Source organism: Peromyscus californicus, unplaced genomic scaffold (assembly GCF_007827085.1).
Source record: "Peromyscus californicus insignis strain IS unplaced genomic scaffold, ASM782708v3 Scaffold_14__1_contigs__length_90479793_seg_2, whole genome shotgun sequence".
Taxonomy (NCBI): Eukaryota; Metazoa; Chordata; class Mammalia; order Rodentia; family Cricetidae; genus Peromyscus; species Peromyscus californicus.
The window spans coordinates 58,980,006-59,052,094 of record NW_026294436.1 but is presented as its reverse complement, the minus strand read 5'-3'; the positions used below and the strand labels follow the sequence as shown (position 1 = coordinate 59,052,094).

At 38.2% G+C, this 72,089-nt stretch overlaps 4 protein-coding genes across 4 annotated transcripts; 1 reads left to right on the top strand and 3 right to left on the bottom strand.

The window, feature by feature from the left end:
* Positions 1 to 6,665: 6,665 nt before the first annotated feature.
* On the bottom strand, positions 6,666 to 7,619 carry LOC128109486 (olfactory receptor 6N2). Its single transcript, XM_052736654.1, has one exon. It carries the CDS (start codon positions 7,617 to 7,619, stop codon positions 6,666 to 6,668), a length of 954 nt encoding a protein of 317 aa, XP_052592614.1.
* A 7,504-nt stretch (positions 7,620 to 15,123) lies between these two features.
* On the bottom strand, positions 15,124 to 16,062 carry LOC128109485 (olfactory receptor 6N1-like). The gene has a single exon (XM_052736653.1). The coding sequence runs from the start codon at positions 16,060 to 16,062 to the stop codon at positions 15,124 to 15,126; it is 939 nt and encodes a 312-aa protein (XP_052592613.1).
* Positions 16,063 to 25,515: 9,453 nt separating this feature from the next.
* On the bottom strand, positions 25,516 to 26,460 carry LOC128109332 (olfactory receptor 6N2-like). The gene has a single exon (XM_052736527.1). The coding sequence runs from the start codon at positions 26,458 to 26,460 to the stop codon at positions 25,516 to 25,518; it is 945 nt and encodes a 314-aa protein (XP_052592487.1).
* A 14,907-nt stretch (positions 26,461 to 41,367) lies between these two features.
* LOC128109331 (interferon-activable protein 204-like) lies at positions 41,368 to 65,415 on the top strand. The gene is made up of 9 exons (XM_052736525.1): positions 41,368 to 41,747; positions 42,817 to 42,929; positions 43,428 to 43,590; positions 46,593 to 47,011; positions 47,930 to 48,128; positions 59,115 to 59,128; positions 62,099 to 62,500; positions 64,220 to 64,408; positions 65,386 to 65,415. Exons 1-9 carry the CDS (start codon positions 41,483 to 41,485, stop codon positions 65,413 to 65,415), a joined length of 1,794 nt encoding a protein of 597 aa, XP_052592485.1. The 5' UTR covers positions 41,368 to 41,482.
* Positions 65,416 to 72,089: the final 6,674 nt, after the last annotated feature.

Genomic DNA, 72,089 nt, shown 5'->3' with positions numbered 1-72,089 from the left:
ACAGATGTGATGGCTGATGAAAAATATGACATCAATCAAGATGATTGTCTGGGTCTTTTGTGAGGCTCGTCTCCTCCTTTGGTGTCAGGGCTAGAGTGAGGGCTGTTAGAAAATCTAGCATATTTACAAATTATCACTTATCTTCTGCCACATCTTACCTCTCATATTTCATGAAGCTTTTAGAATTAGTGACTTGCATTTTATTCTCTACTCCACCCTGGCCTATATCTATTGAGACATAAGTCCAAATAGTTTCAACTTACGAGATCAACCCCTTCAGTTTCTCCATTTTACAAAAGAGGAAATGGGAGTCAAGAAAGGGAAGATGCCTTGGCCAAAATCACATGCTTGTTTAAAAGCATATCCAAATTGCTAATTCTGAGACTAGGCTCTTTACAGTAACACTTACAAAAGAGAAAATATGCCTAGCATGGTGGCTCACACTTATAATCCTGGTACACTCAGGACTATAGTGTGAGAACCTATCTCAAGAAAGGATGTGTGTGTAACAGCATAAATAGCTACTTTTTCAGAAGTACACAATATGAACATCCCATGAACCCTACTTATTCAGGACACTTAGTATTTCTGGATGTTCATGGTCTTTTCCTAATGACCAGCCTAGAAAGAAACATGATTAACATGTCTTCCTGACGTATTCTTACCCACAGTTTGATAGTGAGGCTCCTTTAGGGCTTGGCCCTGGGGCCACTGCTGAGTCTAGAGCTGGAAGAGAACTCCCCAGTCACTTCATATTTCATTTCTTTGCAGAATAATGTGTAGCAGCCACCCGTAGGTGATACATGAGTTGAGCTTTGTCACTTTGAGAAAACCTGTGGAAGTAAATCAAACTATAAAACATTCCCCTTTCATGATCTATATTCTTGATTGGGCAGAGGTCTCTGGGCCTTCAGAGCAGACCTCTTGAGGTTGCTTAGGTGTTCCTTTGGGAAGGGAACTGGCATCCATGAAGTTCGTTACCCAGGAGTCCTTCACCTCCTACCAGCTCATCTTATTGCAACAATTACTATAGTCCAAGTTGCAACAAGCCTCTCTTACTGCAGTGTTTTGCATTAGTGAAAACAATTGCCATCACAAAACTCCAAAACCACCTGGGTCCTTGCACTGTATGACTTGAGAGAAAGAAGTTGCACAATTCCTCATTAAAATAGGACATTCTTAAAATGTTACTGAGTTTCATGGTCCCTGAGATGATGAAGAGAGGCACAGTCTGAGAACACAGAAACTATCAAAGCAGGCCCTAATCCCGAGTATTGGAAAAACTACAGTAGTTTTACACCCTTTCGTCCATGAGTACACTCCATTGTTATCTTGCCCTGAAAATACCTCTACATCAGGATTCTGAATTTAATTCTAGCCATAACTTCAACTATTCATGAGAGACTACTAGCTACTTCATTAATTGTTTAATTTCAAGCTTTCTCAAAGAATAGAGTTTACATATTTATTCCATAAAAATTAAGTATTAAAGGTATTTAGTATCCAATTGCATACACAGGTATCAAAAAAATCACATTTCCCTGTAAATGTATTCAATTGTTGTTTGTCAACTGAATATATCTGTAAAGGAGAGATGTCATTTTCCTCATGCTAAAGTAATATCCAAGTATGATAATGATGAAGTATGAACAATTATAAACTCTGAGCTGTATGGGAAGACTTATATAGGTTTTCCACTTTCCAATCACCATCACATTTTCAAAGTTCTTAATATAAACTTTCTCTTTCTATCTCCTAACATCTTACTTGAAGTCTGCATTCTCATATTCACTTACAAAGGTTTCTTGTGTTTTGCTTGTCCTAGGTAGATGTTAAACTGGTGTTGTGATTTTGTTGGTGTACTTTAATTTATATTTTTGAACTTATATAATTACAACATTTCTCCTCCTTTCCCTTTCTTCCTTTTGAACCCTTCTGTACACCCCTCCCCACTGTCCTTCTAATTCATTGACTCTTCTTTCATTGTTACTATATGTATATGTAGGCATACATATACATATATATTCCTAAATTATAAACTGCTCAGTCCATGTAACTTACTTGTATATATATATATGCTTTCAGGTCTGACTACTTAGCACTGAACAACCAGTTGGTGTGCTTTTTCCTGGGGAAGATCAAGTCTCTCACTTCTACTTTTCTTCAGTTGCCTGTAGTTCTTTGTGTAGGGTTGAAGCCTCATGAGTTTTTCTGTCTGCTTTGGCATGTCCACTGGTGTCATCCTTGTTCAGCTAATGCTTGGGCAATTATGTTGGTCATACTTATGGTTATATCTTCTGACATTTCTAAGAAACACAATCTCACAGCAAAGTACCTGATCTTCTAGCTCTTACACGCCCCCCCCCCCAACTTTTCTGCAACGTTCCTTGTGCCTTAGGTGTATAAGTGTTTTGTAGATGTATCCATTGGGACTGGGCTCCACAACTCTGCATCTTATTGATTGTGGTTTTCTGTAGTGAGAGCCTTCTATTTCTAAGAGGATTTTCCTTAATGAGGAGTGAAGACTACACTTATCCATGGACAGAAAGAAAAAGGTTTATAGATTGTTGTTAGCGATTATGCTGGTTTAGTAAAGTAATGGTTGTAAATTCTTCTCCAGTAACCATGACTTTACTAGTACTGAATAGTTAGATAGATTTCTAGTACCAAACATTGTTCCCCTTTTATAAAATAGGTCTTGAATCCAATTAGAGAGCTGTTGGTTACCACCAAGGTATGTGGGCCATTACTACACCCCCAGGGTTATTGTGCAATGCTGGTCTTTTATGTGGTTCATAGGTACTCTAGCTGGGTAAGACTTTTGGTTGTTTTCTTCCTTTGGAAGGATTGTGCCTTCAGGTACTATGGAAGCTAGTCCTCAGTGATTAGGCATTTAGATCAGCTCTAGCACAGGAACCTCTGTGCCCTGAATTTGGAGTGCATGATGTCTTCAACAATGGAGACTTAACTTACACCTCTAGGAGGCAGCCGAGGACAGTGGAAATATGTTTGAGCCTCTCTTGGACAGCCCTGGTAAGCAACTCAAAAGTGTGCTTCTCATATCTGATATAGGTTTTTTTTCTTTATTTGTTAGGTGGCCTTTGGCTCCTGGGGGTGGGGCGGAGATTTTTAATCAAGGTATTGGTTTATGCTTTAATTATTTTGAATTGATTTTAATTAGTAACTTCACTTACTTAGATTTCCTAATTCTCTGTAAGCCAATTATTAGCTAATTAACCTCTACCATGGCTTAAGATTTACTTTATTTATTTATGGTGTGTATGTGTCAGTGTGTGAACACATCTGTGTTCAGGTGTCCATGCCTGGAGACCGGAAGAGGATATCAGATTCCTTTGGAGCTGGCATTACAGGTATTTGTGGGACCCCTTCCCTAGCTTGTTCTGTGGATGCTCAGATCCTATATGGTAAAGAAATAAACTGGAATTCTACAGAGACAGAAATAACACGAATATTTGGAGACTGAGCAAATAACTTTTGAATGAATAATGGTCCACTGAAGATATCAGTGAGAAAAATATTTTAAGTTTACCTGGAATCAAATAACAATAATAGCACATATTCTAGAACCTCTGGGATATAGCTACAGGAATTTTAAAAGTTAGTTGAATGCTACAAGTTCCTACAATACAAATTTAAGAGATCTCAAATAAATAATCTTATGATATATCTCATGGTTCTACTAAAATATAGGCTAAATATAAATCCAGTATATGGTAAAAATAATAAATATCAGGACAGAAATTGATGAAATGGGGATGTAAAGAACAATACATAAAAAAACAAGAGTGACATTTGACTAGAAAAACTGGCAAAAGGAAGATAAAATACAAATTAACAAAAACAAAGGATATACAATTGTTTCACAGACCAAAGAACGATTAATATATATGTTATATATATTTATATATATTCTAAAGCTGTAAAACTTAGAAGAAGTTCCTACACTGATAAATTCCTACACATATATGGCTCATCAAGACTAAATCAAGACATCATTAACAACCCGTACAGATCTGTATTGAGCAGCATGATTGAAGCAGTAAGAAAAATCCCCTCCATGAAGAAAAGGCCAGGACTGAACACACTGTTGAATTCCACCAAGCTCTTAAGATGTAACACCACTACTTCACAAATGACTCCACACTTGTAAAAGGAAATGGACTGTGCCAAACTCATTCTCTGAAGTCCATATTACTTTAATATCAAAATTAGATCAGGGAAAATAAAATAAAAGAAAAAGATCACCTGGTGCACATAGATGCAAAAATTAAAATAAACTTCTAAGACAAATTCAAGACACATTAAGGAAACCATGCATCACCACCTTGTAGGTTTCATTCCAAAGATGTAAGGTTGGTTCAACCTTTGGAAATCCATGAAAGTAATACACTACAGAAATAGACTTAAGGCCATAAATCTTTGTCTTAGGAAAAAGTGGTTAGCTCTCTAGTTGCATATAAGCAAATACACCTACACATAGAAATAGTTTCACACATTTTGAAGGAAAGGAAAATATAATTTAATGTAGATCAGCCACACGCATGAACTCACAGCAGCTGTAAAAGCATGGACAAAAACCACGTAAGCTCAAATCAGACAAAAATCCCAGCATGGAGAGGGGAGGTGGTCCTTAAGCCCAATAGTAGTAAAGAGCTATTAGCAATTGATACCTACTGGGAGAGGGAGAGTCAGTTTTCTTTAATAGTGTAGCTCCTGGTAAGTCAACCATACTCCAGTGGAAGACTACTCATTCAAGATATGTGGTCAGCAGAAATTGGACTCTCTGAATATTAAATAAATAAATAAATAAATAGGACTCAAAGTTGGGTGGGTAAGGAAGGATGCTGGATCTGACAGGAGTCGAAGGAAGGAGTGCATATTATCAAAATATATTATAAAAAAATTTCAAAGAACTAATAAAAAAGATAAAAGTGAAGAACATGATGAGTGTTCATAAAGGCTCTCCAAGATACTGTCATTTGAAGTGATATGAACGTATTGGTTGATTTTTTATGTGGGTAGGTGTGTATTCACACCATAGAGTACCTGTGGAGGTCAGAGGACAACTTCAGGAAACCAGTGCTCTCCTGTCCCCATGGTTCTATGGCTTGAACTCAGGTCAGTTTGCACCACAAGTGCTTATTCTCACTAAATAATCTCGCTGGCCTTGAAAGTGATATTGAATCAACACGATTGAGAGGAATGGGTTACATGAAGTATTGGGGGAAGTGTGAAGGTTCTGAAAACCAAAAAGATCTTACTATATAAGAAGAAAGTGATAATCTCTAAGGAAATATCCCTGAGTTCACTAAGGGGAAGGTGAAGGATGGGGATACTTAATATTAGAGGAGATGGCAGAGAATAATTCTGTTTAGCTTTAAAAGGCGTGGAAAGGCTTTAGATTTCATCCTATCAGTAACTTATTTTCCTAGGTTTTGGAATGACTTCTCTAGTTTAGATTTAAAATTTCAGATTTTTTAAGTATATATATATTATACCAACAGAGGCTAGAAGAGGGGGTTGGGTCTCCTGAGACTGGAGTTACAAAAGGTTACGAGTCTGGATACTAGGAGTAAAACCCAAAACCTCGGTAAAAATAGCCAATGCTTTTAATTGCTGAGCCATCTCTCAAACCCTTAAAATATTCCCTTTTATATGGAAACATAAAATACAACTCATTTGTGAGAGGTAGTGATTCACACTAAGATAGCAACACTAAAGATAATAAGAAACAGATTTAAAAATGTGTTTTGAGGAAATATTGGCATGAATTAATTATGAACTGAAAATAGGGTGGAGGAAAATGAAGCAAATATAATAATTTAAATTTACAGAGATATAAAGGCATCAAGTTCACAAGGTCAAGACTGCAGACATTTCATTTTTTGAATGTCAAAATGTAAATTCCTACAAGACATCCAAATAGGGTAGGGAGTTGTCTCTTACAGAGTTTAGAACTCAAAAGAGATTCCAGTCTTAGGCACAGAAAATTTATACTATCATAACATTGGCAAGAATCATATTTGAAGCTGTAAGAATAATTAAGAGTCTAGAGACACAGTCCTATAAAATAAAGAATACCAAGGAAGACTTAATGCAGAAATGAGAAATCTAGAATCTATTGATATCATGAAAGTTGAGGCAAACATTTTTAAGGAGTAAAAACTGGTGATGTATGTTAAGATTTAAAGAAGGGAGGATAAGATGGGTCCAATGGATTCAGCTTTATTAATATCTTTGGCAAACTATTGCTTGGAAGATCTGGAACAAAACTACAGGGGAATGGTTTGAAACTGAATGAAAGGGAAGAGGAGATAGGTGTTGGGACATTTAGTTGGAAAAGCGGAGAAGAAAAATTGATCTCTACATGGTCAGAAGTGTGTGGCAAGGGAATGTACATGTTTAAAACTATGAATTGAGATACTGAATGTTCTTATTGCTGAGAACACTGGTCAAGTAAAAATAGAAAGGGTACAGATACAGAAAACAAACAAAAAACAAATAAATAAGCCTTTAAGAAAATGAAAGGAGATGAAATCCAGAGCCTTTGTAACAAGGAAGGAAGGTTGATTAAGACCAGTTCAAGTGTACATAAAACTTTCTAGAGGTGAACATTGGGGTAATGGAAGGACCTTGGTAGAAAGTCAATGATGAGTTGGACTGACTTTCTCCCCCTTCTTGAAGATGGTCCTCTTGATGGCCTGAATTAGTTCCTTGTTTCGAAGACTATAGATAATAGGATTGGCCAAAGGTGTTAACACGGAATAGACTACAGCTAGAGTCCGGTCCAGAGTCAGTGAATAGCTCTTCTTTAGCCGAACATACATAAAGATGATGCTCCCAAAGAATATGAGAACCACAATGAGGTGTGAGGCACATGTGGAGAAGGCCTTCCTTCTTCCTGATGCTGTTTTTATCTTCAGTACAGCACCAATGATTCTCCCATAAGAAGCCATGATAAAAAGGAAAGTGATAAGGATGATGAAGGCATTGACAGCAAAGTCCACTAGAACGTTAGTGGAGGTGTCCTTGCAGGCCAGGCTCAGAAGAGGTGGAAAATCACAAAAGATGTGAGGAATTTCATTGTAGTTACAGAAGGGGAGCTGAGAGACCAGGATGACCTCAGAAATAGGACACAGGAAACCACAAGTCCAGCAGCCAGCTGCCATCTTGGCACAGAGTGCTGTGGTCATAATTGAAGGGTAGTGGAGCGGCCGGCAGATGGCCAGGTATCGGTCATAGGCCATTGCTGTAAGGAGGTAGCATTCAGAGGCCCCTAGGGAGTGGAAGAAATAGGTCTGAAGGAGGCATCCTGCAAAAGAAATGGTCTTCTTATCACTGAGAAGGTTAGCTAGCATCTTGGGGATGGTGGTGGCTGTATACCACAACTCCAAGAAAGAGAGAACACTGACAAAGTGGTACATGGGTTTGTGAAGGGCTGCATCCAGTCGGATGACTAGGAAGATGAGCATATTACCACCAATGGTGAACAAATATGCCAACAGCAGCAAGACAAAAAGCCAGCCCCTGACGTGCCCCACATTGGGGAAGCCAAGGAGCACAAACTCAGACAGGCTTGACAAGTTGTGTTGATCCATGAGAGGCTGAAGTAGGCAAGGAAAGGTTGAAAAGCTGAATTAGAGGGATTGACAATCTATATTGAAGTCTTATTTTTATTTATCTTTCTCCCTCATAAATTGAAAGGCATTATCTAGTGGGTATTTACTCTGCCCATGACCTTGGGCTAGCTGGCCTGATAGAGGCGGTGCTTCTTTCCTGCATACATAAACAATATTTTAATTACTGTAATTAATGATAATGCTGTTGATACTAAGTAAAAATTACAGCTAGCTCTGGTTCTGAATATACTGAGTGAGAAAGGTACCATTATCATATCTATTTTACACAAGGGAAATTAGAGAATGTATAGGTCGTGGCACCTTGCTATTTCATTTGACACTATTTCATAGGAAGAAAATTTTAATTTCCGTACTCTATGTTGCTCGTCTCTAAGCTATGTAGTCATCTGAAAGCATTCTATACCTTCTCCCAGGTCATACATAGACTTCCCCTCAGCCCAGTCTAAAATGATGGGCTAGTATATGATATTGGTATAGCAGGTTTTTTCTTGTCCAACTGAAGTCTATCAATATTCATTGAGCAAGGACGTTTCAAGATTAGAGAAAAACAAAATGCAGCAAAGTACAATCTCTAACAGCAGAACTTACCATGATGTCACTACAGGTAGGGTATGCGCATCAGTCTTCTCAATATAACTTGTGACATAAAACACTATGGAGGAGCAGGAAGAAGGCTCATTTGTCAGACAAGGGTTACTGTAAGGTAATTCTCAGAAAAGGAAGGCATTGAGCCAACTTCTCCATGCAGAGTAAGAATCAATGGCAGAGAGAAAGAAACACTACAGACAAATACTATCTCTTCTGGGCTGCAAGAAACCTGGAAAAGGCACTGTGAAATCTCACCTAGCAACCTAGGACCCTATTTCAAAAGATGCAAGGTGTCACTAAAGAATGATTATAAAGATTGATACAATCAGGTGTAGGCAGACTGCCAACACAGCAAAAATGTAGCTCTTTTAACAAGAACCTCCGAGATGGATGAACAGAGGTATCTCCTGATTAACCCTGTCATGAAAATAAGATGGATGAGCAGGGCATTTAGTGATGGGATGCAGATTTAAAATTAGGAATGATAAGGTAGCAATAAACAAAATCCTTGTGTTTTCAGAAAACTGACTAGAATACACAGGTAAGGGATAGACAGATAACTTGGTGAAATTCCATTTAAAAATACACTGGACATTCTCATTGTACTCAAGCATAATGTGAACAATAGATAAAAAGAAAGGAAAGGAAAAGAGGGCAAAGAAAGGAAGGGAAATAGAAAGGGGGAAGAAAGGAAAGAGGGATAAGAGAGGAACTATCATAATGTTACTTTATTCATATAAAAATGGTAGCCAACAAACAGTCACTGTGCCCCCCATAGATCATAGTAAAAAATTGCAATCTCTTTTTATCTTTTTCAGCTTAACCTTTAGAATAATGGTTGTTACATTAGGGGTATTACATAAAAATTATTTAACCAAGCTAATTAAATAATTAGCACACCAGGCACCTTTGCTTTGATTTATACCACTCACTCTAACCTAAGTGCCCCCCAGCCCAAATGTCCTCTTGTAGAGATAAACTTACAGATTTGCTGTTTTAAAATGTTAAATTCATGCAAAGCAATTTCTGCTTAAGGGATTTTTCTTCATTCTCTCATAAAGAAACCATACATTTGCCTCCCCAATTATGAGAGATGGATGTCAAAATAGTAATTCATGCTTCATGGCATTATGGTTACCTTTGCCCCTCTTGGTCATTGGTTTCTGGTTTAACTCTCATTCTTTTTCCACCTTCTATGACCTACCTCTTGTATCCTTCACAATCAGGTCAAATGTTAGCTCATTAATGAAGACTTTTTTACTTTCCTCGAAAAAGTTATTTATTCCTTCTATACCATCATAACATTTAGAGTGCCTAATTAACATAGAGTTGCTACCTTATAATAAGTCTCTCTTCCCTACAAACTGGGGAGATCTTTGAGATCAAGTACACACTCCACTAATTAGGGCATATCCCCAATGAATGATGGCAATGATAAGTACAGAGTTCAGGTTCCTTGGATGCTATTTCCCCCCTACATCCAATTTAAATTACTTCTTTCCACCTGTACACAAATTCCCTACCCTTTCTTTATCTCAAGATCAATATATTCAAATTAATTTCCCTGATCTGCCAAAAGCCCTGTCTTTTTCAACCTACAACCCAGATAAATAAAAGGAATGTGTCTGATTATCTGTTGTGTTCAAGGAACTATTTGTTAGATAATGTTCCTTCCTTCTATAAACGACCTTGTCTAAAGCTAACTCTAAGTTCATGTCAAAGAAGGTCTGGTAAGCATGAGATGCTTTCAGAATCACTTTTAAGACTTATGGACCCTAAATTATTATACCAAGGATGCTTAATAACTTCACTAAAAATCCTGGGTAAGGCTCTCTTTCGGTACATTCCAAAAACACCTGCCCTTGAGGGATATAAGACTTCTTTAGATATTAGCTGCAGATCCTACAGAAACCTGTACCTCACACCATCTGCACTAACCTGTAGCTTGTCAGCATCATCACCCACTCCACAGAGTAAACAGTAGCAAATCTCTCAATTTAAGTGTGGACTGGTAAGGATGGGCATCAAGCTGACCTTTAATGTGTCTTGTAGATCTGATTCGGTAAGGTTTGCAAAGCTGGATTTTCTAAAACAGTTATATAAGTCATCTCTCCATTGGATCCTACTCTCTGATCTTAAAACAGTATCTGTTTTCAAATCCATTACCCCACCTCTTTGATCCCTGATCCTTACAGGTAGTTAAGCCCCAGTTAACTGACCAACCACTGTACATTGTCTGTTTCAGCCTTGCCTGGCTCCGTATGTGCAGTAGATGAAGGCTGGATTGAGTAACACTTTCTTCTCCTTCATGAGTCTTATCCCCACAGCCACAGTCCCTGGAGGCAAAGTTTTAGGTCACTTGGGGCACAGGAAGCAAGAAACCTCTACTTCCAGAGACAAGTGAGAATAAGGCTCTATTGGACTCCTGGGGGGAACTCATGGAAATAATATTCACTCCTGAGAGGTAGTTTCAGAGAATCCATCTATCTCATTTCCTCCCTTGCTACCCTGTTTCTCGTGACTTCTTAACAAAGAAGAAGTCTAGTATTGCCTAATATTTCTCTTTCTTTGAGAAGCCTCACTGATAACAACTACCATGTTTGAAATAAAGAATGGATATGGATTCTTCATTTTTTTCCAGTAAAACATCTGCTTTCTGAGCTTTTGCTGGTTATCAAATAGTTCTCTAAGCATAGGTAATGTATCAGCTAATACAATCTTCACAATCACTCTGCAATATTGATTGGTGAATATTGCAACCTTTAATTCCTAAGTAAAGTAAAACAGAGCATCTACACTGTCCCTGGCTCACACACATGCCTGCATCAGCATTGTAAACAAAGCACCATAACAAAGGGTCTGCAACAGCCATGTCTGTATTACTGCCTCCCTAAGTGTGGGCAGTGGTCAATAGAATATAACCAAAGTAACAAAATCACAGAATGATAATTGTCTCAAGCCCTGTGTTCTTGACCAGTATCCACTACCTAACTGCCCTTAGGTGGTTATTATTTATTTTAATTCTATATTTTATTTGGTATAAGTATGTGTTGTAAGAATTATATAAGATAAAATATCAAGAGCAACTGTACTTCTCTGAAGATATTAGCCTGCTTTTTTGTTTTGTCTTTTTTTCTCATTTTCTATTAGTTCTTTGAAAAATTTCCATAATGTTTTGATCATATACATACCCTCCACTCCTCCCAGATTCATACCCCCTATCTAAACACCAAACCACCCAACTTTGTGTCCTTTTAAAAAAAATCCAGTGCAGTAAGTACTGCATGTACTCTTGGATTTGTGGGCTTCCACTGGAGTGTGGTCAACCTGCCAAGGGACTGCACACTTTAAGAAATCTGACTATCTCATTTCCAGGAGTTATCAACTGCCTATAGTTCCTGAGCTAGGGTTGAGAATTCATGGTCCCTCCCCACTCTGTGGTAGACTTTTGTCTGGCTTGAGCTTGTGAAGGACTTGTGCATGCTGTCACAGCTGCTCTTGTTTGGAATATACAATTGCCTTGCTGTATCTGTAAAACACTACATATAACCATTGTGTACACATGTGTGTACAGAGGGGTGAGAGGAGCCAAACAGGCCTTTTCTTAATCCTTAGATTCTGAAATATCTAGTGCTTTGTCTGACTGACACAAGGCAGATATTCAACAATCTTTAGTCAAATGTAAATCCAAGTTAGGCCAGATTCTCCAGTAGTAAATTCTAGAGCACTGTGCATTTCTTGATTCTTCCCATCTCTAATAATTCATTTAATAACTACATTTCAAACTTTATTGTGAAGGTGTGTTTGCTGCTCATGTGTCTATTGAATGCTCTAACCACATTGCCTAGTACACTATCTGGCATACAGACACAAAATATATTTAATAAATGTCATACAGGGCCTTTCTGTCCTACACACACTTGTTTGGAAGCTTCATTTACTAGTAGTCTTAGTACGAATGATATTATATTTGATAACAAAACATGAAACTATGTCCTACCTCCACACCTTGTGAGTTTTGATCACTTTTGAAAGGTCTTTAACTTACTTTGAGGTTTATATTCTGTCATCTCCCCTCTTGTGCATTTCACTAATGTTATATTAACTACAAATTTAATAAGTACATTATTTGGCTTTTCACCCATCTTGCTACAAAAACTGTAGATGTGCCTGTTGATTAAGTACTGACCACTGTAACAGAGCCCTAGTTCCTTCTTTCAAGGATTAAACATTCATTATGGAAAAGTATCCATCCTTTACTACACTTTAATTCCATTTATAACTTTCTGGTTTTTTCAAGTGTTTACAGTACATGTCCCTAGGACTGGGATCAAAAGGGCAGGAGAAAATAAAAGGTCAGAAATCCTGGAAATAATGAAGCAGAGCTGGAAAAGGCCTGGTATAAAGTATTGAGGGATTCCATGTCAGGACTCAGAATCACCCGTGGGCAGAAGTCACACTGGATGTCAATGCATCAGTATACAAAAACATAGTGATTTGATCCTAAAATACAATTTGTTCTCAGATTATAACTTAATTCATACAATGTTTCCCAGTATGTGCTTGTACAATAGCACATACTTTTGCTAAGGGACAGGTGATAATTTTTCTTTGAGAGCCATATAGTAAATACTTTTGACTTGTCAGTTCTCCAGGCTCTATAACAAATACTCAACTTTGTCTTTGTAACACAAATGTAGCCATTTATATTATGAAAAGGATGTCTGTGGCTCTCCTCTGGTAGAAACATGTCTGCAGAAACAAACTGCACATCTCATTTGGTCCAAAGACTGTAGGTGAACCAAAAATTTGGCAGTCTATACATGTGTGCAGAATTTATGCTCATGCACATGCACACATGCACCACCACCATCCCACACACATAAGCATATACACAAACACACACTCGCATAGGCATACATACAATTTTACTTTAAGTAACATTTCCCTCATCCTAGTGTTTTGAGAATGTCATCCCTTGGAATTATCCCTGAGAAAACATCTCTGCCTTTCCCAGAAAGCAAACATTCAACCACAGCATCCCATTGTACAGAAATAAAGGTTTAGTCTCACACAACTTTTCTATTATTTGGGCTTTGGAATACTTTGAAAAATAAACATGTTTATTTTTAATTACAAATTTGCCCCATCCTGATACATAAAAGATATACAGAGTATACTTTCTATGAGTGGATTTGGCAGAGATAACTTCATAAGACCTGAACAGAGCAGAAATTAAGGAACAAATGTCATGTAAGCCTCCTTCTGAAGAAGAAATGAAAACATGTCATCTCTTTCAAAGGGAATAAAAACTAACTGAAAAAATGCAAAATGTTTCATTACTTTTCAGAAATGTTTATTCACTTCATTAGCAATAAAAATACAGAAAATAGGATTTTTTTCTGAGATCCTGACACTAGATAGTAGTCAAAATAGACAGCTAGTCAAATTGAAACAAAGCTATTAAATATATTATAAAAGATCAATATTTCCTCTGCTTGTTAGTCTTTGTTAAATATAGCACTCAGGTACCTTTTTTACGTAATGGACAAAAATCAGGACACTGGTAATTTTATTATCCCTATAAAATGTAAAGATTCACACAAGTGTCATGAGTTGTTAATAAGCCAGGCAAGTTGGAAAATCCATGGTAGGCCACATTCACCACTGATTGGAGGGTCACTTTCTGGGACAGACAGGCCCCTAGAAGTCTATGGCTCACAGAAGCCTGCATTTCTTTGTGATTTTCAGGACCACATATGTTCTGTAGAGGAGAAAGGGGAAGGAGGAGGAGGAGGAGGGGGAAGAGGAGGAGGAGGAGGAGGAGGAGGAGGAGGAGGAGGAGGAGGAGGAAGAAGAAGAAGAAAAAGAAAAAGAGGAGGAAGAAGAAGGAGAAGAAGAGAGAACATGAAGTTGAGTCAGTAGGGAGGTGGGGAGGATAGGAAAGGAGTTGAGGAATAGCGGAACAAAATCAACATATACTATATGAAAAGTTCAAATAAAAAGATTTAAAATACATTTAAAACACATAAAGATGGAAAGAAAAAGTGGTGGTGGGAGATGGGGGGTATCGGATAGGTCAGAATGGGGGAGGGTATCTTTAAAACACATTACACCTGTGTATGAAATTATCAAACAATAAAATAAAACAGACCTATAAGCGCCTTGAAAACAGGGAGCTGAAAGTGCTCTTCTCTCTTTATTTACACCTTTGCATGGTTCACTGAGCTAGTTTTTCATGAAGGGGATGCATCCACAATGTTTCCTGGTTGACTGTTTCCAATTCATAGTGGAGACTTGCTTAGACCTCCAATTACCTAGGCACCTTTGTTTGCCACCTCATTCTCTTTCGCATTAGAGGAAGTCTCTACTCCATCTTCCAACATGTTTTATCACAATGTTGCTTAAGAACATTGAGCTCTATATACCTTTGTTTTATGTTTCCATAGCTCACTGGTCTCTATCTCAACATTTGCCCAATGTGTCCTTCCAGTCTTCCTGTAACTAATGTCAATATCATCTAGATTTTTGTCCAAAAACTCAGTCTGAACTACAACCCCATAGCCAGCCTAGGTTCTAGAAATTAACACATTTCAATTTCTTTCTAAGTTCTGTCTGCCTAAAAAAAATTGAGCTTTTTTATTTTGTTGTGTTTTTTTTTCTTCAAGTATGTGTCCTCATCCACTTCCATATTAATAGGTTCAGGGACTATATTTCTCCTCCAACATGTTTTTTTCAATTTGTTCTTATCCAAGACTACTTTGGTTAAATATGCCACATATTATTGAAACGATGAGTTAATGGTTGACATAAGTCAACAGCTAAATCTTGCAATTTTCAAATGTGTGGATTATAAACCTATCGGACTTCAGATTCAATTCAGCAAAGCCTTAACCCTCTGTGAGACCCTCTTCACAGCCTCTTTCACTTCCTTATTGCGAAGGGTATAAATAATGGGGTTGAGGAAAGGGGTGAGAAAAGTGTATACCAAGGCAATAAGCTTGCCTCTGCCCTCAGCTCGAATGTCCGGTGGCCCGACATAGACAATGAAGGCAGAGCCGAAGAACAGTGTCACAACGGTTATGTGGGATGAACAGGTGGAGAAGGCTTTGGCCCGACTAGCAGCTGAAGGCAGTTTCAGCACAGATTTCACAATACCTCCATAGAGGGTCAAGATGAGGACAAGGTTGCACGTATTGATCACACCAATCACAACAATATAAACCTGAGCATGCCAGCTTGTGTCCACACATGCCAACTGCATTAGTGGTGCCAGGTCACAAAAATAATGGGCCACCTCTTCCAAGCAATAGGGTAAAGTGGCAGTGAGACTGGCGGGTACCAGGGCAGCTGAGAAGCCAGCCACCCATGTCACCCCAACTAGCCGTAGCTGTACCTGTCTGCTCATGAGAGCATGGTAGTGGAGTGGGCGACAGATGGCCAGGTAGCGGTCCAGAGCCATGACACCTAACAGGTAGCACTCAGTCATGCCCAAGGAGTGGAAGACATACAGCTGGAAAAAGCATGCAGCTGATGGGATGGGTGAATGTCCATGGAGCAGGGTATGTAGCAAGGTGGGCACTGTGGTGCTGACATACCAGAGTTCCAGGAAGGAGAGGACACTGATAAAGAAGTACATGGGAGTGGACAGTCCTGAATCCGCTTGAACAAGGATAATGATGAACAAGTTCCCTGCAAGTGTGAGGAGATAGATGCACAGAGTCCCAAAGATTGCAAGATGTTGCAAGGTACCAGTGGGAGTGAAACCAGCAAGGATGAAAGTCTGGGTCCAGGTGTAATTAACATGATCCATGATTCCTGGGAATGAGAGATAAAGGCACCAAATGAGCATTTTTAGGCTTTTTCCTCTTGAGATTTTTTCCAGAGCCCAAAGACTAGAACACACAAGCTAAGAAATAACTTATATTCTATCCATTCTGTTTTCTCTAGTCTACAAAAGAGGAATCAAGTACCAGAAGTCAGAAGTGATTTGCTCAATATCTGTTGCTAACAAGGATGACATAGAGTTCTTGTTCCTCAATTCACAGACCAGCATTTGTAGACTATGGCAGCAGAGCCTTGGGCCTGGGATTTTCTCCTTTCTGCTTCAAAAAAATAAAGATAGGAAAAGCTATCTTTCTCATCCTCCTATCATTCCTAGTGAAATGTTCCCTTGATATTTTGAAATAATGGCTCTTATTATATACTGGATCCAACAATCAGGGTGGAGTAGGAAAAGGAGACTTATTTTTTTAAACAGTTAAGTCTCACTGGGGGAGTCTCCTGGAATGTAGGATTCTCATCAAAGGTTGAAAGAGGAAAAGATGGATAAAAAACAAATCTGTCCTCAAAGCATTTCTCAAAGCTCAGAATTTGGGACAAGCTGAATAAGCAATGAGCCTGCAGGATGTTTATTTCTGGAAGGATGCTAATGGGAGACAAACTTCAGGATTCTGCAGGGGATAGGGAGAAGGGAAACAGTATGAAGCCAGGCTCTTTGAAGTGTATAAAGAGTTCCTGAGGTAGTATACATAGCACCTTCTTTCAGGAATTGTATTTCTGAATTTGTTTTACCATCAACTCAAAGCAAATGTTGGTTCAGATCACTGCTTCCTCTTTGTTTGAACTTTTTTAAATGAAGAAGTTTAAGTTAGAGGTTCATGAAGCTCATTGTAAGTTACCACTATGTGATTCTCCGGTCATTAATTGATGTGCGTTGGGTTAGTATGGAAATGGAAAGTCTACATTAATATCCCTAGATTGTCACTCCCATACTCCAAGGGAAGTTCCTTGGATGATCCATGATTCCTGGGAATGAGAGATAAAGGCACCAAATGAGCATTTTTAGGCTTTTTCCTCTTGAGATTTTTTCCAGAGCCCAAAGACTAGAACACACAAGCTAAGAAATAACTTATATTCTATCCATTCTGTTTTCTCTAGTCTACAAAAGAGGAATCAAGTACCAGAAGTCAGAAGTGATTTGCTCAATATCTGTTGCTAACAAGGATGACATAGAGTTCTTGTTCCTCAATTCACAGACCAGCATTTGTAGACTATTTCTCTTCTTCAGCCACTCTTACCTCTTGTGTGCCACCGCCAACCATTACCTCACTGCTTTGGTTACAATAGAACTAGTCTCATCTTTCTTGATATCACTTCTATCCCAAGACACTTCCTTACTTATAGTCCATGCTCCTGGAACTGCAGGTCTCCAACAACCTCCTTAATAAATGTTCCCTGGGGCTACTATGACTACCTCTCAGGATAGATCCCCCTGGGCCAAGAAGTTAGGCTCAGAGCAGTGAATCAGATGAGACATGTTTCTTAAACACCTTAGTCCTGTATCCTTCGCTTTGGAGTTCTGAAGTCTAATCCCAGGGATATTGCCTTCTTGTAATGACCATATAACATGTCAGTAAAGAAACAATCCAACTCCCATATCTTCATTCATGCATGCAGAATAAGAACTTGGGGAACCCAGAAATGGATTGTCTCTTAAAAACCCCATTTGCTAGGAGATTTGTCATTGTTCACCACTATTTGCCTTAACATCTAACAACCTAATCCTCATAGGAATTGGTCCTTTTATGCTGAACATCTCCACCTTCATTCCTCCTACCATCACCTGACACTGCAGTGGCCACAATAAGTTCATTGTTCCAAACACTGCTTACTGACTATTCAAAATAATATTCCAGGTTTTATTTTACTTTTTTTTTTTTTTTTTTTTTGGTTTTTCGAGACAGGGTTTCTCTGTGTAGCTTTGCGCCTTTTCCTGGAACTCACTTGGTAGCCCAGGCTGGCCTCGAACTCACAAAGATCCGCCTGGCTCTGCCTCCCGAGTGCTGGGATTAAAGGCGTGCGCCACCACCGCCCGGCTTATTTTACTTTTAAAATGATTGATTTATGTGTATTGTGAATGTGTGTGCCTATGTCCATGTGCGCAGGCGTGCAGCTGTCTACAAAGGCCAGAGGAGGGCATCAGATCATCTGGAGCTGGAGTTACAGACAGTTGTGAGTTGCAGAGATGGGTGTTGGGGCTTAAACTCAGGTCCTCCGTAAGAGCAGCAAGCATTCTTAATTGCTGAGCAATCTCTCCAGCTCTCCTAAAATACTGTTATAAATGTTGTATTTTAAATCCCCATCAGCAGGATTGCTACCAGTACTCAATCCAGTCCACCATTTTACCCTGGACATCTTAATAAGAAAAAATTAGTTTTTCACAAAATATTTCCACTCTCATTTTTTCCAAAACTCCTTATATCCATATCTGAGCTTTGATCTAGACTGAGTATTATCTCCAAGTGTGTACTTTGATAGATTCAGAGTCCAGATAAATAACAGAATAATTGCATTTATCCACTGAGTGTGAAGCGTTTGACTTATTCGTTGATCTAAAAGTACTTTTAAAAAAATTTCAGAGCAAGAGACTGTTCAGAGTAGTTGTTAAATTAACCTTAAGAGAAAGAAATAATGTATTATATTAAGAAACAGATAGTGCATGAAGGGAGGAGTCCTGTGGAACCATAGTCGCAGGATCTCTATGATTTGGGGCAACAGCAGGATATCCAAGAAGAGTTTTGGTGAGGGTCCACCCCTCCTTGCAAATAAAAAGTCTAGACATGAAGCCATTGAAGAAAACTCTTAAAATTGTGATAGGGATGCTGAAGTTTATCTCTTCACAGTTGATGGCTTCTGGTAGGGGTAAGGATGGGGAAGGACTCACTTTTCTTTAAGGGACTGGCCACTGGGAGCTTGACCACATCCATTGAGTACAGGAGCAACACAAAATAGAGTTGGCATTTCTTTTTCTTTCTTCTTCTTTTTTGCTGGGAGGAGGGCACAAGGGTGGGAGTGTGGACCTGGGAGGACTGTGAAATGACTGTAATTGGGGTGTATTATGTGACTCTCCCAAACAATTAATAAAAATATTACACTGGAAAAAGAAAAAAAAAAAAGAAACAGATCCCATTAAGTGGATAGAAAATACTAAGTCCCTGAGATTGGAAAAGCCTCCTATGGAAAGCATAGCATTGGAGGCCAAAACATAAAACATACATTGTTTCTAAGTGCTAATAGAACTCCATGATGGTCAGATTCTATATCTTACTTCCTTAGTAACACCTGACTATTCACTGGGCTAGATAGTCCTTCAATACAATGCTGTATCTTCTACAGTCTCAAACAAGGGACCACGGTTTACCCAACCCCCTAAATTAATAACAGGGCCATCCTCAGAGAAGCAAGGTTAATACTCCCCGTTTCTCCTTCCCTTCATGTCATATTTGCCTTCCTTCATCCCTCTTCTGTCAGCAAAGCTCTGAGAAGAATTGCCACATAATTTCTACATTTAAAGGGATATCTCCATTTGCACGTCTGAAAGCATGATATTAACTGAGCAGATTGTACACTCCGTACCCTGTGTCTCTCAGGTCATTATTAATGAGATACAAATACCTAGCATAGAAGTGGTAGAACTATCTAGCATCAAGTAGAAGCGTAGTGTATACCATCAAGCTGTAATCTGGAGCAAAGGATGGCTTTTAAAATTATCCATATAATTTTTTTTAAAATGAGACAGGATAGAATATGTATAAAAATTCATCAGATCATTAATACATTTTCAAAAAAAATAGCACATGCCTATGAGAAATTAGAAGTGAATAAATAAATGCTTTATAAGGTTAGGGACATTGAAGAAGAGTGAGAAGAATCATAAGGGCCAAAGGTGGTGGATGAGCACAACAAACTGTTTTCTGGACATAGTAGGGCAGATACACATGAACTCACATCAGTTATGACAACATGCATAAGACTTGTGTAAGAACAAGTCAGACCAAATTGTAGCATGGAGAGGAGAGGTGAGCATGAAGTCTTCCTCTTAGCTGAGGCTATTGGTAACTGATAGCTTTGCGGAGTAGGAGAGTCAGTTTTCTTTAAGAGTATGACACCTCATAAGTCCACCAAGCTGTGACCTCTGACCAGCCAGCAATGTCTTCCAACATCCTCCAAGTTCCTCTTTCTCTCCAGAAGTCCCACCTGTCCTCTCCTGCCTGGCTGTTGGTCAACCAATCAGAAGGTGTCTTAGCAGAGATACATCTTCACAGTATACAAAAAGATTATGCCACAACATCTCAAAGTAGTTTTAAATTGTATTTCCAGGATAGCTAATGATGTTGAACATTTTGAAAATGTTTATTAGATATTTGTATTCATTCTTTTAGGAACTCTCTGTTCAGAAGTGTGCTGAAATTTTTATTGGGATAGCATTGAATCTGAAGATTGCTTTTGATTTCCAATCACATTAAATGGTTGAGTAAATAGGAATGAATCTGAGAATAGATGAAAAAGACATGATTACTGCAAAGTTCACAACACTGCAGAGGCAAAATAATCTTCCTTTTCATCCTATCATTTCTATATCCTATTTCCCTTTTTTCCTGTAGAAAGAGATCTTTGAATTTAACTCTTTTGCTTAGCTTTTTTTTTTTTTTTTTACTATGACCAATAAAAACTTGTAACCAACTCCTTTTAAATGATAACATCCATAATCCATTTTTGGGAATGTGGAAATAGTTCTCTAGACTACTTTCTGTTGTTTGGGGGCACTGGTAATCTTTGGAGGAACCTTGAGAAAATCAGAATAATTGTTAGGCCTTGACTGGAATAGTTTGTGATGCTGGACTATCTCATTCAGCAGCCTTAAAGTGGTTCTGGATGGTGGATCTCCTGGGACATCCGTTTTCATTGGTGTCTGGTTGCCTTGCTCTGAAAATACATAAACTTTTAAAGATAATATACATATCTGCAATAATACAAATATACACTGTATATTGTACACAAGTCAGCCAAAGATGATTTTTTTTGTTATGTGTTTGAGCAGGTGGAATATACATCATGTGTTTTGTAGTTCTTTTAGGTTTATTTCTTTATGTCTGTAGTCAGGATTTCAGGGGTCTTCCTGGATCAAACCTGATTTTCTCTAAGCCAAAATGAATCCACAGCTTCTCATTTCCTGTGGAAATAAAAGCAAAACATCTCCCCCAAAGTAACACACCTTTTGACTTAAATTTTGAAGTCAAGACATTTTTAAAATATATAGGTTGGTTTAATCTATCAGCTTTCATAATTCAGTGTCTTTTAGCAGCCAAAAAATTAAAAACACAACACAATAACATATAGGATCCAGACTCTTTGTGTATTTTTCATCTTTATGTGGCTGATTTCTTTTATATTACTTTAAAGGACTTTATTATTCTATATATATATATATGTATATATATTTATGAGACTGTCTATATGTTCTTTTCTCTCAAACCTATGTGTATTTTTAAACACACTGTAACCCACTTAGACATCTTTTTCCTGTGAATCTCTCTTTATTGCATATCTGTAATCCTTTTCTGACCACATGAGCCTTTAATCTGCTAAGTGGCATGGATAGGACCAAAGCCTCTGCTTTGGAGGCTGGCTTTGCCCCATTGGTTCCCTGAGAGCCTAGCTTCACAGCTTAGGTACTGGAGTGAGAGCCATACTTACTGCCCCAACTCTGGGAGGTTTTTGGGTCCATGATGCCACTAAGTAGTGCACATCTTGCTGCTCATAAACCCCATTAAAAGTCTCTTAAAAGAACCATGCCCATTTTTTGCCATTAGTACTGAGCAAGGAAGCCATCTCTTCAAGGAGCTGTGCAAACAGAGTCTAACAGAGTCTACGGGAAAGGCAGTTACCAAGAAGTCACACTTGACTCTGTTTTCATGTGTTTAGAGTCCTTTCTTAAAGCCTTCTCAGGCTTCATGTGGATGTATGTGGCCCTGAACATTGGGTGCCATTTGTAGGTGGAGTTTTCTTTAGTGACTGCCAGTCCCAAGTAACCACACAGAGGCTTATATTAATTACAAATGCTCAGCCAATAGACCAGGCTTATTACTATCTAGCTCTTACAAATTAAATTAACTAATTTCTATCAATCCATGTACTGGCACGTGGTTGGTGGCTTTACCTGTCTTCTAGCATGTCTTGCTCCCTCTGTGTCTCCTGGCAACTCTTCCAACTCTACCCTCCTCCTTCCCAGCATTAATCCTACCCAATCTCTTCCTGCCCAGCTATAGGCCAGTCAGTTCTTTATTAACCAATGAGAGTAATACATATTCACAGTGTAAAGAAGAATTATTTCACAACATAAAGGTTACAAAAATAGCATTAGGTACAGTTAAAATGTACCTGATAAATAGGAAAATTATATCTTGTGGTCATAGGTCATTCTGCAAAATAACTGAGCAAGTTTGCATTCAGTGTCCAGCTTTCTTACTAATTGCATGTTTCTTCACTACCTACTATACTAGAGTTAGAACAAAGTACAAATATCCTGCATGATGGATTGCTGGGCTTACTGCAGGTGTAGTGCAAGTGAAGTGTTCACTTTTAGTCCCAACCTCTTCATAGTGTCTGTTCTACTCGAGTCATTATCCAGAACTCATCATGGGAGAAGTGGCCAAGAGTAAGCATGGATACTTAGCTCCATAATTCACATTAGGCACTTATAAAATGTAATGCTGTTTGTAGTACAAAATGAAATATACAGCCACTTCCTTCCAGAGACAACCCAAGAGACTCCAATTCCCTGAGGTAGTATCTGGCCATTCATAAGGCCTGCAGAAGGGATGAAGATCCAGTAGCATTATACACAAGTATGTAAATGATGTTTGTATACTTTGAAAAGTACTATGTAAGAATAGCTTCAATTCTATGTTGTAAAGGGAAAGACTCAAGGAGGTTCGGAGATAAAACAGCTGCCTAATGAAAGGCAAAGGTAGTTTGGAGTTCTGAATGGATTTATGAAAGGCATGTTCTCCTGATAGAGTTAAAGGATAGTAATATAATGTCTACCACACTTATTTGATTCTTAAAAGTCTGTTTATTTATTCACTTACTCATTCGTTCTTCAAATATAAATGAATAAAAATCCATGGTGTGATAGTCATTGCTTCCCTCAGTTGTGATAGGACTACTTCTATCTCCACAGTAGATATGTAAGCATCCGTATCCTACCATAGAGCATGAACCCCATAGGAATGGAGGCCAACAAGTTAATAACTAAAGTGATGCAAGCCACTGCCAGGACGAACAACTCCCAGCAGTTCTTTAGTGCTGATAACACAGAAAACAATTCCTTTGAAATCACAATCCTTATGAAGTTAGATGTATAAGGAGAGAAAGGATGGGGGTCTCAAACAATAGCCAGCAGAATGGAGTACTGCAGCCCAGCACTGAAAGAGCATAGGATTAATGATTGTGTAAGAATCCTCCAGTTATATAAGGAGGACTTTGGGCACAGCTCAGAAGGAGATATGTCACTGGAATGCATCAGACATGCTGCAAACACCCCACAGATGTGAGATATGTGCACAGCTAAGCATTATTGAGTAAGTAAATCCTTGTTGCAAAAATGGATGTGGGAAATGTTGGATAATGATCAACATTTACGTAGTTCCTAAGATCCTATTACTGCACTTATTACAGATTAAGAAAATTGAGGCAGAGACATTTTAAGACAAAGAGAAGTCAGTAAGCAGATATTTTTCCCCCCAGTAAATAGGAAAAAAAAAACCGGGGAATTTGACCAATAATTTTCCTTCCTTCAGGATATTCAGAATATGCTCTGCTCGGCCTGGATCAGACAACGTTTTTGAAAGTGTTGCAATCCTAGAATCGAAACTCCCTCAGCTGGAAAGAACATGAGCAGCCGTTCCTTGCTAGCCACTCAGATTTCTTACACAGAGATGAGGGTGAGGTGACCCTGCCAAGGTCAGCTAGACATCTGGACAACATCTGGTTGAATCCGGTTCTTGATGGCAATTCCAGCAATCCTTCTAATTGTGTTGTAACAATAGTGAAACAATAATCCTCAGCCAGTGGGTTGTGATGAAGGTTTTAACGTGTGTTTTAGGCTAGGCATGACTGAACAGCTGTTACTAAGCCCCTAATAGGCTGAAGCACTATATTGTGAGTTTAAGGCCTGTCTAGTGCATGCAGTGAATCTCAAGCCAAGCTGGGATACAGGTTCAACTCAACTCACACATACACAACACAACACAACACACGTGCACATACACACACACACATACACACACACACTCACACACTCACACACACATCTGTGTGTACAGGGAAACAATAATTACTGATCCTGATGTGAGGGGTATTAAAAAAATTCATTGCTTTTATTATTGCAATGGGACATATGTAGGCATGACAAAAATGAGACACATTCACACAGTACCTAGTCTCTGCCAAGGCTTTAGTTCTGTCATTCTGATTACCACACCATCCCTAAGTGGCTAACTGGTGGGTTCAGAATTCACAAATCTCTAAAGTGTAGAGGCTAAAGGGAACAACAGTATTGTCAAATTCCGAGCAGAAGCTGGGGCCGGACACCACAGATTTGTGTACACACCTGTGATCTTCTTTTTCTGTTCTTCCTGTAAAGTATGGCTTCAAATTCATTCTAAGAAAAAAAAAATCCTCGATACTGAAAGAGAGCTCAGACACCACACTCAACTCCACTACCTTGTCCCATAAGTGATGAGATGAGCAATTCTAGTCTCCCACCACCCGCCCTGAAAGTTATGTCATCCTGAGCTGGCTCTGGTACTGTGACTCAAGATTACTGGACTCGACCAGCTGGTAGCTGTCTGCTCCACATGGAACTCCACACATGCTGTCAATGCAGTGTTTCTGTCACTCTGGTTTTCTACCTTTAAACACTGTTGGGATCATGTGTTGAGTACAGAGGCTGCTGCTGGGTTCTGTTGCCCTTATTTCACTGTCCTCACATCTGTTTACTTCATCCACTGTACTTAAGAGATCTGTGACTCCTGAGCCATCAGATACCCACTTGGGGGTGGTCTTTTAATTAGAATGACAGCACGAAAGCCTTGGCAGGGACTATGTACTGGGTGAATGTGTTTCACTTTTCTCATTCTTATATTTGTCCCACTACAAAAATCAAAGTCATAAATTCAATTAAAATATTTTCTCCATGCAAGTTTTTAATCTGTTGTGGCATTTCTTCATCATCAGATTGGGAAGGATTTCCCTCTACCTGCTCCACCTCGGATTGGCCCAAGAGAGTGGGTCTGTGCAGCATAGTGAGTGCTAAACTGAGTGGTAATCTTATTGGCATTTATTTTGATTCTGCAAAACAGTTAAGAAACCAGTTGATTCTTGCGTTTGCCCAGAATGTGGGTAACGCCAAAAGAGATAATCAGGCTTCCCTCAGCGAAGTCCTGATCTTGTCACTGACCCTTTTCACTGCCTCTTTCACTTCTTTGTTGCGAAGGGAATAGATGATGGGGTTGAGGAACGGAGTCAGAAGGGCATACACTAAAGCAATAAGCTTGTCAGTGCCCTCAGGCCTGTTTTGAGGTGAGCCCACATATACAGTAAAAGCAGAAGCATAGAACAGGGCCACGACGGTCATGTGGGAAGAACAAGTGGAGAAGGCTTTGGCACGACTGGCAGCTGAAGGCAGCTTCAGAACCGCTGTCAGAATACCCCCATAGAGTCCCAAGATGAGGACAAAATTGCATCCAGTGGCCACACCAATCACTGCCCCATGAACCTGAGCGTGCCAGCTTGTGTCCACGCATGCCAGCCTCATTAGTGGTGCCAGGTCGCAAAAGTAATGGGCCACCTCTTCCAAGCAATAGGGTAAAGTGGCAGTGAGACTGGCGGGCACCAGGGCAGCTGAGAAGCCAGCCACCCAAGTGGCGCCCGCTAGCCACAGCTGTACCTGCCTGCTCATGAGAGCATGGTAGTGGAGTGGGCGACAGATGGCCAGGTAGCGGTCCAGAGCCATGACACCTAACAGGTAGCACTCAGTCATGCCCAAGGAGTGGAAGACATATAGCTGGACAAAGCATGCAGCTGATGGGATGGGTGAATGTCCATGGAGCAGGGTATGTAGCAAGGTGGGCACTGTGGTGCTGACATACCAGAGTTCCAGGAAGGAGAGGACGCTGATAAAGAAGTACATGGGAGTAGACAGTCCTGAATCCGCTTGAACAAGGACAATGATGAACAAGTTCCCTGCAAGTGTGAGGAGATAGATGCACAGGGTCCCAAGGAAGGCAAGAGGTCTCAGAGTGCCCGTGGGAGTGAAACCAGCAAGGATGAAAGTCTGGGTCCAGGTGTGGTTAACATGATCCATGATTCCCAGGAGGAGGGGGAGTTAAGGTGCAAGATGAACTACTTCGGGGTCCTCCATCTATTCATGAAACAATCCTAGAGCCAAGAATAACAACTGTGAGCCCATGGCTGAGCTTGGACATTATCTAATTAAATCCCTTATGTTTCCATAGCAGAACTGCAGTATCTCCTTTCCCCCACCCAAGGTGAAATGATTGGCTGTACGCCACAACATCAGCTGGGCTGGAACTAGAAATGAAGACTCCTGACCTTGTTTAGTCCTTGTGTATGTTCTAGTACTGGACTCTTGAGAGTCCAGCAACTCAATTCTCCCCTGTCCCACTATCAATAAAAGGAGAGAGAGATCTTTTCTACTGTAACCTCACTTATGACCTCTATCTTTTCTGAGGACTCTGTGCATCGGGTTCACAATACTAAAATAACCAGAAGTACTGTGCTGTTGTAAAGGAAGGATTGCCACATAAAGGTGGTTATTGTGACCTCTCTCAGGAAGTCTTCATCGACTATTCTGGTAGGTAAGGATTAGTTGATCTAGGCAAGATAACAGTGCAGACACTCCAAGAATATCCCCTAAAATATCAGGCCCACGGTATCCAATGATTATTCACTCACCACTCATACTATACCTTCTAAAACTGGGTCATCGTGAGAGATAGATAACAGGAATTATCAAAGAAGAAAAGCATGAGTCAGAATCCCCAGGCAGGAAAGAGACTGCAGCAGCCAGAGACTGGTCTGACTGCATGCCCTTGCTCTGACACACCCCAGTTGTACACTCTGAACTGGGGGATTTTTCACTTAACCAACTTCCTCTTCCCTAAAAGGAAGAATAGAAGGACTTGGTAGTTGGTTCCTAAAACTCTTAGATGTTCTGATCTCCCTTGGTTATTGGGAAATGATTGTGAGTTTTGTGGGCATCAAGTCTAATTTTACTTGAGTTTTCTCCCCACACCCGAGAGGACTCCCTAGGAAAGGTCAAAGCTCTTGCCTAATTCTCTTCTGATAATCTCACATCCTCTTTACCACCTTCACCCATTACCTGGCCCCTTGACGGCGCTAGAACCTGTAGCATCCTCCTCAGAGCAGTTTCTTTCTCTGTCTACTTATATCTAATGCTCCTAGAAATGCCACCTTCCCAGAGGTTTCTTGTTGGGTGCTCCCTGGAGCTGTGAGTGTGATGAGCTCTCAGTAAAAGTCCCTGTGGAGAAAGGAGTTGGGCAGAGAGAAGTAAAACACACCAGTTCTATTCAATTCTATTTCTCAGAGAATTTTTCTTCATTTTGCACCCAGGGGTGATGCCTTCACCAATAAATTCATGCTCCAGTAAGAGACATCAGTACTAATGCTGTAGGAAATGATTTCAAAGGAAGAGATGAATAATTGTGTAAAATAATATTTTAGTGAATTTAATTTTTTAATCTAAATATCATTTTTATCAGCATATTTGTTCATGATATTATTTCCTAAGAAAAAATGTGAACCAAAGTTCAAAATGTTATAATATGCAGCTAAACCATTGTTACAAGAGGTACTCATTCATCAAATGTATATGGACCACTTTCTGTTATCCATACTTTGTACTAGGGTAAAGCTGGTACAGAGAACAGTATTTGTTTCCTCAAGAAGTTTAATTTGTAGTGTAAGACATAAACTTTAAATAGATACTTAAAACAACAAGAACAAAGAATATGTAAATGTGAAAAGATAGCAACCCAACTCAAAATAAGGTATGTTCAATCTAGAGCTATATTGTGATATTTCTCTCATTTTTTTAAAAATTTTACAAAGACCTAGAAGTTTACAAAAATACTTGATTTGGAAGATGGAAATAAAATAGGTATTTTTCATGCATTGTGTATAGGAATATAAAATAACATACTTTGAATGAAACGTTAGCAATACTTATGTAAACTACATACTCATTTTCATTAAACCAGGTTATCCTAGTTCTAGGAACTCATCTTCAATATGTGTGTGAATAGTATACACACATATAAATGTATTTCCTTTTAGTCTTATTTATAATTGGAAAAGACCAGAAGCAATTCAAGAGCTCTACAATATTTACTGGTTAAATAGAACAAATCAGGAGACACTAAGGAGCTTTTTATCAAAATGAGAATGCCCTTCTTGAAATGATATGTACAAATCTTCCAGGATGTATAGAAATACTTACATTAGTTTGCTTTCACTAAAGAAAACATTAGAGAGTTGTAAGAAACACTATTAATTTTTTTCTATGAGTATAGTGTGTGTCAAAGCACAGAGAAGGAGAAACTAGGTTTGAGAGTGAGAAAAACACTCGTTCATATTACCTTCTGGGTATTACTTTGATTACTAAAAATAATATAGGCATATTATCTACTGCTATGATTGTGCTCACTTTAAAAATTCACATTAGTGTGATGACATTGTGTCCTGCTCTAGTAATCAATGATGAGTGTATATTTCCTTGAGTTGCGGGGTGACTGCTGAACACTCCATACTAAGACTGCAAGTTCCTCATGCTCTTCACTAAGCATAGACCCTAGTGATGAATTATTTTGATGTAAGAGATGGTCAGTACCTCTTTTGAGTATCACCAAGGAGTGTGATGCTTGGGTGCTGTTTTGTTTTCTTCACAACTACTTCTCAATAAAAACAAGTTGAGATAACTACAATTAGAAAGAAAAAAAGTAAGGAGAAAAGAAAGTTATGGTCCCTATTTCATAAAGGTAAAAAGAATGACAAGGATGCCCAGGGTTTCACTAAATGTATTGGTCCCAAGGAAATGATCAACTTGAATTATTACTACCTTGATTGCCCTTTACATTATAAATGTGAGATATATGTAAACTAGGTAAGAATCCATTTTATGGAATTTATATGTAAAAAATTTCAAGTAGTGTCTTTCTCATATGGATATATACTTTTCCATGTGCTTTACATGTGCAAAATACTTTAACACAAGAATTCTCTCAACTTACCTATTGTCCACAATTCGCAAGTGAGAAAGACAAGTGAAAAATTCAGGCATTGGGGGGAAAACTATTAAAGATAATGATTGAACCATGGAAAATGATGTTAAAATCCCATCTCTAAACACTAGATGCTCTGCATCTGGAGGAAAGGGGATCTATTACATCTAGAAACCCTCTTAAGTGCTCAGACCATGGTTAGCCACTTTGCATATTTCATTTCTTTTCATCTTAATGGGAGTTTGAGTTCATTATCATGTTTTAAGGGTAAGGAAACATATTACAGAAGAGGTTCATGTTTTTGTCCAGAATTTTGTAACTAAAAGAAGGAAAACCTGGATATGTCTGGACATATTTCCCTCCCTTTGGCATATTCAAAAATTGCCCATTTGGCTAGGTCTACATCTAGTCCTTCCATTTTAAAGGAAAGTTGGGCTGGGAAGAGATTTCAGAGGTAGACTGCTTGCCTAGCACATTTAAGGCCATACATTCAAAACAGTGTTGCAATCACAGAACTAAATATTCTTAAAGTGAAAAGAATCTGAAATGTCATCCACACCCATCATGTATTTTGCAGAGAGAGATAGAAGGAGGCCAAGAATGTTGCAATAGAACAGCAGAGGTTGCCAAATTCATGCAAGGATGAATGTGTGTGCCATTGTGTGAAGTTCAGAACTACTTCTTTATTTACTTTAAATAATTGGCACTGTCTTTTAGAAAGAATGTGTAAAGGAATGTAACACTGGAGAGTGGGCTAAAGAGGTGGGTCAGTGGGTAATAGCATCTGCTGCTGAGCCTGAAAACTTCAATCCCATCTCCAAGACCCACATGGTAGAAGGAGAGAACCAACTCCTGCATGTTGTTCTTTGATTTTCACATGTGCTCAGAAGCACATGCACAAGCAGCATATACTTCCACGTGCACACACACACACACACACACACACACACACACACACACACACGCCACAAATAATTAAGTAAGTAAATGAATAAATAAACTTTAAAAAACGGACATATGCTGGTATAATACAGAAATTAAAACCATTATAGACCAAATATAAAATTAATTTTATAGAGAGTATTCAAGACTCACAGGGTGGTCTGTCTCTGCCAAGTTCTGTCTGTCTAAGGAGCTGTGCATCTTTTAGAAGTTCATATTTCCTCCTTGGTCTTCACTTCTGTCATCAGAAAAGTGAGAGAGCTGAAGCGAGTTATGTCAGAGAAAAAAAAGTGGTGAGGAAACCAGGTGGGCAGAGTTGTTAAGCTCCAGCCTCTACTTCCTATTTCTCTATGTTTTCACCTTGTATTTATAATTCTATATGTGTTCTTTCATATGTGATCTATTCACCTGCCTATTTGAAAACAGAGAAGTTAATGTTTTCTGGGGGTGTTTTATTTCATCTTTATGTAAGACAGATGGGTTCACATCTTGCTAAGGCTGTGCAGCTGTGGGCTGAACCAAGCTCATGGAAAGTGGTACACATGCTTACTTGGGATAGATAATAGGTCTGGATACATTTTAAAAAGAATTCAATCTATTGTTAGTTAGCAAGACTAAGACCTCAGGAATACGGACTCAGGCCTAGACAATGGCGTTGACTGAAACCTCAGATAGTGGTGATGGCCAGAGGATGAAGAAATTGATGGATTCTGACATCTTCCAAATCCAGTATCTTTAAATTACCATGCTTAACCCTCATCTATGCTTTTCACTATGACATATTTCTAATTACTGAGCTCATCTCCTGTGTTCTCTTTATTTTTTTTTTGTCCAGGATATCCTTTTTCCACTCTCAGAACCAGGCCATTAACACAAGAGACATCATTTTTCTCTCTAATAATAATTCTGGGGTCTTCCTAAGGTTCTGTGTCCCTGTGAATACAGCCACTTTAGTGCACACTGTATAGATGATATTGCTCCTATTACTGGAGAGTTGATGGTTATAAATATTCTGGTTAAATTCCTGATGACTGGTCTAAATGGGCTTAAAGAATAGACAGCTATGAATAGCCTTTCATCTAATCCTAGTTGAAAGTCCTTCTAGCATGCTCAGTGTCTAGTATAGGTAAGTAACTGGAGCTCCAGGTGTCTATTTGATAAATGACAAATAAAGCTGTGCATGTATCATGACCGCTCATTCCTCAGTGAACTGTCACTAAAATAAATGTTTGGTAGACAACAAAACACTGCACCAATGTTCAAGGACTATAGAAATTCTAGACATGGAGAGGAGAGACCAGAATGCACCAGCCTCTCTGTTCAAAGCCTCAATAGCAGGTAACGGTCCTGGAAATGTTTAAGCTAAGTGTTTAAAGCAACTGTTCAATATTCCCTCTTTTTCAGCAGATCTCAGGCAGCTGCCTTGACCATCTCTATCTAGAGCCACACCAACCATTTGTTTCCATGTCCTGTTTTCAAGACAAGGAACTTTGACCCCACTGCTGGCAATTGATGTAACACATCCTGTTGGAGCGTATGTCTCACAGGGAAGCAGGAGACGCAGACCTTAAACGGCTTCAGAAATCCTCCCACAAAACTTTTCTACAGAGCAGCTCAAGGGAACAGAATGAAACACTAACAAGTTTCCTAATGAGAAAACAAACGAGTTGCCTAATTGAGCTGGGGAAGGGAGAAGACAGAGCAGGAGAAATGGTTCCCAGGAGGAAGCCTATGTCTAATTAATGACCCAGAGCCTCAACTTCAGTAATTATCAGTTTTTTTTCTCTTCAGAGACCACCAGTGCAGGAGTGTCATAGTAGGAAGCTTTGGGGAGGCCCTTGTTGTCTCCTTTTGATTCCTTCAATTAGTCCTAATTAGGATCATGGGAACACAGGCCAAGATGTCAAAGACACTACTTTAGGTTAAGACTTTGTCAGAGTCCCTTCCGCAGAGACTTTTCCTAAATCCCAATTTGTTTCTTGTATCTATAGTAGGTAATATGTTGGCTTAGATGGACATCCAGGCCTAGGTTTGAATCCAAACTTTACCACTAGCTAACTCCAGTATAAAGTGCCACAGACCTTCCCTCACCTCAGTCTTTCAGTACACGAAAGTGATTTAACTCCATGACTTTTATGGTGTTTTGAACTGTAATTCTAAACAATGATAAATGATATAGAATACAAAGTAAGTATGGATGGTGAAACTAATCTCATCCTAATATCAAGGCACTAGCAACAGAAGAGGCAAAAAGAATCAATAGGTTGACTCTTGATTACACAGAAGGGGGAGGAGGAGGTGTGCCGTGGGAATCAAGCACATTAAACTATTTTTGTGCTCTTTTCGCTCCTTTAGAACATGCTATAAGCTGCCTCTTTTATGAAAACAAAGTTCACTTTTTTTTTTATAACAAAAAAGGTTCCAATCATTGCCTATCTTTACACTCCTACTTATCTTTACACGTACCTGTTTATTATGACTCTCGGGTGCTCCTGAAAAGTAAAATTCACAAGTGAATAATACTATAGAATATTCACTCAAAACCCCTACACTTTAATTCCAATCCCATATTTCATCAATTTAAAAACATTCACACAATTCACTTAATTCCTTATGGCCTCGTTTGCAAGCTGAAAGCAGCAGTCACATGGAAGACCAATGGGAAGTGAACATACAATAAACTGCTGCGGGAATGAAACCTAATTTTGCTGACATCTATTATTTTTAGTAGTGTAAAATAATCTAATTCCAAACACAAGAGACGACTTCTAAATCTTAAAATTATCATGTTAAAGATGAGTTCAGTGAATGACTAAAAGCCTAGAGGTCTTCAGTTCTATATACTCAGAAAAGTCTTTAGAAGTCATTAAACTATGAAAGAGGCAAGATCTCTGACACATCAAAAATACTCATGATTTGTGACATGATCTAGACTCATGTCTATTCAGAGATCCATATCTCTTCAGCTATATGAACTGCAGTTTAGTCACGGCCAACAGACTAAGATGTGCTAATGCCGTGCCCCTCCTGGAAGGAAAACCTTGCTAGAGGCTGTGATGTTTCAGCTAATGCAATCCTGTCTTGATGAGTTGTAAGGAAGGATCATGGCTGGGAAATTACTTCCTAAAGTTTGGGATGGAAAATAAGCTCAATTACTATTTGGGTCCTGTCTTCTTCACTGTGGCATTCCTCACACTACTAAAATACTTAACACATAGGCAATCATACAGGTCTCAGGTCACACAAAAAATAAAGGTCTTTTATATGTTTTACTGCAAAAAATGATTTATCTTTAAATTTGATAATGTTATTTTTTGTTTCTTTATCTTTATTGTTTGTAGGACTTTCAGGTTCATAGAAAATGGTGCCAGGGCTAGACAGATGACTCAGTGAATGAAAACATTTACTTACAGACCTGATTACCTGAGCTAAATATGCTGATTCAATAAAGTAGCAGGAAAGTTGACCTCCACATGAATGCCAGAGCATGCATGTACATGCATACACACACACACACACACACACCACAGGAGAGACAGAGTGAGAGAGAGAGAGACAGAGAGAGGATAGATAGACAGACAGACAGACAGATGATAGAACAATGGGTAGATAGGTAGATGGATAGATAGGTAAGTAGCACACACACAAGAGAGATGATAGATGATAGATTAGATAGATGATAGATAGATAGATAGATAGATAGATAGATAGATAGACAGATAATTTAAAATGAATGAATGGTGTCCAAATTAAACTCCCCATATATCCTTTGCCCCAACACATGTACCATCTCCCTCACTGTCGCCGTTTCCCACCACAGTGAGAAATTTGCTATCCCCAATGAACTTGGGTTTAATGCTGATAAGTCTTTTATCAGCCAAACACATAATTCCCGTTAAAGTTTTCTTTTCATGTTGTACTGTCATTTTGGAGAAATGTGTGATACACATGTCTACCATTACAGTGTCTTATGGAATACTTTTATTGCCCTGAAAACAACCTGTTCTTTATCTGTTCCTCTACTTCTTCCAAGTCCATGTAACCCTTGATGTTTTTGTCCTGCATCTACACATTTATCTTTCTACAATGACAATCGACCTAGTGAGAACATCTCTCCTCATGGCCCAGCAAAAGCCTCAAGTCTACCACCAAACACAACCCTTTATTTGCACGGATAAACAGCTGTGATTGGAGGAAGCACAGTTTCTCATTTGCATTAAAGTACTGTGCCTTGATTGGTACAAAGGCACTCTTTCAGTTGCTTGATGATGTGTCTTGATCGCTGCAAATTATCTTCTGTCTATATAAGCCAGAAATCAGTTCCATTTGGAAGTATGTGGAAAAGCCTCCCTATACCCTGATTAATCCACACTGTTGCAACATTCGGCTCACTCAAAGGCTTCTCTCATATGGCCTTTTCTCGCCTTTTGTTTTTCACTGGTAGAGTGAGCTGAGCTGGCAACACCAAGAAACGTAGGAAGACAGTGATGAAGACAGAGTGGTGGAGGTGACAGTATTAGTGACAGTGGTGGTTGTAATAAAAGAGCAGCTGGAGAAATCCAGAGAGCATCTGGGACTGAAATAAGAAAGTCAGAGATAAAGACGATGAGGGCTGGGAAGAGCTGAAGATGAGACACTGCCTGCTTGGATAACTGGGTGCATTCCAGACAGCGGTCAATCCTTAAGTGCTAAGAATTCCAGCACCCTAACCAAAGAGCTGCGACACTAGCCACTCTCAAGGTCCCAGCATCATAAAGGCACCACGTGCTTGCTGCTGTCTTTCACCTGCTGCTTCCAGAAGCTGTTTACTACAAAAACTTCCAAGTACATGACTGGCATTTGGTGGTTAAAGCCCAGAATGACAAACCTCCAATCTGAAACCTCAGGACCACAAGTCTTTGGCTTCTGAAGGGTTTAGAGTCTGTAAGACCCTGGGTATATTAAACTATGTCCTAGTCCTTGAGTACTCTGCTACAATGAAAGCTCCTTCTCAGCTGTCCATGATTCCTATCCAGGTAGAGCCAAAGAATATTGGTCAGCTAGTTTTAACATCCTGATGTTGGTGCACCACGCATGTGAGTTTTGTGTCTAGTGTCTTAGTGGCTAGTATATATCTGTTTGCTACAAAAGTCATATGGTTAGGACCCTTTTGATCTAGTGAAATTCATAAGAAAAGAATGTGAGCTTAACTAAGCTTTGATTTTTTTTTTTCATAGTAACCGCAGTGTTTAAGGGAAGTAGGGAGGTTTCCCTAGCCAGGGAAATTGAAAGCTATGAACACCACTGGGAGGAGGCCTGGTTTTTTCACCACTCTTCTCCCCAGTGAGACAGCACAATGAGAAACGTCCAGTGTTGCTCAAGATATGAAGCGACACTCACAGTGTCATAGTCCCTGGTATCCTTACTTATATCCTTCTGTTCAGTTTCTGATTTACTCATTTATCTGCCTACGCAAATCAAACAAGCCCACTTCTTGCCTTGTTAGAGATCTCAGGATCTGAACATTTCTGCAGAAATTTCCAGGGAGGTGAGTCCTGTCTCTTTCCTAAATATAGGATCAGATACCTCTGCAAAATATTTAAAAAAAAATAGAAAAAAAATCAGTGTTGGAGGGTGGAGGAACCAGGGCTGGCTGGTGCCAGCTGCACTCACAGTGGTGAACCTGCTAGAGATGGTTTGGGATGCTTCACTCAGGAACATGACAGATGATGGAGTAAAGATGGCATTGTGGTGATATATTACATGCCCTAATAAACTTATCTGGGGACCAGAGGACAGAACCAGCCTCTAGATTAGACATAGAGGTCAGACAGTGCTGTCACACACCCTTAAGCTTATCACCCAGGAGGCAGAGATCCTTCTGGATCTCTATGAGTTCAAGACCACACTGGAAACAGAGCCAGGCAGTGGTTGCACACACCTTTAGTTCCAGCACTTGAGATCTCATGCCTTTGCTTGGGAAGCACACACGCCTTTAATCCCAGGAAGTGACATCGCTGGGTGGAGAATGGTATATAAGTTGTGAGGAGACAGGAACTAAGCAGCAGTTCAACTGAGACCCTCAGGGGTGAGGACTCAGAGGCTTTCAGTCTGAGGATTCGTGGACACAGTATTGGCTGAGGAGTCGGCGAGGTGAGGTTGGCTGTCGCTTTTTCTATTTCTCTGATCTTTCAGCTTTCACCCCATTATCTGGCTCCTTTTTTTTCATTAATGAGGTCTTTTTAAAATTCGTGTTACATGGCATCTTTATTCCTCCACCACAGCGAAATGAGCTTAAACAAAAACATTTTGACTATTGAAGGTGAAATAAATTTCTAAATATGACTTTTGGTGAGTTACTTAAAATTGGACTCTGTTGTCATCACTGGAGAAGGCATGAGAACATGGTGACTGTGGGGAATGACTGGGTAAAAGACATAGCAACATGAAAAAAAGATAAGTGGAGTAATATTAAAAGAAAGCAACAATTCAACATAAAATTGTACTATATAGTATCCACTTTTTACAAAATTTGAGAACTCTAACTAGCCTCTAGGACAAAATGTCCCCGTTTTGTGAATACAGTTAGTCAAATATAGAGTATTTTAGCATTTTTATATGTTTAAATCTCCTTTTAGCTCTCTTCTATATCAGACATTAGAGACAATATTTGTCATATTCCCTCGTCTTCATTCCATGTTGGAGGGGAACTGTAATGGGACAAAGTCTTAGGAAAGAGATGTTAAAATGAGTCACATCTGTATTTACCATTTGGGATGCATTAGCTCATTACAGAATCTGTACAGAAATATTTCTTCTGTTGAGGGGAATGTGGAGATTTTAATGTCGGCTTGAAAATTTCTTAAATGTTACTTGAAAATTTTTATGTGAACTTGTTCATTGACACTCTTTTTTTTTTCCTAAAGTTTTTTTAATGGTGTTTTTACTTTTTATACTCTTTTTACTTACTTTTCAGTAATTGACACACACAGAAATTTCAAACTATAGTCATCATTAGTCAATTTCATAGTTGTTTAAATTTATAATATTATTTGTTATTATTTTTGTTGTTTGAAAAAATAATATTACTATCCAAGCCAGGTTTGCCTGAAACATGGCACATAGCTGAGGCCCACCTCAAATGTATAGTCCTTCCCCAGTGCTCTGGAGGGCTTGAATCTTAGGCCTTCACCACAATGCCCCACTTACATGTCTATGATTACCTTTGTACTTTACTACATATTACTATTTAATGTCATGGGAACAATGTAGTTATAAAATGAATTTTTTGCTTGGTAATTATATAATTAAAATGGTTTCATTTTTGTTGAGTTGAAGTCTTACTTTGTTAAGTAGTAAGCCTTCAGTTTTATGATAACTTCTTGGCAGGTCTATCACCTTATTAACAGAGATTTTTGATTTCTTTGAATTACTCTTTCAGCATCAAATTTTTCCAATAGTTTTCAAACCATAAAATGGTGTTTTATCAGCAATACAAAGGTATTGATTTTTCTAAGCTACATTAAAAAAATTTTATGTTTTTGTTTTGTTTTGTTTAGGTTTTAGACAAGGTTTCACTATGTGGCATTGGTTGGCCTAGATCTCACTATGTAAACCAAGTTGACTTCAAACTCAGAGAATTCTACCTGTTCTTGCCTCTTAACACTTTTGTTTTAAAATGATTTGTCAATTTTTCTAACTTATGCAACTTTATATGGCCCATTATAAAATCAATGAACATATATAACGTGTAGTAGTGTAGTGTGGGAAACAAGTATTTCCATGCCTTCAACAATCAATTATTGTATGTATTGGGAATTTCATATTTTATTTTCTAATTGTGTTGAACTGTGTCATACATTATTCTGTCCAATAGTTGCCCTATTGTGCTAAATAAGAAAGAGGGGTAAGGCTTGTACTCTTTGTTTTGATGTCCCTTAATGAATTTCTTTCTGTTTCTCCTACCCCTGCTCTTCCCACCTCTAATGACCATTATTCCTCTTCATTCTTCTATAAAGTTTATTTCTGTGAATAAATGAAACATGTGATATTTGTCCTTCTGTATCTGACATGTTTCACTTAACAAGTTCAATCTCCTGTTCTATTCGTGTTGCCTTAAATGACAGAAGTTCATTGGTTTTAATGGCTAATGAAGACTTGGTATGTATGTGGGGGGGGCATGTATGCAAGTGTAGGTATATACATATCACAGCACACATGTGGAGATCACAAGACAACCTCGGGGAGTTGCTTCTTGCCTTCTCCCTTGCTTTGAGGTAGTCTTTCTTATTGATCTGTTGCTATGCTTTGTTTTCCAGAATAGCTGGCCTACAAGTTTCCAGGCAATTCTTCTACTTCCATCTTCTCTCTCACCATATGGGGGCTGTGATTACAGATGTACACTGCTGCATTTGGCTTTCTACAGGTTCCAGGAATTGAAACTCAGGCCACAAGGCTTGCACAGTAGGAACTTTTACCAGCTAAGCCATATGCCCGGCCCATTAATGTATATTTACCATGTGTTCTTGTGTTTGTTTTTGTTTTCATTTTTGAGACAGTCTCATATTTGAATATAGCCTTGAAGTTCTGATCCTGTCTCTACCTCTCCAGTACTGGGGTTATACATATATATATATATCATGGTGCCCAGCTATTCATTTTCTTAATTCACTCATCCACCAAAAAGCATTTATTTTTATTCTGTAGTTCAGCTGTTGTAAATATTAATGCTATAAATATAAAAGTGCAATTATCTTTTGTGTATAATAATTTCATCTCCTTTGGTTATATATCCAGTTACTGGAAGAATGGAATACAGTGGTTGGGCTTTTTGTGTTTAAGGGATTTCTATATTATTTTGTGTAATGGTTACACTAAATTATGTCTCTTTAAACAAAGTATTGCAGTTCCTGTTTCTCTGAATCCTAACCAGGACTTATTTCTTATCTGTGTAATGATAAACATTGTAACTGGGGTGAAACTATATGTCACTATAGCTTTTATTTAACTTGCTCCAATGATTAGAAAAATTGAACTTTTTTTCTTTTGAGGGGTGTGTTTTTAGTTACTTTTTAACTTTTTTATTATTAAGCATTTCAATGAAATAGCATCAAAACCACTTCCTGACTCACTACAACTCTCCTATATCTTCCCCTAACACATCCCCCCTCCCAACTTCATTTCTTCTTTTGTCTGTCTTTGTGTGTGTACAATAATCCACTAAGTTCAATTCAATTACTGCTGCCCGTGTGTGAATGGGCATGGGGCCATCCACAGGAGCTTGGAATTCTAACCTGTGGACACAACTTTAAGAAATAATGACTTTCCTTCCCTCAGCAATTACCATCTGTTAATAGCTCCACAGTAAGGGGTAGGGCCAGAAGATCTCTACCTCCGTCTGTGCTGGAATTATGAAAGACTTGACTTTGTCATGGAAAGGTACATGCAGAGCTATGTGGAAATATACTGTTTCACAATCCAACTAAGAAAAGAATTAGAGAGATGATAGGAATATAAGTGAAGTGAAGGAGGGCTTAAATAAGGATGGGACAGAGGAGAGAAGTGGGTAATGGATAGGCTAACCGAAACTAAGGATATATGAGAAAGAGTATGGAAATCCACTATTTAGTAAGATATTTTCAAAATACAATATAAAAATAGTTTGAAAAGAATTGCTCTGTGTGGGTAGGAAATGGCACTCCCGGAAGTCATGAATTATTAAATGAACACCAAGATATAAGGTGTGGATTACCTCCCCACAAGATATTGGCCAAGGAAGCCCCAGAAGTTTCTAAAATAGTGCAGGCTATTGTCATTGCCCTTGCCCTCAGTTACCCGCCATAACTGCACACTAAGACCTTGTTGCTAAAGATACCTCCCTTTTGATTGTTTAGTTCTTTAGTCCATTTTTGAATTGCATTATTTGTAGGGTTTTGAGTAGTCACCTTTGTCTTTTTAGTTTTTCTTTTGAGTTTTGTGTATTTACAATATCAATTCATTGTTAAATGTATCCTTTACAAATATTTTCTTCCATACTGTAAAGATGCCCCTGCTTCTGGGGCTTATTATGTATCTTAGACTGGCCATGAATCCATGGCTCTATAAACTTACTAGTTTAAAGATGTGGAGTGCTGAAGGAAGAAGATGGAATAATTGTTGAAAAGCTCCCAGTCAATAAACATTTTGATTCTTCAGGAGAGAGGTGGGAGAAGTTCTATAAAGGGATAGTAATATGGGCACTGAGAACTAGAAAATTTGTGACCTACACCAGGGAAAGTATCATATTACTTATAGGTATTATGGAAGAGTACCCAACACAGAGCTGTAATTTTGTAGCCAAAGTTACTCATGTATAGTGTGAGAGACTGCAGTACATTCCACTCACTTGTCACATTAGTCATTATTATGGTTTGAATGTGAGATACTCTTCATGGCACATGTACTTCCACTCTTGGGCACCATCTGCCTGTACTATTTTGGAAGGCTGTGCAGCCTTTAGGGCATAAAGCCTAGCGGGAAAATGTAGGAACATAGGCCCAGGGCTAGAAGGTTATAGACACATGGATTCTAGCTTAAAGACTTTTAGTCAACCTGATTTGTAGAAATTTAACAGGCTGTATGGTTGCAGACTGGGTCCCAGGCACCAAGATTTCCTCACTGTGAGACCGTAAAGCAAAATAAACACTCTTCCCATGTGTTGTTTCTGTTGGGTATTCTTGTCACAGTTACTAGAAAAGTAACCAATATAGTCATAGTATGTCTGAGGAGTCAGGATCTGACAGCAGACAACAAGGGAAAGGTTCAGGTACCTAAAGGGAAGAGAACAGAAGCCATAAGCCAATACTCCTAAGTTTTGCCACAGAGGCATATCTCCAGACATCTTTTCATCATAACTACCCTTGACCCAACTAAACTATAATCAATAGGGAAGATTGGTTTGAAGTTTTTCCTAATACAGCAATTCTTACCCAATATTCCATGTGACATAATGGCTGTTGTGCTGCTCTTTGTTGTGAACACACCTGTATGTAGTATTTCCACGTAGTGCATTCATTCTCATAGGCATGTCTTTCTTAGGAATTTTCTGAACACATGTACAGCAGTGTATGCCAATTTTCTCTTACAGGCTCACTAACAACTTGAAAGATGGCACATGAATACAAGCGAATTGTTTTGCTGAAAGGATTAGAGCACATCAGTGATCATTATTTTGACTTATTTAAGTCAGTAATGGCCAGTGATTTAAGACTGGAGAAAAATATTAGAGGGAAATATAACAGGATTAAGATTGCTGACATGATGGAATATGAATTCCCAACTGATGCTGGATTGGGCAAACTGATTGAGTTTTGTGAAGAGGTACACACTCTTAAAAGACTTGCTGAAACCCTTAAAGAAGAGAAATCAAAAGGTAACGTGGAACAAAGAACCCCTGTCCCTGACAGAGATATTACTGTCTCTGCTCCCTTCATAAACCTGAAGTCCCCACATATTTTTCATATGCCCAATTTATACCTCAGTGGCCATAGCCATATTGGTGTTTTGGGTTCACTACTAAAGATGTTCCCTTTCCAGTGGAGGATGCTTGTAACTGAAGGAGTCTATTTGGTGTGTAGACTACAGTGAAAATAAAAGTTAGCCGAAGATTGAAGTTTCAGGTACAACATAGACGTTAGAATTATAAAAAATTATGGTTCAAATTTTAAGTAAATCCATTAGCCATTGCCTTACCTATTCCATTAAAAGTAGTAACATAATTATCTCCTCTATTGACAAAGATAAGGCAGTAGTGTAATTAAGTATGCCATTAAGAAGGCACAAATCAGCCGGGCGGTGGTGGCGCACGCCTTTAATCCCAGCACTCGGGAGGCAGAGCCAGGCGGATCTCTGTGAGTTCGAGGCCAGCCTGGTCTCCAAAGCGAGTTCCAGGAAAGGCGCAAAGCTACACAGAGAAACCCTGTCTCGAAAAACCAAAAAAAAAAAAAAAAAGAAGGCACAAATCATTCCTGCCTTTCATAAAATTATTCAGTTAAGTAAAAAGATTTCAGAAAATTAAAATCCAAAAATTCCCTATCTTTTTCCACAAGTTTGTATCAGATTTCCTTTCAATGATTTCTATGATTTGAGTATATTATTGACAAAACACAACCAATCAGTAAGTATAATGAAAATTTTTATTTTTAAGAGAATGATAGGAAAATGGGAATAAGAAAAGCTTGGCTGATGTACATGGGTTCAGGGACAGGAAGGATTTTCTCATTTTAGAGGGGACAAGTAAGGAAAACATCAAGTAGTGGAGACTGTGTCTCTAAGGCTGTGCCTTTAGTGGTGTGCCCCCACAGTAAACTAATAGAATAAACAAGATATGAATGCAATGGAGAGAAAATGGCAGGAAAACTAGATGGTTCCAAGTCCTCTGTTTTGGTTTATTGGGCTCTTTCTTCATGCATTTGTTGTGATAAAAATTATACCCATTCTAGTAAAAGGAAAATCCCCACTGAGAAAAAGAAAGCAAGAAGCAGGCTCTGATACACCCACATCGACTACCAGCAACACCGTAGCATCTGATGGAGGGGAGACTTCCACAGCTCAGGTGAGCTTGAAGGAACAGCAGCCGGCTGGCAGTCCACAGAGGGGTCAGCCGTGGCTCTTCCCTACTCTGTCCATCAAGGACTCATTGCTTTATTAGTTTGTCTTCAAGTTTTATTGAAACTCATGATAAGTGATCATGCAGTATTAATAAGTGTACATTCCTACTTGAGAGTTGTGTCCTTGAAAATCAGGTAGAACAATGGAGTCCATGTTTACACACCAAGTTTGAAAATTCAAATTCAATTATGTCCTACCATAGAGGTAGTATTAGAAAAACTGTGTATATAGCTCTTTCCTACTTCTTTGTTTAATGAAACAACTTATGCACACACAGTTTATGACTATTTATGATCATTTTTTGGACCTGAGCCGAAGGTGAGTGTTATTTCCTTAAGTTCCCAACATATTCAGGCATAATAAATCTGCTACCTAATAATGAAGACGCATTCTGTTCGCTTGATACTGAGACTCATTAACAGGCCAATGGATATACTTTCAGAAAAGAAAAAGTATTAATAGAGAAAAAACTGGCGTGAAAAAGACCAAGCAGTCTGAGGGGCCAGATCAACCTTCCTGTTCTGAGGAAGCCACAGCCAGATGCCAGTCCCCAGAGCTGCAGACCTCATCTTTGGCTCCATCCAACACTTCTTTGGCTAAGGTACAGATTTTCTGTCTCGCTTTCATTTCTTCAATTCAAAACATCAGAATCAGATCTTGACGTTCTGACCATGTCACACACTTGCCACTGAGATTTAATTAATTAGACAAACACAGAGGCTGGATATGTTAGAAGTAGATCACAAATAGAGGCAGAAACAATAAAGATAGGTGATACAAATATAGAATTTGCTGCACCATAACCTTTCGTTGCTATGAAGACACTTAATGAACTTGGCATTTCCTTTGACAATGAGGAGTTTACTGGCTTATATTGATCCCAGGCAGGAAGGGAGAGGTGATGAGTCCAGAATATACAAGTGTTATCAGCAACGAGTGCTGTATCCATAAGTTGGAATCCATATCAGTCACTGCTAAAGCAGCTAAGAGCCTGAGACTAGGGAGGTCATGGGCCTGGGAGAAACCTACTACTATTATTCTGCTAAAGGAACATAGCAATAACATATAACATACTGTTATATCTATAGAGCAGTGCCTCATTCACCTCTCATCACAGAAGCTTCTTCTTGTTATAGTTGGGAATTAACACAGAGACCCAAAACTGGCCGACATGCAGACAGTGAGAGACTTACAGTATCCATTCCTTAATGAGTTTTCTTCATCAACTCCCTCTTCTCACGGCTCAGGGATTTATGTGGAAGGAGAGGATGAAAGATTGTAAGAGCCCGAGATGGTACATGACTCTAAGGAAACAGTGTCTTTCAAACAGGACGGATGCACATTTGAACACAGAGACTGGCAGCACACATTTAAAAAGCACAGGTTCACCACCTGGGGTCCCAAAACTGAGAGGAGGAAGTGGACATAAAGTCCTACCCCTAACCAAGAAGCTATTTTCAGTTGATGCTAACAAAGGGCTTCTCCAATGTGGAGACTATCAACCACATTCTAGAGCAGGCCCTATGGCTAGGAGTAGTCGGCCAATATAAAAAGAGCTCCATGAGATTTTTTGTGGGGGAGGTATTTTGTTTTACTTGGGAACTTTTTTTTTCTGATTTTACTTTTTATGTTTTTATTTTATTTTTTGAGAGTGAGAGGAAGAACATGAAGGTAAATGGGAGAGGAGAAGGACTGGGAGAGTTGGGGGAGAAGAATCATAATCAATACATATTGTATAAAAAATTAAATAAAAATGATAGAAAAATACCAATTCTTGGAGAGAAGAAAAATGTAATGAAGGAAATTAAAGAATTTTTGGAAATATAGAAAAATATGACATTCACCAGAAACTGGGAGTGAAAAGAAGTGAGCTACAATCCATTATGCCATGTTTAAGTTTTTCAGGTTAGGATTACTTTCATTTGGTCTTGTCAAATATTCCTTCAGTATCAAGTATCAATATTAATGTAATAACACATGAAAAATAGGATGATTGATGCCTCTTAGTTTTTCTGAGTTCTCATTGAAGGAAACAAATGATTTGTCACAGAGGGAAGACTACAACATTATCAGCATCCATTCTCTGGACTCTCCCTTTCCTCTCTCTATCCCTCCTTCTTTACCTCTCCCCCTTTCTTTTTCTCACTTGAAGAAATATAATCAGACAGCTAAGTAATAAGAGAAGAAATTTTATTCACCTCAAATCTTACCATTCAGATAATTTAAAGGGTTTTCTTTGTACTTCTCAGATACTTTTGTAATTATGTGGAAAATTTTTCTAGTGTAACATCTCAAAATAGTTATTTTTTATTTATTTATTTATTTATTTATTTATTATTTATTGCTTCTCAAATTTAAAATATCAGGGCTATCTTTCCAAGTCTCTAAGTTAAAATTCATATAATATTCAATGGTTACATCAGTGTTTCTGTTCCTTTTTTAAATAATTCACTTTAGATTGCTTATCTACTACTACAAGCTCAGTATCACTTTCAGTGATTATCCTTGAAATTTGTGCATTAAGAATCATTTGGTGGCCTTCTAAATCCCACTAATTTATTTTATTCACATCCTATAATTTTATTGATAATTTAAATCTAGTCATTGCTACTTGTTTACTTATATACCCATCACTACCACTAATTATATTCCTTTTTCATTTTCATGTTATGAATGAAAATTGGTTACACTGGTGAAAAAAACCAGATCCAAGTGAAATCTAATCAGTCATAGGTAATGATTGTTCATGACATGATAGCTTGGATTATTTTCATTCCCTTGGGCTTGTGAAGCAATAACACTATCTCCTATTTTTCTGTGAAGTTCATAGATTTTCATTGTTTTGCATACTCTGTTTTATAGTAAGGCAATTTTTTCTTCAGTGAAATACTCTGTTAAAACCCACTGAACTCAGAACACTATGCAGTAAACAGATTAGATGCCTGATAATATTTCTCTGGATTTACAAATCCTTGCTCTTGAGGAAAACTATCCATGTTTAAGGACATAGGTCCAACCAAAGTACCACTACGTTAGCCTATTAAAAAGAGGTGGCTGTGGGCCAGCTCATGTTGGTTTTGATCATTTAATTATAGAAGACTGGTTTCTCCTTAGGAGATATACTGCAATGTGTACTTTCAGAATAACCCCAGATAGTTCTGTGGTAACTAAAGTCCTATGTCATCTTTATGATTTATATTTACCATTCTGTATTTTCAACAATATTTAACTTTCCCATTTTATAATCTTCAGCCATAAGACTAAAGGATATATTAGAATTAATTATAATTTCACTTAAGTACTTCATAAAATTGCTCTCAAATCTTGTACTGTGTTCATGCTGAACATCTTGCTTCATGTTAGAAATATTCCTCTGAATTTCAGTGAGTGTTCAGATTTCTGTGGCTGAAGCCCATTGCTTTCATTAATTAGCCTTTTGGCCAATGAAAGAATTATTCTTTTGTTTATCCACACTTCTACAAATACATAAAAACTGTATGGAGAGACTAAATGGAGAGATTGTGATTTATCTTATGCAAAGTTTAATTTGTATTTAATGATAAACTTATATATTTATATATTTATATCCTTGTGCTTGTTCAACCAAAAAAAACACAGACCCAAACTCAGAGCATTACCAGAGGTGCTGTTCTCCAAAAGGATGCCATGACAGTGATGGTGCTCAATGCAATAGACCCATTTGAATATGAGTCATCAGAACACGAAGTAAAAAAAATGTTTCATGCCACAGTGGCCACTGTGAATGAGTATTTCCATGTGAAAGTTTTCAACATCAACCTGAAAGAGAAGTTCAAAAAGGAGAATGTCATAATAATCTCCAATTACCTCAAGTTCAAAGGAATCCTAGAGATAAATGAGGCTTCCTCTGTGTTTGAAGCTGGTCCTGACCAGAAGATTGAAGTCTCCAACAGTCTTATCAGAGAAGCAAATAAACCTCCCAAGTTTTCTGATTTTCACAAGTATGGCCCTGGAGCCGTGGTTTATGGGTTGTTTACATTACAGAAGGTAATGCCTGAAAATTTGTTTTTGTCTTTTTCTCCACCAACACCTGAACTCAAATACGATAACTTTTCAGTCACTATAATAACAATATTGTAACAGATGTCTTTACCATGGCTGGGGATAACAGATGAAATCACTCCATATACTAAGGAATAAGAGTGGGTGACCTATTAACAACCTACTTCCTAAGATATCTCTTAAAGAGTTCCCTGAAAATGAATTACCAAGGGTCTTTATTTTACTAGTTACAAAATACCTACCCTCAGCCACAGTGAGCAGGAATGGTGAAGGACATAGTTCATTGCCATGCCAACAGTCTCAGTTATTTTAAGCTCCACTTCAACTATACAATATTCATTCTTTTCTTTCTATACACTTTTGTTTTAACAGATTGACTGAATCAGGGTGATTATTGATTGTGACAGGTAGTGGAGTCATACATGATTGGCTGGCATCCTTCTATTAAATAAAATGAATCTTCTATCTTTATAGATAGTAGATTTAATCATTCAATGTTGACTCTTGTATCTTAATTAACTATTTCTGAAGACCATAGCAATTGAGAACTATTGTATCAAGTGATATTTGGGAGGCAAGTGAACTTAGTTTTCTCATTTACAGAAGAAAATATACACAGACATCTCATTTATGCATCAATGGCCCAAATCAGAGTATTGGGATTCAGTACTTTAAACAGACAACCTTGGGAAACTCAACAAATGTTTTACAAACTTGTCAACTTTAAGTGTGTTTAGTCCATCCTCTTCTAAAAAGACCCTTTAGTTTAAACCCATACTTTATAGTACACTCCTTAGAGACTATGCTTATGAACACAACTGAAAAGTTAAAGAGCAATAGCTTGAGAGAAACTCAATACAGTATGAATTGAAATGAAAATGAATGTTAATTTTACTTTTGCAGAAAAAAGTGAACCCAAAGACCACAATCTATGAAATACAGGATGATTATGCAAATAGCATAGAAGTTGTAGGGCATGGAAAATGGTACAACATCATCTGTAAGGAAGGAGATAAATTTCGACTCTTCTGCTTCCAACTGAAAACAATTGACAAGCAACTGAAGTTGGTGTGTGGTGATCACAGTTTCATTAAGGTAGGAAGTAGACTGGGAATGGAGTTGTCAAAGTGGAAATTGATGCTTTCTTTAGGATTCTGAACTTGAACTTTTCAGTGTATTGCAGAGATAATTCTATCTCTGGAGGAGAGAATGGAGATGATGCCCTTAGACTCATTACTATAGGGAAGATTTTTAAAGATGGATATTGAAGGCCGGGCAGTGGTGGCACACGCCTTTAATCCCAGCACTCGGGAAGCAGAGGCAGGCAGATCTTTGTGAGTTCGAGGCCAGTCTGGTCTACAGAGCAAGATCCAGGAAAGGCGCAAAGCTACACAGAGAAACCCTGTCTCGAAAAAAAACAAAAAAAAAATAAAAATAATCAAAATAAAAAAATAAATAAAAACAAAGATGGATATTGAAGAAATAATCCAAAGAATATTGTATATATGCTAAATAGCAAGATGGATGAAGAAGTTAGAATGACATGGATATACATTTAATATTTATCAAGAGCAAGGGTTGTTAATAAGTCAGATATGATTTGAATGCCAGCCTCAACCATTAAGAGTTGGCTAATTCTGGAGAAAGTTGAACTCTTAATCTGGATTTTAAGGAAGAAATGCCTATATATTTATGAGTTATCACAGTGTTTAGCACATCATAAGAAATGAATTGGTACTATTTTCTTACCTGGGTGAAGACGAGAGAGAGAGAGAGAGAGAGAGAGAGAGAGAGAGAGAGAGAGAGAGAGAGATCTAAGAAATAGAAATGACATAAAAACACACCGCACCAAAGTGGGGATCAACAGTATTAATTCTACTACATATGCAAGATGAGACAACTCTGAGAACAGGAGACCAAATGGCTGTTTAAATGGTCAGATAAATGTAGCATTGTCAGAAATAAGGACCATTCATGGTAGATAAGGTAAATACGGAAAGGTTTATGAGGATGAATGCTTGATCACTTTGACACAGTAGTAAAAAGTATTTTGTCTTGAAAATTTGTGTTGCACAGAAACTTGACTTGGAGGCAGAAATATTAGTTAGACACAACTATGTGCTATTATACACTTTCATATTAAGTATTTGCATTAAATATTGAGGAGCTTTGTAAGTTGCTTATGAAATCTTTGGCAGTTTGAATATCACCATAGACTTGTGCCACTAAAACATGCAAAGGCTATGGAGCATGATTTTAAAAACTAGGCAGCTGTTTTATCAAGACAAAACAGAAGCTATTTCATAATAGTACTAAGCAGGGAAAAAGATAAATGGGGCTTTGAGTAGTGGAGATGAGTAATGTTTAAGAAGAAAGACCTTCAGTGTTTTACAGTCAGCTTGGTAATGGTGGTAAGAGAGAAAATGGGTTCAAAGCACTTCCAAATGTGATTCAGTGATTATCGTTAAGAAACAAGATAAATGGTGCTGCTACTAACACTGAGAACAAAGAACACCACCTAAGGGGTGGACGGATGTTCAGATTGATGTTGATGTTGAACCCCCTTTAGTAAATTCACATTTATACTAATAGAGAACACCTGCCAAATACTTACTATGAGCTGGGACTTTAAACAGCAAAAGAGAGATAATAATAATTTCCATTTTGTAGATGATCAGAAATAGTCACTGACAAAGATAGTAAGTGGTGGAACTGAATTCTACCTATGCTACCTGGCACTGAATGCAGATTCTTAGACAAGATGAGTATGCAGATCAGTGATGGCAGTTATGGATCACAGGACAGTGAATGGACAGCCAGTGGTAAAAAGTACTAAAAAATTAAGACAAACAAATGGAGAAGTCAAGATAAAATGAAAGATAGATGACACACAGATATAGAAAATTTAAAGAGGAAAGGATCATGGGACTCTCTTGTAATAACCCTATTAAAACCTTAGAGATGGTTTAAACAGAAGGTATGCTCCAGATACAACAGTCAAAATGTAATTGCTGCTACATTTTCAAACAGGGATATACGCATTAGTTGTTCCATTTAAAGAATCCATGAGTTTCAACTATATCTGATAACCCAGAGCAGTAGTACTGAGGAAAATCAGAATTTCATGTAATTTTGTAGTTTTTACTTTTTCTTTTTTGCTATAATTCTCTGCCCCAAAATAAATTCATGTTGAGTGTGAAAAGCCATTTCTTCACAGAACACATAGTTAGAAAGGGGTAGCTCAAAATAAGGCAATACAATGAAGAAGATGAAGCAGAGAAGATCAACAGTCTTTGAGAGGGCAGAAGGTCATATAAGGCCCTTGAGGGCAATAGGCAAAGGTGGGTGACTGGAGAAATATAAACAGTGTTTTCACTCAATTGCTAGAGTCTTTTTTTTCTTTTTTTTTCCCCAGCAGTTTGGATTTCTTTTTTTTATTTTATAATTTAATTTAATTTTACATATCAGCCACGGATTCCCCTGCCCCCCTTCCCTCCTACCCACCCCCCTTTAACATCTGCTCCAGGGCAAAGACTCCCCTGGGGATTCAGCTCAACCTGGTAGATTCAGTCCAGGAAGGTCCAGTCCTCTCCTCCCAGGCTGAGCAAAGTATCCCTGCATAAGTCCCAGGTTCCAAACAGCCAGCTCATGCACTGAGGACAGGTCCTGGTCCCACTGCCTGGAAGGCTCCCAAACAGTTCAAGCTAATCAACTGTCTCACTTATCCAGAGGGCCTGATCCAGTTGGGGGCTCCTCAGCTATTGGTTCTTAGTTCATGTGTTTCTACTAGTTTGGCTATTTGTCCCTGTGCTTTTTCCAATCTTGGTCTCAACAATTCTCCCTCACATAATCCCTCCTCTTTCTTGCCCATTGGACTCCTGGAGCTCCACCTGGGGCCTGGCCGTGGATTTCTGCACCTGCTTCCTTCAGTCATTGGATGAAATTTCTAATTGCTAGAGTCTTATAGTACTTCTCACTGTCTCTTTCAAGGTCACCAGAGTTGGGAAAAAAAAGAACACCCATTGTGCATTCAAGGCCAAAAGATGAAGAAAAAGATGGCGACCCACAAGGTCAATTCACTACTTTTAACAGTGGAGCTTTTAAAGTAGAGACACCAAGCATTTGGGAATAAACAACGGCTTTAGTAGTACATCCAAGCATTAAAAGTTTTATTTTCTGATTTGTGATTATGCATTTTCATTTTCAAAATTTCTTATTGTTCTCTTTTTCTATGAAAATAACATGAATTTAATTTCTCTAGTGTAAAAGTAATAAAAATTTCTTTTTAAAAGAACATCATTATAAAATGCTGTATTTAATTTATTTAACTCATGGGTGAACTGTTTGACAATGGTATATTTGTGCTCTGTGGAACACATAGGATGGAGTACACAGAATCTCATCATTGTTGAGTTCCTGAGTTTAGGACCTATCAAGATTCTCTCCCACTCTGTGGGCTGTGCCTTCTCTCTACTGATTTTTCTTTTTTGTACACAAACTTGAAGCTTTATGAGGTCCCATTAGTCAATTGTTGATCTTAATTCCTAAATGTATAAAGTCCAAGTAAGAAAGTCCTTCTGAATAGAACAGTGTTAGTACAGGCCCTAAGATCAACAATTAATAAATGGGACCTTATGAAACTGGAAAGCTTCTACATGGCAAAGGATTCCATCCTTGAGACAAGAAGTAGTGTACAGAATGGGAAAAGATTTTTACCAGTTGCACATATGATAGAAGCATAATATCCAAAATATTAAGGTACTCAAAAAACTAGATAATCAATAAAACAAACAACTCAAATAAAAATGAGGTACAAACTGGCATGTTGGGATGGGCCTTTAATCCTAGCACTCAAGAGCCAAAGCCAGGAAGATCTCTGTGGGTTCGAGGCCATCCTGGTCTACAAAGAGATATCTAAACAGATAATTCTCAAAAGAGAAAAATCAAAAGGCTGAGAAACACTTAAAGAAGTGTTCAACATCGTTAGCTATCAGGGAATTGCAAATCAAATCTATTTTGAAATTTCATCTTAAACCCCTCTGTGGTGATATTTTATTTGTGTTCTAACAAATAAAGCTTGCCTGGGGATCAAAGGAAAAAGCCAGCCATTGTATTAAACTTAGAGGTCAGGCAGTGGTATAGCACAGGCCTTTAATCCTAGCATTCGGGAGGCAGAGTTTCATCTGAATCTCTGTGAGTTCAAGGCCACACTGGGAACAGAGCCAGATGTGGTGGCACACAATTTTAATCCCAGCACTAGTTAACCATAGAGGTCTGGAGGTCTGTTCATCCAGACAGGAAGTAATCGAGTTAGGTGGAAAGAGGAAAGTGATGTAGCTGGGTGGAATGAGGAAGAAAGATGGCAGGGCACACAAATGTATACAGGCATGAGTATACAGGAAGTAGCTCTCTCTTGAGCTGAGGATTTCCTAGCAGTATGAACTTGTGGCTGTGGCTTATTCTAATCCTCTGATCTTCCAGTTTTCACCCCAATATCTGATTTCGAATTTTTTGATTAATAAGACCATTTAGCAATTCCTGCTACACCCCTCTGAATGGCAAGATCACTAGAACAAGTGACAGCCCATGCTGGTAAGGATGTGGAGTAAGGGGAATAGTCATCCATTGCTGGTGGAATGCAAACTTGTACAGCTTTTTCCAGTCTCCTTTGAAGACTTTCAATGTAATTCACATTTTTTTTTTCTGAGAAGATTTTTCAAGCTCAAAACCATAAGATTATATCCTTTGCTCTCTCTAGAAAGTTTGTAGTTTAGTGTTTTTCCTTTAGTCTATTATCTGTTTTTTCTTATTTTTAGATATGAAATGGGATTTACTTTAATATGAATATGGAATTTGTCCCATTAAAACAATTTTTCTTGATAAACATGCTAGAATTGAATAAACTCTCCTTTCTCCACTTATTTGCTGTTGTCCAAAAGCAGTTTTCTGGATTCTTTACTGTATTTCATCAGCAGGTCATCTGCATTTTAAATGCAAAATTAAACAAAAAATTATTTGTCTTTACAAAGAACCCAAAATAATAGACAAAATAGTATAATTTTCAACATTTCAAGATATAGAAATAAACATATGAAAAACTGACACTCCCTTACCTTTCAAACATGCAGTTTTCAAAAATTATTTTCCAACATTATCAGGTACAATGAATTACCACATATCTAGCAATAGAGTTTTAAATTTTCATCAATTTTACATCTTCCTACTTCCTGAGTTCCTCTGAGATCCATACCTATCCCATACCCAGCCTACTTTAAGGAGTAATTTCTGTCTAATTAGTGTGTCTATATACTCTTGGTTATTGTCATACTCTGGAGCATATTCAATGTACCAGTAGTCACACCCTAATCAAAATAACTCTCTCTCAGCAAGGGGTAATATTTTGTGTCAATCTCTTTTCTTCATACTGAGCTTTTCTCTGAATTATGTTACACAGGTCTGGTGAATGCTCTCACAACCACTGAATGTTCATTTGTGCAACTTCCCTGTTATATCTGTAAAACTCTCTTTCGTATACTCATCTATCCACTTTCACTCATACACTCTTTGAGCCTGTAGGAAGCATGGAAGTACTTGTGCTCACAGACAAGCACTAGGGAAATCAGGGATGTTAAAGACACGTTATTGTCTCTGTCAAGGAAGAGATGTATAAACTGTTTTCTGCCCAGAAGGCTAGGAATAGATGTGGTTACTAGCCCGGTGACCTCTGCACTGTCTATATGGTCAGATGACATAGGCTCATCCAGACTCCAACAATTATCTCAGTCAATCTATAGCACAACCTTCCCTGAAACCCTTATGATGAGCATTGTTTATCTTGAGCCTGCTTCCTTAGTTAATCTACAGTATTTATAGTTAAGGAATATGTCACTTGTACTTTACCAGAGGTTCAATATAATCATGTCTGAAGCTTTGTTGTACATATGGCATTAAATTAATTATCACGAGAAAAAATTTTTTTTCCAAATTGTGGTGTGCTTAAAATGCCTGAAATAAACTACTTGATATCAGACTAAGTTGAAACAACACAGGCCACTGAGTTTTGTTGAACCAAATCTGCTTCTTGCCTCTCTTGGTCAACACTCAGCTGGCCATGGTGTTTGCAGAGATCGCCCACACCAGCCTACTCTTCTGCAATGATCTCTGACACCTGGGAAGAGGGTTTCCTCTATCAATGTTCCATTTAGGGCTGAGCACTGCACAGTCTCTTAGTCTCTATACCTTGACCAGTTGTGGATCTTTGTGTTAATTACCATAATAATGATAAGTCATCAGTAGTCACTTAAATATTATGTCACTTGGGCAGAGTATTAACAGTCAGATCCCCCCTCTGGTCTATGACCTATCTACCTGTCCACAAATAATGAAAAAATTCTGTCCACAAATAATGAAGAAATGCTAAGGTAATATTTTTACTTCTGTAGTCCAGAAGACAGCCACTGCCTGACTGTTGTATGTTTATTTAATTTGGTTTGCATATTGTAGTGACATCCTTCTCTGAAAATCCACAGCTTGCAACAATGAATCAGTGAATAAATACATCAGAAAATACTTCGAAGAAAAGCGATTCCAATGACGATTATCCTCTTTTCAGTAAATACATTCGAGTACTGGTTCTGTTTGTACCATCCCTTAGGACCCTTAACAGGAAAGGGAGGTGTGGATGGGTGTTCTTTCTACAATGAGATGTTGTGAAACTTTAATTGAATGTAGACTCTTAGTAATCTACTTATAAGTCTTCTAGATAGGAAAATGTCCATGTCTGAACTTGTACTTGTTAAGATTCCTCAGGACAACTACCAGTGTAGCTGAATTTCCCTGTGACTACAGGAATTTCCTAATTAACAAGTCAAAATCTGTGAATGGATAGTCTTCACTGATTAGTCACTGCTAACTCAGGGAGATCACTCAGAGACACCCAGAACAGCTCATACAGAGAGGAGTATTTAACCAGGCTCATTTTTCCTATTATTTTTTATCAATTCTTAATCTTCTGGGCATCTGACATTAACACCATCCTTCAATCTAGTTTCTGGGAGATTTACTCATCTTTCTCCTCAAAACAGACAAGCCCTGTTTCTGCCTTGCTGAGGATCTAGGAGCTGGACATCTCTGAAGAAATTTCCAGCATGGTGAGTCCTTTCCCTGTTCTGTAGAGAGCAGGGGCCTCTATGAAACCCACAAGAACTCAAGGTTCAGTGTTGGTTTTTCCATTTAGGGTAGAGGGAGCAGTAAAGTCTTCACTCAAGAAGATGGTGGGCATTTTCAATTAGTTTATCATTGATACCTGAGCAAAGGAAAATTCAGTTTGACTCTTGCAGATTGTAAAATAAAATTTGTATAAGTCTAAACATGTAGAAAAGTAGAAAGAAGCCTGATTATTCTGTCTGAAGAGTGTATAGGACACCTGGTGGTTGTGGTGAGTGACTGGCTGAAAGAAAAAAAAAGTGACATGAACAAACATCCAGGGAATGACATTAAGTGAACAAGCATGGTGGATTTTAAATGGCATTGTCTAGTATTATTACCATGTTTAACCCCGTGAGTGTGGTGGTATTGTGTTCCCCAAAATATTGTGCACCCTAATAAACTTATCTGGGGTCAGAGACAGAACAGCCACTAGATACAAAGGCTAGAAAATGGTGGCACTCACACCTTTAATCCTAGCGTTCCAGAGGTAGAAATCCCTCTGGATCTCTGTGAGTTCAAGGCCACATTGGAAACAGCCAGGCATGGTGACATACACCTTTAATCCCAAGAAGTGAGCCTTTAATCCCAGGGAGTGATGGCAGAAGGCAGAAAGATATATAAGGCGTGAAGACCAGATACTAGCAGCATTTGGCTGGTTAAGCATTTAGGTATTTGAGCAGCAGTTCAGCTGAGATTCATTCTGGATGAGGACTCGGAGGCTTCCAGTCTGAGGAAACAGGGTCAGCTGAGGAACTGTTGAGGTGAGGCAGCTGTGGCTTGTTCTGTCTCTCTGATCTTCCAGCGTTCACCCCAATACCTGTCTCAGGTTTGATTTTATTAATAAGAACTTTTAAGATTCATGCTACATGTGAGAGCCGATGAACATATGCAGTAGAAAATTTCTCAGATTCACAAACACATTTCTTATCTAGCCCACATTTGCCATCATCCTTTACTCTCTTCTACACCAGTTGAAAAAGCTGTGTTTCTCATACTATTAGATTTTCCTTCATCTTGAGAAAATTTATTATTTTGGTTTCTCTGCTTGCTTTTGTTCATTTTTTTTCTAGTGTTAAAATGTAGGAGACAAATGGAAGATTTAAATAGAAATTCATTTCTGTTAACTATTTTTAAAGTATTTTAAAGACTTAGTAAACCATGGTGTAGGACTTCACTATACTTGAACTTAATATTTTAAATGTTGATTTGAGAATTATACTCATATTAGACCAATCTTGCTAAGTTTACCAGTTGACAAAATTTCTAAATATTTTTGGATGCTTTCACATTGCTCATGTAGTAAGTGCAAAATACTGCTAAATCTACCATAAAATTAGGGTGGGGTTGCTCTCTTTTTTTAAATTCACAGATATGTGTACTCTCACACACACAGAATGTATGCTGTTTGTACATAAATGCATGTGCATATGGAGCAAAACTTATTCCATGATGCTAACTATAGAGTCTTGAGGAATAAAAGGTATAAGAAAATATGATGCAGCATTATTATTGGATAAATTCATTATTAAAGCTGCTATCTCTCTCTAAGAAGGGAAAACATATTACTTTGTGTTATTTGAGAGTAGTTTTTAATCTTAAGTTATTTAAAGCTACACACACATACAAACACACAAACAGAAACACACACACATATAATTATTTACTTTGGGTAGTATACAACGTAACTTCTTTTTAATTCTTTCATCACTGAGGAATGCTTTGTTACAATATTCTGGTACATATCTTAAATAATATTTGACAGTTATCACTTGACTGGCTGGATCATTCATGAACAAGCTGACGGTAGACATTTTTCTTGATTCAGTTGGTCTCACTTCACTTTATACTGTATCTATCTTACATTTTAAAACAAAAAAATTACTCATCTTTATGTCCTCTTTCATTTTTCCTTCAACTATGTTGCAGTATTTTCTTTTTCTTCTCTCTGTGATCAGGGTTTTAAATTTTTTGGTAAATAAATATTTTAATTAATTCATTAAAAATTTAATAAAATATTTTTTATAGTTTTTGACAATTTTATCCATTATTTCTGTCCCCTAACTGTTCTGTGTTTTCCACACTCCCTCTCAAATTTATGACTTCTTTAATTATTAATGTTTTTTATATATAATAGTATATACTTATGTATATGAATGCATATGTGTGTTGTTTATATGTGTTATGACTAGGGCTGACTTGGATCTGATAACCTGTTAGAGGGCTTGTCTCAACACTAGAGAAAACTGATTCTACTTTTCTTTTTTTTTTGTTTGCTTCATTTATTTTGTTTTTGAGACAGGGTTTCCCTGTGTAACAATCCTGATTGTTCTGAAACTCGCTGTCTAGAGCAGATTGGCCTCAAACTCACAAAGATTTGCTTACCTCTGCCTCCCAAGTATGGAATTAAAGGTGTGCCCCATCACTGTCCAGGTTCATTCTGTCTTTGTTAATAGCATTTAATGCCTGTAGCTCTTCATCTGGGGGTAAGGTATGTGAGGTTTCCTCCAGCAAGATTGGCATGTGAACTGATATTGCCATTAAGAATGTCTTATTTCGGCAGTCATGTTATTAAATTTTTATGATATGTAGCTGTGCAATATATAGAAGACATTATCTTGCGGTAAACAAATGTAATCATCTGACTCTTACATTCTTCTACTGTGTTCCCTGAGCCTGGGTGCACAGTTTGTTTTAGAGATGCATCAATTAGGGATGAACACTCCATAGTGTTGGCCTCTTGATTTTTATCAGTTATGGATATAAGTAATACTCTCATCTGCTACAAAAGTAGCTTCTTTGAAGAAGGATGAAAGCTATGTTTGCCTGTAGGTGTAAGGATGGGTATTTAGAATGGAATGCAGTTGGCAATTATACTGGTCTAGGAAAAAATAGTGATTGTTTCCCTTCATCTAGGGACCGTGACCTCATCAGCCAGGAGCTTGCTAGGTTTTCAGTACTAGGTGTGATTTCCTTCCTTTTGAGAGGGCCATAAGTCCAATTGGCAATTGTTGGTTACCTCCAAACTAAAAGTGCCACCTTGTCCCATTGGGGATATCTTTCTGTGCCAGTCATTGCTGTTGTCCATAGGCTTTATAGCTGGGAAGGAGTATTAATTACTTTTCTCTTTTGGCAGATTGCATACTACCTTCATAGAATTAGAGAGCTAGTCCACAAACTCTTCAAATGTTGTAACTCCAGATATCTAGATTCCATCACAAATACACAAATATGAACAACCAGGAGAATATGACTCTTCCTAAACACAGCAATCCCATTCTAACAGGCCCTGAGAAAAGCCATTTAGATGACGTATGAGGCAAAGACTTTAAAATAGCAATTTTAAATATGTTTGAAGATATGAAAATTATCCTTTATAAAGACTGTGAAAATAGAAACAGTTGAATGAAATAATGAAAACAATTTAAGACCTGAAAGTAGAATTTAACAAAGATGCAAAATCACTAAGAAAACCCTAACTTAAATAAAAATGGGAATAAAAGAAACTCAGGAAGTCAAACAAAATCTCAGATATAAGTCTCACCAACAGATTAAAAGATGTGGAAGAGAGGATTTCAGATCTTGAAGACAAGAAAGAAAAAAGTGGATAGCTTATCTAGTCAAAGAAAACATTAAATAAAAAACCAAAGACAATTAAGAGCTGTACTTGATGAAGTCATCTGAAGTCAGTGTTCAATACACCTAGAACCTATGCCCCATCCCCAGATGGGCATGTGTCCTCTGAACCTATCCTGGTTACAGAGCAGTGTGTGTGTGTGTGTGTGTGTGTGTGTGTGTGTGTGTGTGTGTGTGTGCACGCTCGCATGCACATAGGCCATAAAGCTAGAAAAGAGAACATGAGCAGGAAGGAGTAAGTCTTAAGAGAGGGGAGAAATGGTAATGGTGGGGGAATCCATGTGATAAGAAAGCAGATCGGGGACAAATCTTCTAGAGATAAGAGGAATCCCGCAAGAATGGGTGGGAGGGCACAAAGAAAACTTCAGAGTGGAGAATGATGAGAGCAATGTATGGAAACACATTTCCTGACTGGGGTTCATAACCTTTGTTAGGGTAGCTGGAAGACAGATGGTAAAGGATTCTGTGGGGGTGCTGTCATTTCAGGAAAAATTTGAGAGCAAAGATCTCCCATGAAAAGAACGAAAGTGAAAATGTTCCTGTATTCTCTGTGATCTAGAAAATAACTACTCAGGTATAAAGTTGAACAATCTTTTTTTTCCCCTTTTGTAAACAGAAGAACTCAAGCAAAAAATCTGTTTCTACACAAAGTGACACACAGTCCCAGACGAAATTCCAACTTAGCATAACTTCACCTATCAGGATAGATCTTGCTGAGGCTCAACATCAGACCCCTCCCAGTCATTCCTCAAGCCTTGCTGAGAGTCAACCTACTACTGCTCCTGGCCTTGCTGTGAGTCAACCTCAGATCCTTTATGGGAATTCACCAAACTCTCCCAGCCATTCCTCATCAAATTTTATGATTTACTGTTTCCTTTATGATATCTTTGTAACATAATTACAACGGTCATAACCTTTAAAGAACTTTTTAAACCTCGCACTAATTTATTTAATGTGTTCATTCATTCACTGGGTGCATATTTTGAGACATTGACTGCAATTTACATAAGTCTACTCTTTCTATTGCATTGTGTTATATGTGACATTTCTGAGCAGTCACATATAATTTGGAGCATGATGTCCTTTGGCACATCTAACTATTTGTTCTCATAGATAATAATGTTAAATGTAATTAGAAACATGCATAAGTCTGGAAAAAACACAATTTGATTTAATAATTATTTTGCTTTGAGTTACACCAGCTTTGTAAAGCAATTTTCTAAGAGGCTTTGAATTTAGAAGACTGGTACCCTAATTGATCATAGACACAAAAAGCAACTAGCAGTAGTAAATATCACAGTTATATTGAAATGATTCCATGGCAACTTACCTTTATTTTTAAGATAAAATTTAGAATATTTAAAGTTTCATGCTTCTTATAAATTTATAAAAAGTATGTTGAAGACAATAGAAATAAGTATTTCTCAATGTAGAAATGTTTCTTGTACATGAAGAAATTTTATTTATTTAAGCTGAGTTATGATCCCTATAAAATTTTTAACCTAAATAGATACTGAACTGGGTTTTGTGCATGATAGCCCAGCAAGATACAGGTTCACAGGTACCCCCCCAATACTGACTGGTACCTTGGTTTTTTGTGATTGCTGTTGTAATTTCTTTTTCAGCTCTGTGAGGCTTCCCCTATTTAAAATAGACAGAGTGGAAGAGCAAGGAAAGAGATACTGTGATAAATGACATTATGGGAATAGGGAGAAACAGGGTGCTAGGGAAGTTCCCAGAAATCCACAAGGATGACTCCACCTTAGACTACTAGCAGTAGTTGAGAGGGTGCCTGAACTGGTCTACTCTGGTTACCAGATTAGTGAATACCCTACTGTCATCATAGAGCCTTCATCCAGTGACTGATGGAAGCAGATACAGAGATTCACAGCTAGGTGCCAGGCTGAGCTCCAGGAGTCCAATCAGTGAGAGAGAGGAGGGATTCTATAAGCAAAGGACACTGAGATCATGATGGGAAAACCTACAGAGACAATCAGCCAAACTAGTGGAAATCCATGAACTGTGGACCAATATCTGTGGATCCCCCACGGCACTGGACTAGGCCCTCTGGACATTCGAAACAGTTGTTTAGCTTGAACTGTTTGGGGGTGTCCACAGACCGGGAGAATCAGGATCTGTCCCTGGTGCATGAGCTGGCTTTTTGGAGCCCAGTGCCTAAGGCATGACACCTTGCACAGCCTTGGTGCAGCAGGGAGGGGCTTGGACCTGCCTCAACTGAATGTACCAGGCTCTGCTGACTCCCCATGGAAGACCTTGCCTTGGAGGAGATGGGAATGGGGGATGGGTTCGGGGGAAATGCTGGGGGGTAGGAAGAGGAAGGAGGGAGTGATCTGTGGTTGATATATAAAATGAATAGAAAATTTCTTAATAATAAAAATTTAAAAATAAAATAACATAAAATTGCTCTCCTGAAATTCAGAAATAGTACAAGAAAGTCAGCTGTGGAGGCACATACTATAATCCTTTCACTAAGGAGGCAAAGATAGATGGACCTCTGCAGGTTCTAGAAAAGTCTAGTCTACATTGCAAGTTGCAAAACAAATAATGAGACCCTGGTTCAAAAAAAAAGAGAGAAAGAAAGGAGAGAGAGAGAGAGAGAGAGGGAGGGAGGAAGAAAAGGAAAGAAGAAAGAGATAGAGGGAAAGTGAAGGGCACTGTAGAGACAGCTCATCAATCAGCTGTCCCTTCGTGCCTCTTTTCCAGCTCCAAGGTTCTCCTTCATACCCATTACTCTGCATGTGAAGAGCTTCTAATCCAAACCATTCAGATTGGCAAAGTCCTTGGGGTGCTTCCCATGTCCTTTTGTAAAGCAATGCCGATATTTTTGATAAGGTTTTTAAATTCCAATCTTTAAAATGCTGCAATGGGTTCATGAAGTAGCTCACAGGAAGAGTTTCTGATTACAGAATGCTGCCTTGGGTTCATTCCCAAATACTGGGAAAAAAAAAAAAACCAAAAAAACAAAACAACAACCCACCAATACAATCCCCCTTTCTACTTTTCTACCCTGTAAAACTAGTATCAAACAAGCTGGAATTACTGCCTAAATCTCTATTTCTTCATTACCTAGATAACCAGCCATTGTTTAGATTTTCACCATTCTATCGGATGAAAGGGTTTTTTTTTTGTTTTTTGTTTTTTTTTTTTATCATCTGTCTTAACTGTAGTTGATTGTCCTATGTATACTCTATATAGAGCCCAATAATGAAGATGGAACCAAAAGAAGCTTCTGAGGAAGATGGTTACCACAAAGGTCCCAAAAGAGTGAAGGTGTTGAGCACAACAAAATCATTTATTTATGATCAGACAGAAGAGAAAATGATGTTCCATGCCACAGCGGCTACTGAGACCGAATTCTTCAGAGTGATGGTGTTCGATGTAACACTTCAAGAGATGTTCGCCAAAAAGAATCCCATTGTTCTCACAGATTATTTCTGCAGCAATGGAACTCTGATGATACACAAAGCCTCCAGTGTGTCTGCAGCAACTGATAACTCAAAAATGAGTATCTCAGACACATTGAAGAAAAACACCAAAGCAAATCCTAAAATTCATGATCTTCACTTGCAAACAAGAGAAGTGCTTGTGTATGGAGATTTTAAAATATGTAGGGTAAGCCAAAATTTTGAAAAATTTCTTCTGAAAACTCATGTTAAATCTTAACTTGGCAACTGCAACATTGTCAGGCAGTTAAACACAGGAAACATAGGCCTTCTGTATAAGAGAGAGATAAGCAGAGTTTCCAACTCTGGTATGTGATACCATCTCTTTTAATATGTTTTTTTCTCAAGGCAACATCATGACAATTCTTTAGAAAGCGATTCATCAATAGCCTTTTGCATTTTCCATGCTATGACAATCCATCTATAGTAATCCTAGTCCCGGATGCTGTTCAGTTTATAGCACACTTCCCTTTTAGATTTTATTTCTTTGATAGCTTCCTTACCCATATTACTGGAAACTCAATTGTAAATGAAGAGTCTAACTGCTAGCCTGGGTACAGGTTGAGACACTGAGAGTAAGAAACCAAGTAGACAATTCTGCCCTAGAAGGCAGCCCTGTCCAAAAAACTGGGATTCTGACTCCCATGTCTTCTGAAGATGATGAAAGCCAGAGCTTTGAGTAATTCTGAACTCAGTGAGTGTCTTTAAGTCTCAATACCCCCACAAAATAGCATGCTTAGCTGACCTCACCACGTGTTTATAATAACCTTTTGTGTTCTTTTATACATGTGTTCAGCAGTGGATTTTTAATCAATTTTATCTGTACTGATTAAATGACTACAGTCTATTTAAATGACTATGAACATACATGAGTCTATACAACTAATAAGTAAAGTAAATTGAATACAAACAAAAGAGCAGAACTAGAAGATGTGGTTTTAACCTTTGAGAGACATAGAGTAGAGTGAATGAATGCACAATTAATTAAATATGATCCATTTCAATGAGAACTGCCATAGTCATTCTTAGACTCACAATGAACTACAGCTTTTCTTCTCAGTCTTCTCAAGTCTCCTGAATGTTCATAGAAACCCTGCAAAGGTTTCCAGTTCTGTTTTGTTGCTGTTGTTGCTTACTTATATACTTTTGTTTTTGTTCCCCTCTTTTAGCTAATTAAGATCTTGGCTCTTCTGATAAATTAGCACCAGTACTTAGGAAGCCACTCAATTTTTCTAGAGAATATTTCAAAGGAAGAATTTGCCAACACAAATATCTTAGGCTGTTTGGTTCTTGTCATTCTATTGTTTAAAATGTGTACTTACTTTTTTCTTTTCTTTTTTAAAGAACACTAAACAAATCATTGGCCACATATTTGATAACATAGATAAAATGGGCCAACTCCTTGAAAAACAGAAACTACTAAAATTCACAGAAAGAGAAACAGATTTACTAAATAATCTTATTAAAGAACTGAATCAACAATTACTAACTATCTTAAAGAAGATGGCAGGTACAGGAAGTTTTACTGATAAATTTTGCCAAATATTTAAGAAAGAAGTTTTATTTATCTATTTATTTATTTTTTATTTCCACTGCTGGGTTTGAGGAGAAGCACTCATGCCACAGTGCTCCTGTGGAGATCAGAGAACAATTCTGAGAATGAGTTGTTTTCTAAATCACGAATCCTGGGATTGAACTCAGGTTCTCAGGCTTGACAATAAGCAGCCTTACCTACTGAGACACCTCAATGTCCTTTGTACCTACAATTTTAATACTAATATACATATTTGCTTTGACATAGACAACCTTCTGTTAACCCACATTATTTCTTATTGATGTGTTAAATTTTGACACATTTCTCACAAATGAATGTTATTTTCTTTTGCAGAAAGGTAACGGAAATAATTGTATACGCTATGTAATTCAGGATAACACAGGTGAAATGAAAATGGTGGTATCTGGACACCTGACCAGTGTCAACTGCAAGATTGGTGACATAGTTAGACTTGTCGGCTTCGAATTGACCTCAGATGTGGGTGATTGGTTTCTGAGAGCTGTGAGGTACAGTAATATGGAGGTATGTACTCTAGGGCAACAGTATTCCTAACAATACTTTTATTTAATACTCTACCAAAACATGGTTGCTGGCTTTATGTAGAAAATTCAATGGGTGGCAGGAAAATTCAGTTTTGTCCCATTAATGTGGGTAATTTTTTTCTTACCATTTATAAATAAGTTTATTTTTTTGACCATAGTAAAGAGAAGAAATTCGGAAAAACTCCCAAACTGTAATCCCCCAAGATAAATAATAAAGCAGTTATATTTATTTAGAAAGACATATTATTTAGGAGAAACTTAGGTTAATTTCTTTCAAATTCTGGCTCATTGGTTTTCCACATTAACTATATATTCAAAGAAACTCAGGATTTTTACCTACAACATGAAAATAATGTCCCTCACAGAGAAACATCAGCAGAACTCACAGCACACCTAAGTTTGAAAGGATACCCAGAACAAAATCAGGCCACAAAGGCACTAGAATCCACTTTCTTAGTCAAACTAACATATACATCCCTGTAGGATGTTCAGTACACTAAAATAAACTAATAGAAACTTCACCTTGAAAACATCCAAGGGCTGACTGCTCCATTCTCATAGAAATGTTATCAGATCACAATTGTTCTAAGGATCCTCACAAAGTTTCCAGACTTTGTCCCACAGCAGATGTACTAGGTGTGCCTTTAGTGGTCTCTTCCCATTTTACCCAGAGAGACTTTCTACACATCTTACTTTAGGTGCTCCAGCTCTGTTCTCCCACTATATCATGGTACCTCCTACTCTTCTACGCTGTTCATGATTGGTAGGCATGAATAGCACATGTCATGGTCTCGAGCAACGGAGGAAAGCTGAATCATAGGGGGAAAAGTCCATTAGAGAAGGCAGGCAAGAATGAGGAAAGAGAGGTGGCTCATATGGACAAGATAGTGTGAGGAAGGGAGAACTATGGGACCAGCTGGATAGTAACTGATCTGACGTCATGATTTTCTCATCAAGGTCATCGAATCTGAAAATAAGAAACAATGATGCAACCATAATTCAATCATTTCCAGAGTCTTCCTTCTGAGAACATGGATGCCACTGAAAATGGAGATAAGATCCAAGTACAGAAAAAATATACACATGTTAAAATACAATATATACAGAAGCCAGCTCTTAATTATAGGAAATAATACTTTCTTTACCTTATTCTTTATAGACTGCTGTATCTTCTCCTTTGTGTAGTTTGTATGCATAAGTCTCACAAAATGAAAAATAAACTCTGTATGTAAATCAGTGTTTCCAGTAATTTCTTTCCTAGATCTGTAAGTTGCTTTAAAACAAATATTTGGTGGTCTGCTGCAGATCAGAGTGGAGTAAGATTCAAGTCAACAAATATTCAAATTTATATTTTGAGTGTGATATTTACTGGAAAGACCTTCTGTAGGAAGGAACAGGCTGTGTCCTCTTCAGAAAAATCAAACTTAATAAAAGATAGGTAGGGACTGAAATGTGGCCTAGAATGTAGCTGAAGGATACAATCCTGTCTATTATTTTCCCTTTGTATATTTCAGAACATTACATAGTTTTGTCATTTGAAATAAGAATTCCATAAGACTGTAATCTCCTATTTGCAAGTATGAGGAATGTCATCTCCAATATTAGGTAAAATTTTCATTGCATAAAAAATAAACTCTGTATGTAAAGCAGTGCTTCCAACAAAATCATAGAGGAAGACTTCCAAAATCTAAGGTAAGTGATATCTACTAAGGTCCAAGAGGCATGCAAAACACCAAATAGGTAGGATCAAAAAAAGGAACTTCCAACATAATATTCAAAACACTAAATGTTTAGACCAACAAGAAAAAGGCAAGAGAGAAAGGTCAGCTCACATACAAAGGAAGGCCCATCAGAAAAACTAACTGAGCTTGAGCAGATGTGCTAAAGGAACAAAATTCCACAAATATCTGTAGCAAGAATCTTAAAGAGTCTTTATTAACAAAACAAACCCGGGCCAGGTATTGGGGTGAACTGGAAGATCAGAAAACCAGAACAAGCCACAGCTACCTCACCTCGCCGGATCCTCAGCTGGTCTTGTTTCCTCAGACTGGAGGCCTCTGAGTCCTCATCCAGAATAGGTCTCAGCTGAACTGCTGCCCAAAAGCCTGAATACCTAACCAGGCCAAATGCTTAACCAGGTCAAATGCTTAACCAGGCCAAATGCTTCTAGATCCTGGTCCTCACGCCTTATATATCTTTCTGCCTTCTACCATCACTCCCTGGGATTAAAGGCTCACTTTCTGGGATTAAAGGTGTGAGTCACCATGCTTGGCTGTATCCTTGAACACATGGATTTCTGCCTAGCTCTGCCTCCCAAGTGCTGGGATTAAAGGCGTGTGCTACCACTGCCTATCCTCTATGTTTAATATTGTGGCTGTTGTGTCTCTGACCCCTGATAAGTTTATTAGGGTGCACAATATTTTGGGGAACACAATACCACCACATTTTAAGATTCCTGCTACATCTGGCAGCCAATGTCCGTGGTATGAATTCATGAAAAAGCTGCTTGTCTGTGGCCTTGTGGGCCCCGGCTCAGGGCCGAGCTACACTTGGCCAGTTGTGGTGGCACATGCTGATAGGTTTTGCTGAAGGAGGGAGAGGCAGGAGGATCCCGAGTTTGAGGCTGGCCTAGGAGGCTTGGGAGAAGCTTCGGCCCAGACCGAACACAAACAGTGGTGGGACCATGGAGGCAGTGGCTGCTGCTCCGAGTGGCTGGCTCCTTCTCATCGTGTTGGTGACTGCGGTGATGCTGCTACCTGGGACAAAGAGTTTACTGCTGCTGGTTCAGAGAAAAATTACCAGGACCATCGTGTTACAAGAAAACATCGACAAAGGTCAGTTTGGAAAAGTTTGGCGAGACAAATGGTGGGGAGAAACTGCTGTGAAGATATTCTCTTCTAGGGAAGAATACTCATGGTTCCGAGAGACAGACATTTATTAGACTGTGATTGCTCCAAACCACACACACAAAAAAAGTCTGCAGTGAACCATGAACACGCCTAACAGTGACGTTGAAATCTTCAAAAAGATGACAGGATCCCACAACGATGATTCCATATGGACTATGGTAAAGCCATTAAGCTGATTAATACCATGGAAAGACTGACTCTGGACTATAAACTACTCAGGACAATTTTGAGATGGCTAGCTGAGATGATCCAGCCTGACAGACTACTTGAACAAGGACTTGAAACAAGCCCTGCACTTTCTCATTATGCAGCGACTGGACAAATGATACAGGACTTGACAATTAACCCAAAAATTTTCTTTTCAGGATCCCCTAAAGATGTCTTCACTCCCAGAAAGCAGGAAGGAATTTTAAGAAAATGACGCCCATCTTCCCAAGAGGTGGGATGGGAGGCTTTTGGTCATTTAATGAGTTATGGATATTGTCATTGTGTATGATGGTTGGTTACAAGTTGTTAATTGTTAATGGTAAGGAAAAAAGCTGAACAAGGAGATTAGATTCAGAGTTTTTGTTTAAAAAAAAGAAATGACATAGATCATTGAGTCTATTCTGAGAAAAAAGATAAAGAAATAATAGGATAAATGGGTAGATCACTGAATCTACACTAAAAAGAAAAAGGAGAAGGTATAAAAATGACAAAAGGTAGATTACTGAATCTATTATGAAAAGAAAAAATACTTTTAAAAAGGAACTACTTGTTTTAAATAAGATAAGTAATGAAAATTTTTTGTCTGAATTTGTCAAATGTTACTGGACTGGACATTGTTATATACTAATGGAATTTTTTGTCTGAATCTGTCAAATGTTAATGGACTAAACGTTGCTAATGTAATCTTGACTGTGTATATTGTATATACTTACTGAATATAATTTTTCTTGTATTAGTTATACTCTTTTTTAAATTTTAGACAAAAAGGGGGAAATGTGGTGGTATTGTGTTCCCTGAAATATTGTGCACCCTAATAAACTTATCTGGGGTCAGAGACACAACAGCCACAATATTAAACATAGAGGATAGGCAGTGGTAGCACACGCCTTTAATCCCAGCACTTGGGAGGCAGAGCTAGGCAGAAATCCATGTGTTCAAGGATACAGCCAAGCATGGTGACTCACGCCTTTAATCCCAGGGAGTGATGATAGAAGGTAGAAAGATATATAAGGTGTGAGGACCAGGATCTAGAAGCATTTGGCCTGGTTAAGCATTTGGCCTGGTTAAGCATTCAGGCTTTTGAGCAGCAATTCAGCTGAGACCCATTCTGGATGAGGACTCAGAGGCCTCCAGTCTGAGGAAACAAGACCAGCTGAGGATCCGGCGAGGTGAGGTAGCTGTGGCTTGTTCTGGTTCTCTGATCTTCCAGTTCACCTCAATATCTGGCTCAGGTTTGATTTTATTAATAAAGACTCTTTAAGATTCCTGCTACAAATATCATCCAAGATAACTATGTCCAACAAATCTATCAGGTGTAATTGATGACAAAATGAATGTTTTTCATGATAAAAGCATTTAACAAATTTATGAGCACTGAGCCAGTTGTACAGAGAAAGTAGAGAATGACGAATGCCTGAATTGTCCCAAAAGAGTCCCCTAAGGCCCACTTAACTGGCCTACAATCTAACAAGTTGAGGTAACTGGCAGGAAACAGATTCAAACACACATTCAAAATGGGGGACTCAAGAAGGGGAGTCTTTGCCCTGGAGGAGATGGGAATTGTATAGTTTATATTTGACTCAGAAAGGAAAAAAATTAATCATTCAAAACTGTCTTCTGGACATAGGCAAAAGGTCAACATTGACAAAATTCATTCATAAATATTTTAAAGAGGAGATCCAAATTATAACAGCCTTCCTAACACAACCCATCCATCCTGGCTAATTTTATGTCACTTTGACACAAACTAGTGTCATCTGAAAGAGGAGAACCTCAATTGAGAAAATACCTCCATAAGATCCAGAGGTAGGGCAATTTTTTTTATTAGTCGTCAATGGGGGAGGGCTTAACCCATTATAGGTGGTACCATCCCTGGACTGGTGGTCCCAAACTTCAATAAGATAGCAGGCTGAGCAACTCATGATAAGAAAGCCAGTCATTAGTAACCCTCCATGACCTTTACATCAGCTTCTGCCTCCAGCTCCCTGCCCTGCCTGAGTCCTTGTCCTGACTTCCTTCAGTAAAGAACAATGGTAAGAAAATGTAATCCAAATAAACCCCTTCCTCCCCATGTTTCTTTGCTCATGGGATTTTATCTCAGCAAGAGTAACCTTATGTATGTTACCATCCCTTAGTCATCAGCTTCAAAGTCCTGCAGACATTCCATGGGAACCATCTAGTCACACCAGCCAAGAAAGCAGATAGACTAAGAAAGCAGAAAGGTAATCTTTAGATCTTCACTGCCCCTCCTTTCCTCCAGAATCAGTCCCTCAGTCTCATCCCCAGCTCCACGACAGACTGCTAGCTATGGCCTCTCCTCCCTTTCTGTCTCCATCATCAGGGGACTAAGATTCTGATGAAACTCTCACCTGAACACCTTGTTTCTCCCCTCCCATTGAACCCCTCAGGTGACTGCTAGTCCATCTCCAACACTAAGTGTCAGCTCCAAATTCCAAGAAATACGTTCTAACTGGAATTTCTAGTGTCCACACCTAGCAGGATCTCAGAAGCATTTCCTCTACCAGGAAACACTCAGCTACCACACTCTCCTAAGAACAAGAGAGGACAACAGAAACCAAAGAATGGAGTACCACCAAACAAAGACAAGAATACATATCAACAGGTAGAATTACAATCCTCCTAAACCCAGATGCCTAGACACCAGCATAAAAACACAATCAATTACAGCCACAACAGTGTGTCTCTTCAAAGCTCAGCAACCTTATTTTAGTAGACCCAGGAAATGCAATATAGCTGAAACACAAGACAAGGACTTCAAAATAGCCTTTATGATTATGTTAGATGTCCTTAAAGAGGAAATGAATTAAAAAAAAAAAACTCTGGGTGGTGGTGGTACACTCATTCAATCCCAGTAGTCGAGAGGCAGAGCCAGGTGACTCTCTGTGAGTTCAAGACCAGTCTGGTCTACAGAGTGAGTTCCAGAAAAGGTGCAATGCTACACAGAGAAGCCCTGTCTTGAAAAACAAAACAAAACAAAAATCCATTAACAAGATCTATGGAAAGACAAACAGTAGCATGAAATGAAGAAAATAGTTCAAAACTTGAAAGTGAAAATAGAATCAACAAAGAAACCTTGGAATATTTATCTAGGCAAATATGTGTTACATTTGTTCATGCTATGGAATATTACTTTAACTGTGTAAAGGTGTGTTACATTTGTTTCTGCTACATTTGTTTAACAATGTAGGGATGTGTCACATTTGTTTAATCATGAAAAGATGTGTTGCTATTTCAGCAGGCCTGCCTAAGGAATCTGATTGGTGTAATAAAAAGCTGAATGGCCAACATCTAGGCAAAAGAATCATAGGCAGGGCTGGCAGGAAGAGAGAATAAGTAAGAGAAGAAATCTAGGAATGAAAGGAGAAGAAAGAAGAGAATGAGGAGAAAGAGAGAAACATGCCTGAGCCTAGAAGCTAGGCAGCCACCAACCAGCTACATGGAACTAGAAGTAAAAAGTTTAGGAAAGTTCAAAAAAAACCTAGAAATGAAATGTTTAGGAAATTGAACAGGAAACTCAGAAGCAAGCATCACCTACAGAATATAAGAAAAGGAAGAGAAAAATCTCTGGCATTGAAAACACAATAGAAGAAATAGATACCTTGGTCACAAAATGTTAAATCTAAAAGAGTCCTGGCACAAAATATCCAAGAAATCAGGGACACTATGAAAAGACCAAATCTATGAATACTAGGAATAGAAGGAGAAAAAACACAGGCCAAAGGCAAAGAGAATATTTTCAACAAAATCATAGAAGATACTTTCCTCAGCCTAAAGAAGCAGGTTAAGGTACAAGAAGGATACAGAACACAAAATACTCTGGACCAGAAAAAGAAATTCCCCTTGACACACAATAATCAAAATAGTAAACCTACAGAACAAACAAAGCATATTAAAAGTTGCAAAGAAAAAAAGACCATGTAATGTATAAAGGCAGACCTAGTAGACTAACACCTGACTTCTCAATGGAGCCTCTAAAAGCCAGAACGGCCTTGACAGATATCCTACAGACTCTAGGATAACAGATAACACCCCAGACTACTATTATACCCAACAAACTTTAAATCACGATAAAGGAGATAACATGACATTCCTTGATAAGACCAAATTTAAGCACTATCTATCTACAAATCGAGTCCTCCAGAAAGTGTAAAAAGGAAAACTTCAACCTAAAGAAGCTAATCATGCCCAACAAAACACAGAGAATAATGAACGTCAGACAATCAAGTCAAAGAGGAGGGAAAAGAAAAGCCATGTCACAACAGTCAAATAACAGTTATCAACTGCCCACTGATTGCTCTCATAATCAATTGTCTCAATTCCCAATAGAAAGACACACAAAAACATAATAGATGAGAAAACAGGATACACCCTTCTGCATCACTCAAGAAACACACCTCAACATCAAGCAGACATTACCTCAGTGTAAATAGTTGGAAAAAAATGTTCCAAGAAAATGGAACTAAGAAGAAAGCTGCTGTAGCCATTTTAATATCAACAAAATAGGCTTCAAACCAAAAATAATCA

What these genes read in the sequence shown, in the direction of transcription:
- LOC128109332 (XM_052736527.1), bottom strand. Translation starts at nt 26,460, where the DNA reads ATGGATCATGTTAACCACACCTGGACCCAGACTTTCATCCTTGCTGGT.
- LOC128109331 (XM_052736525.1), top strand. Translation starts at nt 41,483, where the DNA reads ATGGCACATGAATACAAGCGAATTGTTTTGCTGAAAGGATTAGAGCAC. An exon ending in GGGAGACTTCCACAGCTCAG is followed by an intron (nt 42,930 to 43,427) that starts GTGAGCTTGAAG and finishes ATATACTTTCAG; the next exon opens with AAAAGAAAAAGTATTAATAG. An exon ending in TGAGGTACAGTAATATGGAG is followed by an intron (nt 64,409 to 65,385) that starts GTATGTACTCTA and finishes TTTCTCATCAAG; the next exon opens with GTCATCGAATCTGAAAATAA.
- LOC128109486 (XM_052736654.1), bottom strand. Translation starts at nt 7,619, where the DNA reads ATGGATCAACACAACTTGTCAAGCCTGTCTGAGTTTGTGCTCCTTGGC.
- LOC128109485 (XM_052736653.1), bottom strand. Translation starts at nt 16,062, where the DNA reads ATGGATCATGTTAATTACACCTGGACCCAGACTTTCATCCTTGCTGGT.